General features: G+C 47.4%; 2 protein-coding genes across 3 annotated transcripts; one reads left to right on the top strand and one right to left on the bottom strand.

Annotated features, from left to right (window-relative positions):
• Positions 1-21,748: 21,748 nt before the first annotated feature.
• NSDHL (NAD(P) dependent steroid dehydrogenase-like) lies at positions 21,749-44,156 on the bottom strand. Its single transcript, XM_036887266.2, has 8 exons — positions 44,025-44,156; positions 37,775-37,884; positions 34,433-34,591; positions 30,682-30,828; positions 27,192-27,320; positions 24,632-24,774; positions 23,311-23,413; positions 21,749-22,172 (listed from the first exon to the last, which is right to left on the bottom strand). The coding sequence occupies exons 2-8, from the start codon at positions 37,859-37,861 to the stop codon at positions 21,840-21,842; spliced, it is 1,101 nt and encodes a 366-aa protein (XP_036743161.1). The 5' UTR covers positions 37,862-37,884; positions 44,025-44,156; the 3' UTR covers positions 21,749-21,839.
• A 44-nt stretch (positions 44,157-44,200) lies between these two features.
• On the top strand, positions 44,201-48,457 carry CETN2 (centrin 2). 2 transcript variants are annotated; one of them, XM_036887268.2, is made up of 5 exons: positions 44,201-44,384; positions 45,257-45,415; positions 45,730-45,858; positions 47,266-47,403; positions 47,835-48,457. In XM_036887268.2, exons 1-5 carry the CDS (start codon positions 44,217-44,219, stop codon positions 47,922-47,924), a joined length of 684 nt encoding a protein of 227 aa, XP_036743163.2. In that variant the 5' UTR covers positions 44,201-44,216; the 3' UTR covers positions 47,925-48,457. The 2 variants fall into 2 exon arrangements, with proteins under 2 accessions (XP_036743163.2, XP_036743162.1); XM_036887267.2 differs by lacking the exon at positions 44,201-44,384 and adding an exon at positions 44,476-44,706.
• The last annotated feature ends 15,461 nt before the right edge of the window (positions 48,458-63,918 follow it).

The raw sequence follows: 63,918 nt of genomic DNA, 5'->3' as shown, positions 1-63,918 counted from the left end.
CCCAAGCTAGAAACTGGCGTGCTATTTGAGACTCTTTTTTCCCTTTCCCTCTCTAGGTCTGGTGCCTGCTGTGGCTCTAGCCTCTTCTCCAAACTCTCAAGCTCCAAGCTCCCATCGCAATGAAGCCACACTGGACTTCTTGTGGATCCCCACATAAGCCTTTTTCTCTGTCTCCAAACCTTACGCTGAATGAGGTCTGCTTGCCCTGGTTAACTCCTCCTCTGTTCATGTCTCTAGCAGGTAGTCGTCCCTAACCACTAAGACGCAGTTCAGTATCTCTTCCCAGGCTGCCCTTCTGCCTCAGCAGAGTCACTGTCTCCTGCCTCTCTCCTCCCTTCTCCTGCATGTAGGAAACACATCTCATGCTTGCCAGCTCACCCAAATACCTGGCACGGTGCTCGAGTGGGCACACAAGAAATATTTGCCAAATGCATGAAGGAAGAGATAAAAGTTCCTTTTGAATGCAGTGTAGGATCAAGACGGCATTCCAGGTCAGTGGGGTGTATCAGTCAACAGATGATGCTGGAGTGACTGGCCATGTGCGAGAACAAGCGGGATTTCCTGCCTCACACTCCACACCAAGTAAACTCCAGATGGCTCAGAAGTTTAATGTAAAAACTCAAAACCAGAGGAGCACCAGAAGGAATCCTGGGATAAGGATGGTCTTTCTAAGTATGTCATGAAAACCAGAAACCATAAAAGAGAGAAATTAAAAACTTCTGTATGGTGAAACCCACCGTAACTGTCCTTAGACAGATTACAACGGAGGAAGAGTGATTTGTACTGCCCAGACAGCAAAAGGCTTAAGTTTCCTAAATTACAAAAAGGCTCCTTTCAAAGCAAGCAAGAGGAAAATGGGCCAGCAAAGAAGGGAAAAGACAATTCACAGAAGAAGGCCCGCCTGAGTGTCCATTAACGTATGAGGGAAATACAAACATTTGACACATCCTCCAGACATGGAAACATTAACCCTGGATTTACCGCGGGTGTGGGGAGAAGGTCACTCTCCTGCCATTCTGTCTCAGGGGCCCTAGTGGTGGGAGTGTTAATTCTTGTGAACTTCCTGGGATGGTGACCTACAAATAGGTAACAAAAACAATGATGAGGGCTTCCTTTGATACAGCAGTATTACCATGTGAACATTCTTTCTATTATCTGGTATATATTCAAATGATATATATGTATACTATACAAAATGTGACGCATATGAACATTTACCCACCAGTCAGCACCACTATCTATGCCTTTTGCCCTCTATCCTGGCTTGGGCTGGAAGACCAACTTCACCGGTTTGCGCCCTTGATCCCATCTCCTGCCACCTACTAAGGCACATCCTGCTAACATTTCACCCTTTCTCCTGGGTCATCAATGTTTCCTCTTGGCTGGATCATCCTGATCTCTTGGCTTCCAGGACACCTCACTCTCTTGGTTTCCCTCCTGTCTCACTGGCTTCTTTTAAGTTTCCTTTGGGTCCTTCTCACCACCCCGACTCCACCCAACTTCTTAGCTTTGGAAGGACCCAGAACTCAGTCCTGGGAACTCTTCTCAGTGATACTCATTTCCATGGTAATTTCTATACATCTCATGTTTTAAATACCATGTGAATGCTGCTGACTCCCAGATTTACATCTCCAACTCAGGCCTTTCCCCACAAGTCAAGATTTCTATATCCTAAAGCCTCTTCAGGATCTCTACTTGCATATCTATTAGACATTGCACTTGGTGTCCCACACCAAACTCCTGATCGGCCCGTTTACAAACCTGTTCCTCCCACAGTTATCCCCACCAAAGTTGATGGCCATGCTATCCTTCTAGTGGTTTAGGCGAAAAACCTTGGTGTGATCCTTAATTCCTTACTTTCTCTCCGTCCTCACATCCAATCCATCAGAAAATCCTTCAGCTCCACATTCCCAGTAGATCTGGAAATCTGGCCACTTCCCATCTCACTATTTGGTAAGTTTTTGTTTTGTTGTTAATAACAATGCTGCTCTGAACGTTCTTGTACACATCTCCTGACCACATGGGCGAGAGATTCTCTAGACAAGCAGTTCTTAAACTTTGGTCGGCATCAGAAACCCCTGGAAGGTTTGTGAAAACCCAGAGTACTGGATGGACCTCACCCATAGAATTCCATACTTGGTTAGGAATGCATTTGCATTTCTAACAAGATCCCAGGTGATGCTCATGCTACTGGTGGGGAAATCACACTTGGGGATCCACAACTCTAGGGTGTATTACTCCCAGGAGTGGAAGTGCTGGGTCACAGGATACACACATGTTCCACCTGACAACAGAGCACTGCCCAATGCTCCACTTGATGTTGTCAGAAGTGTTAATGTTGCCAATGTGTGGACACCAAGTGTTAGGTCACTGTACTTTTGAGCTGTATTACTGGCCCCAAAGACTTCACAAGGAGCCCACTCAAGTCGTGCCAGACCTCCTCTGGCTGCAGAGCTTTTAGGCCATAGAGTCAGAGCCGGTCTTTGGGCTGCCCAGGAGAGAGTTCCTTCTGCTTCTGGGTGTTGGATTGAGTCAAGAGCAATGTGTCACCCCCATAAAGCCTGTGGTTGTGGGGTCCCCCACCCTCTGTGCTGGAAGGAGAGGGCCAGTCCCCCAGAGAGCCCGGGGAGAAACCATTCACACAGCCAAGTAGCTGACTGACTGTCAGAGGCGGGTAAGCTCCAGGCCTGAGAGTCTTTGTCTCCAGTGAGGCACTTTTAAGAAACATCGCAGAGCCCCTCATGCCCCACCCCACAGACAGCAGGCAGAGCCAGCCTTTAGCTGTGTTCGCACAATTGTGCATTTGGCCACTCTTACCATTTGTATGAGGGTATTTGTGCACAAGTACAAGCACAGTAAATACTTGGAATGTTTTCAAAACAAGTTCAATTGTGCTTTCAGTCATATTTTAAAAGTTATACCTACTTACTCTGAAATGTCAAAATTGTCTAGGACTGTACCAAGTTCTCCCAGAAGGTGCTCCCTGAGCCCCCTCCCCTGGCCCTTCCTTCTGACACAGGACAGAGGGAAATGACATCTGGAGGTAGGCTTCAGCTAGTCCCTGGGATGGGGTGGGAGCCTGTGGGGAGAGGCCTGGGGATGCCTGACGTGGCAGATGCTGTGCCCACTCTGTAGGGATTTCCAGCTGCCCTGAGCCTCAGGCCTCAAAATCATGTCTTTCTGGAGTGGCTGAAAGCTCCTTAGGTCACAGGTCTTGGACCCCGGCTGGCCCCCATGGGACACAGGCTGCTCTGTCAATGTTTGCAGAAAGAGGAAGAGAAAGGAGGAGGAAACGTGTAAGCAAAGCGCCACCATCAGATCAAGACCCTTTACAGTTCATTCTCTACATGTAAAAGCTGGACTCACAGCAGTTTTTTCAAGATTAACTCAAGTCTTTATTTCTTGATCATATTTCCTCAGGAAAACAGGCAGGGGAGGGAAAGAGGGTCAGCATGTACTTTAAAATAATAGAAGGAAGAGATAAGAATCTCTAAGGCCATAAACCAAGCCTAAATAGGGGTAGGGAGGGAGGGGGCCTCCTGCTCCATGCGCTTGGGAGGGAGGGGAAAGGATCAGGAAAATGACATGGTCTGGGGCCCTCCCTATGAAGTCAGGATTCCACATAAGGGTAAGGAAAGTGGGGTGACATTTGTCCATCTCTATGAACTCATCTGTGGCCGCTTTGACACAGGTTCCTCGCACCAGCCAGAAACGGTCCTGTGTGGCCGGGACAGACTTCGGGCTCCTCTTCCCTCGGCTCTGACGAGGACAGCCCGCACCAGCCCTCTCTTCCTTCGGTTTAAGGTGGTTAAAGTGTTCGGCCCATCCACAAAGAGAAGGACAGGTGTCTGGTGTACCCCAGAACAAGGGCCGGGCTGAGAGACAGGGAGCACTCCCGTGAGCCTGCCTGCGTGTACCTCTCCTCCAGGAATGAGACGAGCCATGTGGAAGAACTGAGGAAGGGACTGGGTTCATACTGCTCAATTATCCAGCACACACAGAACCAGGAATGGGGCGTTGGTGTGAGCCGTGCCAGTCATACTAATAGTGAAGCCACAATTTATTGAAGGGTTACTAGGTGCCAGGCATAATGCTAAGTGCTTCTGTTAGTGGGTGTCCTGGGAAAATCCTCTTGGGGATCTTGGTCTCCCTTCTTTCTGCCACTTTGTAAGGCACCTTTCTTCCTTTGGTCAAAATTAAATTATTGGAATCCTGCAGGCCTTAAATGTAAGAGGCTGATGCAACTTGCTGCTTATGTCAAAGTTTAAACATCTGTACAAAATGCCACATTTGAAAGAGAGCGTGTGATGGGCTTTTAGCAGGCTGTGTGTGGAAAGACCAGGGGGTGACTTGCATTTGGGCAGCTCAACCTTGATTCTCTGGCTGCTTGACAAGAGAGTGAGGCCTTACACATCACCAGCCCTGAATTCCCCTCCCCCAGAAGTTAATGTCCATTGACTGCCTGTCCTTGGTTGGTTCGGCCCCTGCTGAGCTCCTTCTGGGGCTGAGCAAGGCAGAGCTGGTGCCCCAGGGCCCCAGGCAGCCTCGTTCCCCACTGCTGCTGCCGTCAGCACCTTCAGGGCACCTTGACTGGAGGACAGAAGAGCTGTGATCCTCTCCTCCCCTCTAGGTTAGGATGCCACGTAGTCCAGATGAGGACACCAAAGCTCATAGTCCTTCAGGAAAGTGAGTCTTAGCTTAGAAATGGGGTCTGACAATTCACATTTCTAAGAAATGTCCCTGAGAGTCCAGTGTGTGCCACAGATTGATGACAGTGGCTCCTGGGTGAGGGTGATAGTGGAATGGATTTTAGGAGAGTAACATGGGGGTGCGGCCCAAGCAGTCATGGGGCCAGGAACCTTCCTCAACACAGTTTTTTTGCCTTGGGTTCTGGAGCATGAAGGCATCAAGGATACCAAGGGTGTGAAGGCAATTGAAAAATGTGCACATTGATGTAAAATACATTTCACTGGGAGGTTTGGCTGTTGGTGTGCTGCTGTTGTGTTTTGTTTTGTTTTTAATGTTCATACGTGGGATTGGTCTGTCATTTTTCTTTCCACTTCTGTTCCTATTAGGGAACCTTCCTTCTTTTCCTTGTCTCTGGAAAGTACTGTTTTGGTAAGACTGGAATCTTGTGCTTGAATGGTTAGTAGAATTCACGACAGGAACCACCTGGCCCTGGAAGATTTGTGTGGGGGGAGGTGTATCAGTTAGGGTTCAACCAGAGAAAGGGAATCAGGTGGAGACACATAAAACGATTTATTGCCAGGAACTGGCTTACATTATAGTGGGACTGGCTAGGAAGCCCCAGATCTGAAGAGCAGGCTGTGAGGAAGGGCAGGAGTTTCTTCACTGAGGAAGTCTCAGCTCTGTTTTAAGGCCTTTCACATACTGAATCAGCCCCACCCAGATTATCCAGGATAATCTCCCCAACTATACAATCCCTTCATAGCAACTCTACAGAGAGTGTTGGATTGAGTAACTGGGGACTGGAGCCTTCTCAGGTTGACCCACATGGAGTGGGAGGACTTTTCATGACTGATTTAATTTTTAAAGGGTTCTAAGGCTATTTGGACTTTTCTAAGTTGTATTTTTTCTATAGATTTGTATTTTATTTCAAGCTTTCTCTCCATTTTGGCTCATCATTTCCTTTTCATTGCAGTTAAAGTCTATGGCTTTTGTAGCGATGGCCCCTCTTTCATTCCTGTGTCGCCTTTCTTTTTACCTTATAAATCTCACCAGAGTTTTACTAATTTTATTCGTCTTTTCAAAGAATAAATTTTGGTTTTGTCAACTCTTTCTGGTTTTATTTCACTCCTCTTTTTCTGGTTTCCTGAGAGGGATACTTAGCTTGCTAATGTTAGCCTTTTCTCTTTTTTAGTCACACACATTTATGGCTAAAATGTCACTCTAAGCATGATCTTAAATGTTTCCCAGAAACTTTGATTTTTTAAAGTATTTTCCTTATTAAAATATTCAGAATATTTTCAAATTTACATCATGATTGTTTGACCATAGTTGTTAGTTAGAATTATGTTGCTTCATTTCCAAACATGCCAGGATTTCCCAGCGACCTTTCTGTTATCAGTTTGTAGCCTACTCACATCGTTGTTAGAAGGTGTACTCCATATGATTTTGATCCTGTTTCCTGTAGATATTTTTCAAGTTTTTAATTCATTTCCTTAAATATAGTAAATGTAGCTCCTTTATAGTATGTGTCTGATAACGAATGGTGAGCATGGGAAGGTGGCTGAGAGCTGAACTGTGTCATAAATAGAAGGCAGCCATGAAAAGAAACATTATAATAAAAAGGAAGTAACATGACATTATAAAATATTGTTTGTTGCCTGGCGAATGCTTTAAGGCTGAGGCCTGCTCTCTTATTGTTAAAACAGAAGATTTAGCAAGTGTCTGAGGATCTTATGAACCACTAGTACCACAGTGCAGGGCAATAGGGCAAGGATGGACTTCGCAAGAAACATTATCTGTAACGTGGCATTAAGAACACTTTTCTCATCATTTTGAAATCATCATTGCAAAAGTCATCAATGGATGCTGAATCTAGGGGAGGGGGAAAATTTCATGAAAATTATTTGTATGGTCTTGAAGTGTCTCTTCCAGATTACTTATTAGTTATAAGAGAGAAAAATGTAACTATACAGGGGAGAGACTATCACTTTGAGCAATTAAAATTAACATCATTTAGACGACACCCTTGCAAGGACACAGCACCGTTTAATTGGGTGTCTATATGGAAAAACATGTCTAAGGATCCCTACTGCATGTCATATGAAAAGTTAGCTCCAGGCAGACTGCGTGTCTAAATGTAACAGGTAAAACAACAAAGCTTTTCAAAGGAAAACAGAATATCTTTGTGAACTTGGAGTAGTCAAAGATTCCTTAACCATGAAACAAAAAGTGCTAAGTATAAAATAAGAATTTCGTAAGTTGAACTTCATGAAAATGAACAACTCCTGTTCATTAAAACACACTGTTAAGAAAGTGAAAGGCCCCCTAAATGTGGTAGGAAATCTCCAGAGTACAGAAATCCAACCAAAGACTCATCCAGAATATATCAAATAAATAAGCAACTATTGTAAATCAATAAGAAAGAAGAAAGCATCTAAAAGACCTGAACAGGCACTGCACGCAAGAGCATAACCAAACGGTTCAACACATGCAAAGGTGCTCAGTCCCATTAGTTCTCAGCAAAATGCATATTAAAACCATGAGATCTAAACTCAAAAAGACAGAGAATACCAAATGTTGGCAAGGATATGGCACAACTAGAACACTCATATACTGCTGGATGGAGTGTAAATTGGTACAGCCACTTTAGCAAACTGTTATGAGTTGAATTATGTCCCTCTGAAATTTATATATTGAAGTCTTTGCCCACCATACCTCAGGATGTCACTGCATTTGGAGACAGGGTCCTTACAGAGGTGATTAACTAAAAATGAGGTCGTTGGAGTAGTCTTTTGTTCAACCTGACTTATAAGAAGAGATCAGGACATGGACACGCACAGAGGGAAGACCCTGTGAGGACAAGGCGGCCGTCTACTCGCCAGACAGAGAGGCCTCAGGAGAAACCAGCCCTGCCACACCTGGAGCTCAGACTTCTAGTCTGCAGATCTGTCAGAAAGTCAATTTCTATTGTTTGTTGAATCAGTGTGTTGTATACTTGAAACAGATATAATATTGTGTATCAACCATACTTCAAAAAAAAATTAAATAAATAAATGTCTGTTGTTTAAGCCACCTGGTCTGTCATACTTTGTCATGGCAGCCTGAGCAGACTAACACAGATATACACTCAACACAACTGCATGTGTATGTTCAACAAGTGACATACACAAGGAATAGCACTATTTATAATAGCCAAGAGCAGCCCCAATGCCCAGTGCCAAGTCAGTCATGGCATCTCCACACACTGTAAGACTACAGCAGTGAGAACCAGCTATGGCTACAAACATGGGTGAAGCGTAAACACAGTGCTGAAGGGAGAAGCCAGATGTGTAAGAGCATATACTGTGCAGTTCCGTTTCTGTAAAACATAAAAATGGGCAAAGCCAATCTGTGCCGCTAGATGTCAGGGTGGTGGTTACCCCCGGGGAGGTAGCGACCAGGAGGGGACCCAGCATGTTCTGTCTCGAGCTGTGCGCTTTTACAAAGATACCTTCTCTCTGTGAGCTGTCATCCAGCTGCGCACTTATATAAGATATGCACATTCTCTTTGTTTGGCTTCAGTACAAAGTTAAAGCACAGGAGCACCAAACTCAGAAAGGACTGGAAGCAGACTGAGCATGGATGACCTTCCTTTCCTCTCTGTTTGCTGTTTGTCCCACTGATCGTGTTCCAGCCTGTGCACTGGGACACACGGGTGAGGGAAGCCTTTGCTGGGTGTTCAGCGGGCTGTTGCAAGAGCAGACCTGCCTGGTGCATGAGGCCCTTGGCTGCTGGGTGGGGGACGAAGGGCAGGCCAAATGCAGTCAGCGAGACCTGGGAGAGGGCTGTTGCCATCATCCAGGCTACTCAGTGGCAGAGTCAAAGGCAGGACTCTAACTCTGGCCCCCTGACTCTGCACCCAACAGCATGCCCACTGTCTACTGGGGCCCCTGGAGCTGTTGGGACAGCCCCCGCCCACCCCGCCCCACCATGCCCTGTGGGCTTTAGTCTGAGTCCTTGCCTGCTCTGACTTCAGGCACACTCCTTCCTCCAGGCCCTGCAAGCAGCTACTTACCCAGCTCAGGTACTGCTCAGCCCCTGGGGTCCCAAACACAAAGGGCAAGGGGATTCTTTTTCTTGGTTCTACAAGGCAGGGGATGCACAGGCCCTGAGTACCCAATGCCCCAGAGGACATTCTGTGGACTGTTTCAAGGTACATTTGAGTCTTTGTAGGCTTTTGTTTAGAACTGCCAGTAAGACCATTTCAGGGATGTGGGACAGCCCAGGCCAGGGGTGAGTCATTAATATACATACACATACACACACGATCACAGAAACTGTGTTGTGTGTACTTGATTGGTCAAGAGTGCCCACAGCTACTTATTTTCTGAAGCCCATGGAACTGAGGTGGTAGATGGGCCTCCCTGAACAGTGTTCTATGGGACGGTTGTGAAAGGCACAACATGTTACCACAAGATGAGCCTCATAACCCAGCAGTCATCAGACTTCGCCTGTGCCCAGATCTGGGCACAGAATGGAGATGACGTCACTAGAGCTTCACATTATTCTATCCAATTAACCGAGAGTTAATTAGTATGTCCAAAGTGCTTTGAAGCCGAGGAGCGCTGTTTATTCATGACTGGGGTGGCGCAAGGAGTAGACGGTTGAATGGGAAGCCAGGTAAGGCTTCTGCCTTTGGCCCCCTGTGAGGCTATTTGTGAAAGTGTGTGTAGACCTGCCCTGGGGCTGCTGTAAAAAAGCACCGCACACTAGGGGACTTAAGACAACAGAAATTTATCCTCTCCCAATCTGGAGGCCAGAAGTCCAAAGTCAAGGTGTCTGTGGGGCGAGCCCCTTCCAGTCAGAGGCTGTAGGGGAGGGTCCTTCCTGCCTCGTCCAGCCTCTGGGGTCCCCAGGCGTTCCCTGGCTTGTGGCGCATGGCTCCATCTGCTTCTATCCTCACGCGACCACACGGCTGTCTTCCCTCATGTTTCTGCATCTCTATTCCTCTTCTCATAAGGACACCATCGTATTGTATTAGGGCCCACCTGGATGACCACGCCTTTATTTGACTACATCTACAAAGAGCCCATTCCCAAGTCACATCACATTCACGGGTATCAGGGGAGTCAGGACTTCCACTTACCTGATCTCCAGTGGCCAGTGAGTGCTTTACTCCTGTTAGTTTCTCTCCCTTCCCCCTTCTTTCCTCAGCACAGGAACCTGGGAGTGACCGAGGGGGCCACAGGCTGCCAGGAGGAGCTAGGCAGGGCCTGACTTTTCCCAGGCAGTCCCACACCAACCCAGACCCGTGGAGCTTGGGTCCTGGGGGATTCCGTCCACCCTGGATCATTACTGTTTCCTCATCACTCTCATTACTGCTGGATCCGCATGCCACTGGCCTACCACAGCAGGGCCTTTCTCTGGCTAGTCCCCAGGGCCGCGTCAGGCTTCCCTTCAGGTCCATCCATCTCATCTCTGTGGAGTGCTCCTGGGGTAGGTGCCAGTGCCTGTGCGGGCACTGCAGGGCTCACACAGGTCCTGAGCAGGCCCACCTTGGAGGACTCCTTAGTCTGGAGGGGATAGGTACAAGAGCCAGGGATCTTGGGCTAGCGTCACTGGGGGAGGAGGTCCTGGACAGGCCCAGCGGGAGTCGGGGGAGGGCCCAACAGGAGCTTCACCAGGCCTGGCTGCCAGCCCGTAGAGACCTGTGGGAGTCAGCCAGGCAGAGGGCAGGAGACATTCCTTCAAGAGGCCCAGGGGGAGACCCTCCAAAGTTCCTGACCAGACTGCCCATGGAGTCCCCGGGCCAGAGGCGTCTTGGATGTTAAAGGTTATCTTGTGCCTCTCCACACCGTAAGTTGTCTCTCAGCACCCAGTGATCTGAGCCAGAACTGGCTTTGGAGCAGGGAGCAGTTGGAAGGTCATGTTCACAGAACGGGACCTTGGGAGCCTGTGGCCCTGTCTTGCAGGGCCCAGTCATTGCAAGCTTGGTCGAGGTGCCACCTGGGCCCATGTTGTGGACCCCTTTGGTTGGCTATGGGTAGATGGCCTTAGCTGGGTGGCCTTGGCTCAGCCTCTGAGCTTTATTCCCCCAAACTAATCCCAGACTCAAATAGGGCACAGAGACCTGTCCAAATCCCAGTCCCTCTCCTACGAGGACCCAAGGCCCAATCCCGGGCTCAGAGGCTCCAGTCCTGGGCCTGCAGGCAGTGCTACGATAAACACTTGCTCACTCAGGCCCCTGGATGGTCAGGCCTTTCCAGACACACCCCGCACATCCACCCACATTTCCCAGCACAGCGTAAGACAGCACCTTCCTATTAGTGACATCAGTACAGGTTTTGCAATCATCAGTTGGTGCCAAACTGGCCCAGTGAATGATCTGAATAGTATGTGGCACAATGGGCTGCGGGGATCTGGCATGGTTTGTTTGAAGCCCTTGCCCTGTCAGAGGTAGGTTGGAGCATTGGGTAGGCAGCCCTTTGGTACTTTACCCAGGGGCTTGCCTCTCCCACTGGCTCAGCAGAGGCTACCCCACCCTGGATTCATGGCTGTTGAGCCTGCTGGAGCTTGCCTGCCCTTTGGCCCCCCCTTCCATCTTCAGGCCTGACTTGTACCTGGGCCCCAGTATCTTCCAGTGCAGGAGTAATTGGCTCAGGCCACTCAGGATTATTCTGGGAGAGTGGAAGGCCATCAGGGAAAAGAATATTGGGCCAGAGGACCACCAGCCTGGGGTCGAGGCCCAGCTCTGCCCTAACCAGCTGTCTGTGTGTCTGGAGAAAACCCACTCTCCAAACAAGGCTTTGTGCTTCCCTGTACGAAGTGGGGATCATAACAACAGGCTTGTTGTGAGAATCAAAGGAGAGAGCACTGGGCCCTGTATCTGTCCATCCATATGCACAGGAATGTGCTGCCTGAGGGGCTGAACAAAAGCTGGCGCTCTGCTGCTGTCCTGCCCGCAACCTGCTCCTGTCATCTCACTCGGTATTCATCTTTCGCCTTTTCTCGAATGCCGTCCTACCAAAAGCATTTGATAAGCCTGAGGGTCCATAGCATGGCCAGCATTGCCTGGGTTGGAAGCTGGACGGCTCCCCAAAGTCTAAGAAAATCTGCCCTTCAGGAGGCCACCATCAGAGGTTCACGAACAGGACATGGAAATCTGCCCCAGGCCCAAGAGTACCACCAACTGGGATGATGCCCGCTGCCTCCCTGTGATGCTTAGCGCAGCTGTAATGGATTGTGATGCTTTCATTACTGACTAGCTCCCCCTCCCTCGCTGCACCATGACCTCCACAAGAGCTCGTCTAGATTGTTCAGCATGATGCCCCAGCCCCTAGGGCAAGGCCAGTTACATGGCAGGTGCTCAGTAAGGGTTTGTTACTGTGAGACCTGAGGACTCCTTCCCTGTTCACTGTCTGGGCATCTATTCTTTTCTTATTATTAAGGTATCATTGATATACAATCTTATGAAGATTTCACATAAGCAACATTGTGATCACTACACAAACCCCTATTATTGAGTTCCTCCACCCCACCAGTCACTGTCCATCATCTGGGCATCTATTTTTGGTATTCAGCCTCCTCAACCTCTCTGTATCACCTGACACCGTGGACCACTCTTCTCAGACTGGCCAAATTGTTCTCAGCCTGTTTGGTTGTTTTGTTTTGTTTTTTTGATAGTAGCCATCCTACTGATTACTGCTATTGAGCATCTTTTCATGTAGTTGTTGGCCTATCAGTCACTCTTAAACAGAAGTTGGGAAACTTTTCCTGTAAGGGGGAAGATAGAGCCCTTACAATCCCATGGAGAGTGTAATAACCCAAGTGCCCCTTGCCTTAAGAGATGTCTGCAAACTGTGACCTTGGGTCAAATCCTGTTTGCTGCCTGATTTGGTCAATAAAATTTTATTGGCACACAGTTGCATACACTTGTTTACATATGGCCTGTGGCTGCGTTTGTGCTATGTGGGTCACTCCTGCATCCCTTTGGACCTAGCAGGTACTCAGTTAATATTTTCTGAATTGATGGTCCCTGTTCCCCCTCCCCACCATAAAGAACAAAGCCAGTGGTGTATGCGTCTCCCAGCACCTGCTAGCGAAGCCCTTCATCCTCTCGCCTCCTTTTCTCCTCCACCCAGTTCATTTTAGAAGGTTCTCTGGGTCAAAGGTGCTAATGTGAACAAACCTCTTGGGACTGAGTGGGTGAGAGGCAGACCAGACAAAGGGAAGGTTCTAATCTGGGTCCACTATCATTTGGAGTCTTCCATGATCAATGGTTAGGCCATGCCGGTGATGGAAGGTTCTAGTGTATCCCAACATGCCTCTTTTCTATCTATTCCACAGGAGTACCTGTGCTCCTGGAGCCCTTCATGTTGGGAAGCCTCAGATCAGAGACTGTGTCCCTTGGGTACCTTTACTGCCTGAATGCAGATGGGTAATGTGGGGTGCACCGGCCCAGAGGAACGAGCCTGTGGTCTAGCCCTGGCTCTGCTGAGGGCCTTTGGCCATGGCTTCTTCTCTCTGGGGCTCCCCCAGGTGGTCAATGTGGTTGCTGGTGGCTTTCCCTTCTCAACTCCCTCCCAGTCTGCTTAGACTTACTGCGCACCTTCTCAGAAGTGGGCACCGCACGGGACTTCAGGGACAGAGGAATAAATCAAAAGCCCCTGGCCCTTGAGGAGCGTAGTGGTTTGTAGAAGATCTGGGCAGGGAAGCCAGTGACCACCATATGATTGGGGAAGTGCTTGGATGGTGAAGCAGATATAGGAAGCCATTAAAGGTGAGGGCAAGCTGCAAGGAGGAAATGATTTGGAGATGAGGTTTGAAAGAAGAGGAGGCTGCAGGCTCAGCAGGGGCAGATACCCCGAGGGGAGCTGTACAGAGGAGAACGAAGCTGAGGGGCCATGAGGAGTGACGGGGACGGCCTTTGTCCTCTCACATGTCTGCAGGCAGAATGGGAAAGCACCTTCCCCCACGTCTGAACGCAGCACGGGGAAGCACCAGCTTGAGAACAACCGGTGCCGTCCTTGGACGTTATCTGCCCACAAACACATATCTTGTCCTCGAAGACGAGCCAGGACGCCTCACGCTGAAAACGGGGAGACCTTGAGGACGTGTGAAAACACCGCCCCTGCTTACTGGGCAGATTCTAAGAAAATCAACAAGGTGCTCTGGCCTGTCCCCCCTGAGAGGGGAAAGATGAGGATAGCACTTGGCTGAGGTCCGAGAAAGGCAGTAGAAAAATAAAGGTGCTGCAGCCATTGTCTGTCTATTTGTCTGTGTTGTCTGTGTTTTTTGTTCACTCCCATTTCACCTGAGAAAACACTAAAACGAGCGGCACGCAACAAGGAGCCTTTAAGCTAGCTTGTGGTGGGAGTGGAGGCAGGGGGAGTTGCACTGAGAAGTATTTCAGTTCGGCAGAAGGGAGAACTTCCTACCAGCAAGGGCTGTCTCATGAAGCAGAGAGAGGAAGCCTCAAGCGCCTTGTCAGTGGCTAGAAATGCACGCCAGAGCTTGGAGGGCTGTGGCCAGAGGCCTCAGCCATTTCTGTTCTGTCTGCCAAGCCAGCCTCCTCCTTGGTTCCAGTCCTTCTGTTTTGGGGTCACGGACCCCATAGACAGAACAGCTGGCCACAGGCCCCTCCCCCACAGGCCGGGAACACACACAGACAGGGATGCCAGTGAGGCCTGGGAGCCTCGCTCTGGCCTCTCTTCCCTCAGCATGTCTCCCCTGGACCCTCCAATGAGGAAGTCTCCTTCCAAAGCAGGCTTTCCCAGAGCTGCTGGCCCCCACCCCACTGACTCGAATTTTGTACTGAGCCACAGTCATCTCTGAAAAGCTGATGACAGCTATGCGCCCTCTCCTGCCAAAAGACACAAACTCACAGATGCCCCAAAGACTGGGTCCAATTTATGGGGTTCACAGATCTCCCAAATCCACACGTAAATACCAGGCCTGGAAGCTCCTCTCTACCTGGTCCCACTGGCTGCTTTGCTCCCCATTCTTTGGGCTGTTTCCTTTTGTTGCTCTAGGATTCCAGGCCAGGCAAGTGGTTACCCGCATTTCCAGAGCACCCGTTTTGCGCTGAGGGGGACACTGGCTAGCTCTGCCCCCAGGGAGCTCCTGGCATGGTAGTGGTGGAAGCACACAGAGGGAATCCACTTCAGGAGGCAAAGGTTGAGAGCCATGGGCAGGGAGCCCAGGGAAAGATGATTTCAATTGGGAGGATCAGGGTAGGCCTTTTGGGGGAGAGGGAGCTGACCATTCTGGACCTGGGGACCTATGGGGGAGGGGACATCACAGGCAGCTGGGCCAAGCTGAGCACGGGGACGTATGACGGTATGAGCAGTTTGGCTGGAGCACCGCAGGGATGAAGCCTGGTGGAATCAGCTTGAAAAGTGGGCTGGGCACAGGCCCTGATGGACTGGCTGCAGCCAGCACGCTTGACCCAGGTGTGCACAGGGCCAGGTGCTGAACTAGGTTCAGCCTTGATGGGGAGGGAAGAGGGACTGAAATGTGATCTTTCCCCAAAGAACATGCAGAACTGGGCATGGACTTTTGGCTGTCCCCAAGCTGGATTCTACGGATGGATGTGTGCCACCGGGGAGAGGTGCAGGCCCATGTTGCTTCTTCAGGACATCGTTTTAGGGTTGTGTGCTGCAAAGCTATCAACAGCAGTCGGGACAGGAATGGGTGGGGGTGGGCCCAGGGACTTGGGCCTCTGAGCAGGGCAAGTGTAGTCTTGCATGCCTGAGGTGAAGTTCTAAGCCAGACTCAGTGACCTGGTGGGGGACCAGTTCAGTGGTCTGGAACCGTGGGTGAGGCTTGTGAATACAGAGTCCAGGGGCCATCCCAGAGTCTTGGTTCAGGAAGTTTGGAACGGGGCCCTATGTTTCTAACAAGCTCCAGGGTGGGGGCAGAGGCCATGGTTGCCTGGCTGTCAGACTCTCCAAACAGGCAGGGAGCGACATAGGTCTGGATTGTGCAAGAAGGGAAGGTGGCCCTTTACTGGCTTGGGGATCACAGTTAATTTGGAAGGTTCCTGCAGACACCTAATTAACTCTGCTTCTCATCTCTGATTTGGGTGGGTGGACCTGGCTTCCTCTGAGGCTGCTCGGGGCTGGGTGCGCTCTCAGCCTGCTCTCCCTCCCATTGCATCTCTTTTCCCTTTGGGAACTTTAAACATTTCCAATTTTGTATTGATTTGTGTGGCTTCACTAAATGTTAGTTCCAGGCTGTGTCTATTCTACTCACCACTGAAGCCCACAAACCACCCATCAAATGCGTAGAATGAATGGGTGAAAACAGGTTCCCTGAGGGAGTAGAAGATAGGAATGGATTGGACAGTTGAGTTTGATGAGAGACGTCTTTTGCTGAGGCAGCTGCTGGCATTTTCCCAAAAAGCTAGGGTCACAAAACCAAGGGTCTGCCAGCCTCACTCCTCCAGGCCTGACGCCCTCCTGCCAGCAGCTCTGAAGGTAGTTTTCCCATTCTAGGCAAGGATCCCTGCCCTCCTTCCCGCAGGAAATTGGGCAGCAAGCTCAAACTCCTTACCAGGAGCTTCCACGAAGGTTTCCTTTCTACTTACATGGCTGCAACATTGCTCAGCCTTTTGTTACTTCCTATCTGGTCACCCAAGCTCCGCAGAGGGTGGGGGAATGAACTGTTTTTTTGCCCTCCACTGCTTGAACTGTTAGGGGTTTCCCATGCTTACAGGATGAAATTGAGTCCCCTTGGCTTGAAATCTTTGGCCCTGCCCACATCTTCATGCTGACCAAACTCCCACTGCTCCATCTCCCCCACCCCAAGGCAGGCTGGTTTCACTTCTCTATCTCACTGAATCTGAACAAGACAACACTGCTAATGAAACTATGACAAGCCACTTACTATGAACTTCATCTGGCCTGGAATGCTACCTAGGGGCCTGTACCTACTGATGCTTTACCCATCCTGCAAGGTGCAACTCCATGTCACCTCCTCCATGGAGCCTTTTTTAGTCCTAGCTGGAAGCCACGTCTCCTTCCTCTGAATCTACACCACCTCTTCTCAGGTGTGTGTATTACAGGGCCTTATGACTGTATCTTAACTCCTCTGTTCTAAGTGCCTTAGAGGCAAAGATCATATCTTGTTTTCCTTGCATGAGGGCAGAGAAGGAAGCAGAAGACGTTAAGATTACATTTCAATTAGTCTGAGGAGAAACCAAGTCTCTTCACAGAAAATAGAGAATGCTGTATCATCCACTTCATGGGCTATGCCTTTTGGAAGTTGGTCGGCCTGAAGGTTCCATGTGCAGGAGCTGCAAGGAAGGAGCCCTTTCTGTATCATCTCCTGGAGTTTCTGCCCAAACACCAAGCAGAAAAAAGAGGTTCTCTTCCCTCTCATCTTTTCCATGGATGTCAACTAGCTCGATATCCCATGTTAGCAGAGGGGCCAAACAACTTGAAATAGTAGCCAGTGGAGTGGAAACCACCACCTTAACCACTAAAAAGCTTGCTGTCTTGCTGACCCCATCCCAGTGTGGCCAACACTGCTGCCTTCTGCCCTGGGCTCCTATTCGCACAGCAGCTTTTAACAAGTTAACAGGACTCAACTGATAAAGAGAAATGTGTCAAGGAGGGGCTCAAGATGGCGGCGTCAGTAGGGCGGCGGAAATCTCCTCCCAAAACCATATATATTTTTGAAAATACAACAAATACAACTATTCCTAGAAGAGAGACCAGTGGGTACAGTACCACAGCCAGGCTACACCTACATCTGCGAGAACTCAGCATCTCACGAAAAGCGTAAGATACAAAACTGTGACCCGGAGGGACCCGAGCACTCCCCCAACCCCAGCTCACCGGCGGGAGGAAAGAATCAGAGCGGGGAGGGAGTGGAAGCACAGGACTACTAAATAACCAGCCCTAGTAATCTGCCCCAGGAGCACAGACACACACTGCATGGTGTACTGGATATTAGAGAAACGGAAAAGTAAAATCCGAGATGGAGCCGGTTCCCCTGGGACAAAAGAAAAGTGGGCGTTTTTTAAGTCTTAAAGGGACAAGGGCTTAACAGCTGGACAACACTGTCCTGGCACACTCAGCCCAGCAGGCTGGGAATCTTAAGGAAATTCAGGTGCCCTAACCCCCTGGGGGGTAACATAGCCCCGAAGCCCCTCACAGCGTTAAGCAGCCTGCCGTTCATTCCCCCTGGCTGGTGCTGCAAGCAAACCGGCTGACCCGCCACAGCTGTGGAGCAGCCCCGCCCACAGCATCCACACAGAGTCTTCTCCCAGCACGCAGCTACCCGGGACAGATCCAGAGGCTGCCGCCAGCGTGCAGCTCCCCAGAACAGAGGAAGCTGGAGCAAGGTCCGGAAGGCACAAAGGAGCACCATTCTCACAGGAGAACACACCCGGTGAGTCTGCAACCCCCCGCAGTGCCCTAGCCTATCCCGAAGGCTGCCCCACCCATGGCAGCTCAGGGGATTAAACCAGAGGCTACCCCCTGCACCCGGTTGACCGGCACAGGCAGAGGAAGCCAGAGCAAGGTCCAGAAGGCACAAAGGGGAGTCGTACTCACAGGAGAACACACCTAGCACATCTGTGACCCCCTCAGTGCCCTAGGCTATCCCGAGGACCGTCCCGCCCATGGCAGCTCAGGAGATTATCCCAGAGACTGCTCCTGGTGTGTGGGTAACTGACACAAGCAGCAGAGAAGGGCAAGCTGACCAGCAAGCAGGAAGGGACTTTGTTCACCCAGCTGACACGCATGCCACCTGCCTGTGACCACTTCTATCACCATGAAAAGGCAGAAGAATCTGGTCCAGTCAAAAATCACTCAGACAACCCCAGAGAGAGGGCCTGATGAGATAGATATAACCAATCTTCCTGAAAAAGAATTCAAAATAAAGTCATAACCATGCTGATGGACCTGCACAGAAATATGCAAGAGCTAAGGGATGAACTCCAGAGGGAGATAACAGAAATGAAACAATCCATAGAAGCTCTTAAGAGCACATTGGACAAGGTGCAAGAAACTGTTAATGGAATAGAAATCAGAGAACAGGTTTACAGAGAAGCTGAGGCAGAGAGAGATAAAAGGATCTCTAGGATGAAAGAATATTAAGAGAACTGTGTGACCAATCCAAATGGAACAATATTTGCATTATAGGGGTACCAGAAGAAGAAGAGAGATAAAAAGGGATAGAAAGTGTCTTTGAAGAAATAATTGCTGAAAACTTCCCCAATCTGGGCAAGGAAATAGTCTCTCAGACCATGGAGGCCCACAGATCTCTCAACACAAGGGACCCAAGGAGGACAACATCAAGACATATAATAATTAAAATGACAAAGATCAAAGACAAGGACAAAGTATTAAAGGCAGCCAGAGAGAGAAAAAAGGTCACCTACAAAGGAAAACCCATCAGGCTATCAGACTTCTCAACAGAAACCTTACAGGCCAGAAGAGAATGGCATGATATATTTAATGCAATGACACAGAAGGGCCTCGAACCAAGAATACTGTACCCAGCAAGATTATCATTTAAATTTGAAGGAGGGATTAAACAATTCCCAGACAAGCAAAAGTTGAGGGAATTTGCCTCCCACAAACCACCTCTACAGGATATTTCAAAGGGACTGCTCTAGATGGAAGCACTCCTAAGGTTAAATAGATGTCACCAGAGAACATAAAATGCCAGCAAAGAAAGCAGACCAACCAAATACTAACTAAAGGCAAAAAAATGAAATCAACTATCCCCAAAAGCAGTCAAAGGAAACACAAAAGAGTACAGAATAAAACACCTAATATATAAAGAATGGACGAGGAAGACTAAGAAGGGAGAGAAATAAAGAATTATCAGACTGTGTTTATAATAGCTTAATAAGAGAGTTAAGTTAGACGGTTAGATAGTAAAGAAGCTATCCTTGAACCTTTGGTAACCACGAATCCAAAGCCTGCAATGGCAATAAGTACATATCTATTGATAATCACCCTAAATGTAAATGTACTGAATGCATCAATCAAAAGACATAGAGTAATAGAATGGATAAAAAAGCAAGAACCATCTATATGCTGCCTACAAGAGACTCACCTCAAACCTAAAGATACACACAGAGTAAAAGTGAAGGGATGGGAAAAGATACTTCATGCAAACAATAGGGAGAAAAAAGCAGGTGTTGCAGTACTTGTAAAAGACAAAATAAACTTCAAAACAAAGAAAGTAACAAGAGATAAAGAAGGACATTACATAATGATAAAGGGCTCAGTCCAACAAGAGGGTATAACCATTATAAATATATATGCACCCAACACAGGAGCACCAGCATATGTGAAACAAATACTAACAGAATTAAAGGAGGAAATAGAATGCAATGCACTTATTTCAGGAGACTTCAACACACCACTCACTCCAAAGGACAGATCCACCAGACAGAAAATAAGTAAGGACACAGAGGCACTGAACAACACACTAGAACAGATGGACCTAACAGACATCTATAGAACTCTACATCCAAAAGCAACAGGATACACATTCTTCTCAAATGCACATGGAACATTCTCCAGAATAGACCACACACTAGGCCACAAAAAGAGCCTCAGTAAATTCCAAAGGATTGAAATTCTACCAACCAACTTCTCAGACCACAAAGGGATAAAACTAGAAATAAATTGTACAAAGAAAGCAAACAGGTCCACAAACACATGGAGGCTTAACAACATGCTCCTAAATAATCAATGGATCAATGACCAAATTAAAATAGAGATCAAGGAATATATGGAAACAAATGACAACAACAACACAAAGACCCAACTACTGTGGGACACAGCGAAAGCAATCTTAAGAGGAAAGTATATAGCAATCCAGGCATATTTAAAGAAGGAAGAACAATCTCAAATGAATGGTCTAATGTCACAATTATCGAAATTGGAAAAAGAAGAACAAATGAGGCCTAAGGTCAGCAGAAGGAGGGACATAATAAAGATCAGAGAAGAAATAAATAAAATTGAGAAGAATAAAACAATAGAAAAAAATCAATGAAACCAAGAGCTGGTTCTTCGAGAAAATAAACCAAATAGATAAAGCCCTAGCCAGACTTATTAAGAAAAAAAGAGAATCTACACACATCAACAGAATCAGAAATGAGAAAGGAAAAATCACAATGGACCCCTCAGAAATACAAAGAATTATTAGAGAATACTATGAAAATCTATATGCTAACAAGCTGGATAACCTAGAAGAAATGGACAACTTCCTAGAAAAATACAACCTTCCAAGACTGACCAAGGAAGAAACAGAAAATCTGAACAGACCAATTACCAGCAACAAAATTGAATCGGTAATCAAGAAACTACCCAAGAACAAAGCCCCTGGACCAGATGGATTCACCATTGAATTTTATCAGACATACAGAGAAGACATAATACCCATCCTCCTTAAAGTTTCTAAAAAATAGAAAAGAGGGAATATTTCCAAACTCATTCTATGAAGCCAGCATCACTCTAATTACCAAAACTAGGCAAAGACCCCACAAAAAAAGAAAATTACAGACGAATATCCCTGATAAACATAGATGCAAAAATACTTAACAGAGTATTAGCAAACCGTATTCAAAAATACATCAAGAGGATCATACACCATGACCAAGTGGGATTCAACCCAAGGATGCAAGGATGGTACAACATTTGAAAATCCATCAACATCATCCACCACATCAACAAAAAGAAGGACAAAAACCACATGATCATCTCCATAGATGCTGAAAAAGCATTTCACAAAATTCAATATGCATTCATGATAAAAACTCTCAACAAAACAGGTATAGAGGGCAAGTACCTCAACATAATAAAGGCCATATATGACAAACCCACAGCCAACATCATGCTGAACAGTGAGAACCTGACAGCTTTTCCTCTAAGATTGGGAACAAGACAGGGATGCTTGCTCTCCCCACTTCTATTCAACATAGTTCTGGAGGTCGTAGGCACAGCAGTCAGACAAAACAAGGAAATGCAAGGCATCCAGATTGGTAAAAAGTTAAACTGTCACTGTTTGCAGAAGACATGATATTGTACATAAAAAACTCGCAGGAGACCTAAGCTCAGAAGAAACTCACTAGGTTAGTTTATTGGTCCACAGAGGGGTGAGCTCTCAGCGAGGACTGCATGGAGCAGGCCAGTCTCTGCAGTGCCTCACTCGACTTTTCGCAGGTGGTGAAAGCTCTGCAGAGTCCTTTCCACGGCATCATCCATGGTGACCAGTGGCTGGTAGCCCATGACCTTTTTGGCTCTCTCACAGCTGTAATAGTGGAACGTACCAGACAGTGCAACTCGCATTGGGGTGAAAGTGGGCTGGAGCTGAATGACAGGACTGATCACGGTCACCAGGAGAGACAGCAGCAGGGCCAGATAGTAGGCCACCCAGTACGGGATGTGGTACTTGGGGGCCTCATAATTGAGGCCTGTCAGGATTCGGGACAAGAATGTCCAGAAAGGGATGGGTTCGTCATTGGTGATGTGAAAAGCCTGGAGAGAGAACAAAAAGTTAGAAGCTTCTCCCCGCTGGAGGGAGAGGTCCACAATCAGTGTGTGGAGCTTAGCACAAGCTGCTGGCTTAGCCAGGTCCAATATTTTGGGAAATCAGTGGCTGTTCCCTGCCTGCTCCAGCTCAGAAGTACAGGGGATATTCAGCCCACACAAACTGCAGCATTTCACGCGGTCCTCAAATCTGCCAATGTCAGCCAGTGGCAGAGACACCTTTTGGATTTGCATCTAGGGGCAGCTTTCAGGTGTAGAGAGGGAACGCGATGCAAGCTTTACCTATCGGCTAGGATTTTAAGTGAAGCTCAGAGTATACCCTGGAAGGTATGTTTGTTAATTGAATAACTGTGTTAATCATGGTAAAACTTATGTTCAGATGCAGTGAACGGGTCCTATTACATTTCTCAAATGTACTGTGGTTGGCCAAAACCAAAGCCATACCAACCCTACTTGCCACCCTAAGAGTTATATGAGTAGGAAAATGGCAGAGGTCCGGGAGGAAAACATGAGGCCCAAGTAGGGGAGATTCCAAAGGTCATGGAAACCAGGAAGATGGGGGCCATAGGAGCAGGAGGAAAGGGTGAGGGGGCGGCGTGGGCTCTCCCATGTCTATGAGAGCTGACCTCCCCCACGTCCATCCTGCCCACTGGCATCTACACCTGCCTCTCCAAAGGGATGAGAGGCATGAGCATGGGTGGGTGATGGGGGGAAAAAAAGGAGACTTCTGGAATGATTGGGAGAGTGGGTAACAAGTACCGCACTTAGGGCATGTGGGACTGTCTCGAGTATCCAGTGGCACCCTTGGCTGGCAGCCGGGTCATATTACATGGAGCACTGTGGCCTGAATTTCTGTTCAATCTGAGCTCACTGGATCCATATTTTGCCTGCCCCAAGCAATGTGTGGTACTGAGATAACACACTGTGGTGACACTCAACTCCCTACCCAAGGGGCTCAACCTTGGCCCAATGGGATCCTAAAGTAGGTGTAGCAGGATGCAGGATCATGGAGGCAACTTGCCAGAGAATCCAATCACAGGGAAAAGAAATCCAAATATGGGCAAACATGCAGGGGAAGAATGCGGTAGGCCAGTTGCTGCCGAGCCGGGAGGAGCAGGCACCTTACCTTCCCCCCCAAGGCTGTGTCTCGGGCGAGGCGCTCTGCAGCCAGGATGTGTCCATGGACCACGTTCTCCACAAAGGTGAAGTCCACCAAGTTCTCCCCATTCCTGTGGGCATAGAGGGCATGGTTCCACTGGGCTGATACCACTCAGCTGCACACCCTGCAGAGCCCCTGCATGTGGACTCAGGGCTGCTCTCAGGTCTCAGCATTTGAGAGGTTGCTACCTGTAGAACAGCTGCCATCTGCCTTGGCAGTGTCAGCCCCTGGCACACCTAGACATCTGTAATAGCTGAAGAAGAGCAATGGGCCGGGGCTCCTGGGTCAGTAGGGACAGCAGGACATGTAAGGGCCAACCAATGCATCTGAAAGCCTGGTGCCTTGCCGGCCCCGTCCCAGTGTGGCCAGCACTGAGGCCATCTGCCCTGGGCTCCTATTTGCACAGCAGCTCTTCAACTCCCTCCAGAATCCTCTGGGGCAGCGCCTGTCTTTGGCCTCACATTTTCTACCACCGGGGCAGCAGGGAGGTGGAGCGAGAGGCAGGAAGGCAAGGTGGCAAGGCACAGGGAGAGGAGGGGGAAAGAAAGGGGGAAAAGTAAAGGAAGGGGGAGAAGGCACACTGGGGAGAGGGCCAAACTGTCCCCGTGTGCAGAGGCCCTTCTGCTGGCGCTTCCCCCTAGGGGCAGTGTCACTGCTCCACTTGCCTTGGTCTGTGGGCAGACTTGCCCCTCTGAGCCTGTTCCCTCCATTTCCAAACAAGGACACATACTTTTCCAGCCTATCCGAGAGGACGGACCGGGCTTAATAGGATCCTCCCAAAATGTATGTTCCCCCTGGGACCTATGAATGTGGCCTTATTTGGAAATAGGGTTTTTGAAGAAGTAATCAAGTTAAGATTAGGTCATCCTGGAGTAGAGTGGGCCCTAAACCCTTATAAGAGGGCAATTTGGACACAGATGCCCGGATAGAAGAAGGTCATGTGAAGACAGAGCCAGACACTGGAGTAATGTGTCTATAGGCCAAGGAACGCCTAGCACTGGTGGCCACCACCCAAGGCTGGGAGAGGCTGAACCGATTCTCCCTCCAAGTCTCCTGAAGGAACCAGCCCTGCCCACACCTCGATCTCAGCCTTCTGGCCTCGTGAACTGGGAGAGAATTCATTTCTGTTATTTTAAGCCCCCCACTGTGTGGTCATCTATTGTGGCAGCCCCAGGAAATGAACCAGAGGGCAGTAGAGGAAGCCACATAAGAAAACAGCGACCGTGATTGACCCTTGTTATGGCAGGCTCAGGAGGTCACGGAGAAGAGCAACTGTGGCCTGACTTACCCAATCACAAACTTCATCTTGCCTTTCCTGGCTGCTTCGATGAGGATGGGGACCAACTGTGGGTCCCTTGGGCCAAAAATGCCATGAGGGCGGATGGCTGTGGTTAAGAAGTTCCTGTCAGGATCATTGGCACCCAGCACTGCCTGTAGGAGAGCACACAGAGCGTGTCCATGGCAGATGTACTACAGAAGAGAAGCAGCATCTCCCACAGGGGCCACAGACACCACCCACTTCCCCAGGCTCCATCCCACCCCACCCCCACCACTATAATAAAAAAGTACGGTAGAGACAGCTGGGTCAAAACCAGTACGATCAAAGAGAAAGGCCTGGGTTTGGGTTCAAAGACTAAAATGCACAAATATAGCCGGGGGAAGGCGAGCGTTGGCAGCAGTTCAAGCCAGAGATCTGAGGGTTCCAGTTACTGGGTTAGCCGTGAGCCTCCAGGGAGGCTTCTGCCTTCGGCGGGGCTCCTGCCTCAAGCTCCATGTGCTGACTGCACGTTCCCACCTGTCCTGGGCTGCTCCGGGTGGCTCTGAGTACTACCTCCTAGGAAGGGGCTCTGATGAACCCAAGAAGGCCAGGAAGAAGGGACCAGGAAGGTGGAGGGTCCGGACAAAGAAGGGCAGCGACTGGAGAGCTACAGAGGTGGGCCAATACAGATGCAGTGCTCGGAGTAGTGTCTAACTCCTATTAACCACTCAAGAAGTGGAAGCCATTATTCCTATCATCCACTTTCAGGAAGAGAGAAAAGATGTGTTCTGCTGTGGCTGAATGGACAAACTAGAACTTTAGGGCTTGAAGTACAGAGAAATGGGTTTTGCTTCCAAAGTAAACTTCCCAAATGATTTGTTGTTACTGGTAAAGATGGGGGCCATGAAAGTACCTACCCTGATGCAGCTGAGTGCCAACAAAATGAGACGGCCCCCATCCACTGGGGCTTACCAGCCTGGTAAGGAGGTTGTGGGTGCCCCTTCTATCGCCTCACCTAGGATTTCTACTCTGTGGCGGCAGAACTCTTGTACGTATTTTGGTCCGAGCAAGTTCACCCTACTTGTTGACTGCACTTATAGTGGCAATGCAGTGGCCTCGTGACCGATGCCCAGAGCTGCTCTGGCTCCCCTGCGAGGGCTCTGGTCCCCACGGCAGTGCAGGAAATGGCTAAGCCTTTGAATGCACTCTACCAAGGTTCAACTCTTTTGCTAAAGAGAACAGAGTTGAAGGGGTCTTGATCAACACAGCACTTCATTTGTCATCAGTCAGGAGGTCTGAAAGCCAGCTGTGGGGGGCTGTGTGCCAGCAGCTGACCTGAGGCTCCAGGAGGGTCACTGATGCAGGTGTTACAGCTCTGCTTATTTCCTGTTGGGGACCCAAAGGCAATGCTGGGGTGACACTGATGGTCTAAGCCATGGCTGCTGTTTGGAGCGCCTGAGCACAAATGGTGGGAGTCCCAGGCACTGTGGATGAGAGTGCAGTGTGCAGAGGAAGCTCCGGTGCCCCTCGGGGCACGCCTGAGCAGGCGGGAGCTCTGCGCTCTAAGGAGCAGGGTGGCAGAGCCAAAGGCTGGACCTCCACACCTGGACTGGGAGGCCCTCGAGTCTCCCTGCACAGGAGTTCCTCTGGGACTTCCCAAACTGGAGTAATAGCAAACAGGCGGGAGGCAGCTGGCTCTTGGGCAACACGGGGGGACTCAGGCCAATTCTGGTTTGATATATACTGGCTGTGAAAGAAAATCTCAGTGGTTGTGATATGCTGTCAACCCACGGGAGAGGGGAACTCCCAGCTACCCAGAGAGAGCTGGCCATGAGCACCCATGGCTTTCAGCTGAGGTAATATCCTCAAGGTCATGTCCTCCCTTGACACTAGCCCTGGAGCCAGCTGCTGTCAGGGTCCCCAGAGCGAGCCTCAGAGCCCAAAGGCTTGGTGCTTGTCACTCAACCCAGACTGCCACCAAACCAGGTGCCCCTGTGTGAGGCAGGTGTGCCAAGTGTTAAAATACTTTTCCTTAAGGCAAGATCCTTCCATTGTTTAACTTAACAAAAAGGGAGCAGGGGCAGGAGTGCTGCTCAAATGAAAATATGCTCAGTGTGGTAGGTACAGTTCTGCCCGCATACTCTGGATACCATAAATTGCCTCTGATTTCCAACTTCTATCACAAATGAGTACCCCTGCATGGCACAGAGGTGGAGCGCAGACTCCAGAGTTAAACTGTCTGGGGTCAGCCACCTGCTAGCTATACAGCATCAGGATGGTTCTACATCGCCATGCATTAACTGTCCTCAGCTGTAACCTGGTGACCACAGCAGTACTCCCCTTATGGGGCCACTATGAGGTTTAAATGAGGTGGTTCCTATGAATGGTTAGAGCAATGTCTGGCCACATGAAGCTATATGGTTATTATTTTTAAAAGTGAATTTCAACCACAAATTTTTCTTCCCAGGTGTACTTAGGCCACAGAATACTAACTTCATATGTTCGTAAACATTTTCTCTTAAGAACCTAAACCGTTCAGATGTTCATGGGCCTCGCTTGTCACTCACTCAACCAGTTCTCAGGTACGTACTCTCTCCTGTAGGATCTTGGTCTCTGTGTAGTAGTCAATGGGTTTCTTGGCATAAGGGAGGTCTTCAGTGCCATTCTTGATGTCGATGCCCTCAAAGATGACACTGGCACTGCTGGTTAAAATGAGTTTCTAATAGAGGAGAAAGGAAGATTTACAAAAATATGAGTCAGGAATGATCACTATTTAAACACTGATGATCACGAATGAAAGCAAATTAAATGGTGCCTGTTCACGACCTCTGAGTGCTAGGTGCCATGCGAATTATTTACTGCAACGCCCTCCCTTTTCAGGCCTTCCTAAAAGAGAAATCAAAAGCCACCATATTTTGCATCTATGTAGACTTGAGACACACTATGGTACCACATTCTGAAACAGAGGATTTCACTTTTTTCCCTCCCCTATCACAACTGAGGGACGGAATAGACCTCCATTATTCATGGGCTCCCACTGTGGGAGTGAATCTCCGTGGGGAAGAACAGCCCACAGACTTTGAGGGAGATGTCTATCTGAAAAAGAGCCCTGGGGATTCTGATGTCCACCATGGCCTGTCAGCACACCCACACGTGCACACCTATGTGCCCACTTGAGAAATGCTATTTAAAAGGAAGATGCTCTCTTATGAGGGTTCCCAGCTTGTAGCCCTCTGCCGAGGGCAGCTCATCCAGCACTGAACACCACTAGCTCAAATTCTACCTTTACCGCCTTTACCCAACATTGCACTGGAAGTCCAAGTCAGCATGGCAGGGTAAGACGAACAACAAGGTATAATGATTTGAAAAGAAGAAACAAAACTATCCCTATTCACAGATACTGGAAATGTCTATGTAGAAACACTATAAATATACAGAAAACATTAGAGTTCAGCAAAGTTGCTGAGCACAAAATCAATATACAAAAATTGGCTCTATTCCTATGTATTAGCAATTAAAAATGAAATATGAAAGATATTATTTCAATGACCAAAAAAAGAGGTACATAGGAATAAATTTAAAGGATGTGAAAAATCTTTATGAAGTGTAAAACTTTACTGAAAAGCATTAAAGAGAGATTAAATAGAGGTTATGTATTTGTGGATAGGAAGACTTAATATTGGAAAAAATGTCAATTTTCTCCCAAATTACCTTTAAGTTTGATGCAATTACAGTAACAATTCCAATAGGCTTTATCAAGGAACTTGGCAAGCTGACTTTTCTAAAAAGTATATGGACAAACAAAGGGCTAAGAACAGCCAAGCAAATTCTGAAGAATGTGGTTTGGGGGTAACTTATCCTACCAGATGCTGAGAGGCATCCTACAGTTTGCTTAATTGAGGCAGAACACGATGGCATGGGCAGAGATGGAAACCAGTGGAGTGGAGGAAAGAGCCAGGAAGAGACCCAAGAAGGGCGCCAATGTCTGAGACGTGCTGGGTAGGGTGCTAAGCAGTCGGGAAAGGCTGGATCGCACAGTAAATGGTGCTGAACAAGAAAACACTCAATGTCTCCCTCAGCCCATATACAGACAAATTCTTGGTCGAGTAGAGATTGAAGTGTGGGAAGCAACACTTTAAACCTTTGGGGGAAAAAAACCACATTAAACAATCTTTTATCTCAGTGCAGGGAAACGTTCCCTAAACACAACACAGAAAACATTTCCTGCACTGTTGGTACCCACTAAGCTGCCAGAACTACACGCATCAAGACGGAAAAATACCAAAGACATGCTGTTGGGGAAAAAGGCAAGCGGCAAGAAGATAGACTCAACATGGTATCATTTTTTATAAATTTTTTAACATGCAAACCAATACCTTATGCTGGCCACACATGCAGCAAACCCAGATTCCGAACAGCGGTTTCTCATGGGTGCGGATGGACCCAATAGCATGGAGGATAGGTACACATGGGGCTTCAACTCTACCAGTAATGTTGCTACTTGACCCCTGTTCTGGGGGATGGGTGCTAAATCATTCTGGAATCCTTTCTGGATGCCTGGGATGTTCCACTTTCAGCAAGGCAGCAGTATAATTCAGAGTTCCATACGGACACAGTACAGGGGAAGGCACCTGGGATGTGGCATCGGAGGGTCTGATTCGAATCCCATCTCTGTCATTTACTAGCAAAGAGACATCACTTAGCCCTCTAAATCTGGTTCCTCACCTGTTAAGTGACATTAGTAACTCCTGGTAACCCAACAAACAGCCAATCAAGTGACAACTGCAGGGCAAAGTGTAAGGGCTCGCTGTTCTATAATCGAGCTTTTCTGGGGGTAAGCCCAGAAGAGCTCCTTCTCTGCTATTCTTGCCGGACCAGCTGACAATGCCAGGGGCTGGCTGGTAACCTAGGGATTGTTGGGAGAGAAACCCTCTGCTTCACTTCAGTCTTTTCTCTCATTCACACAGCACCTATGGTATACGGCACTGTGAAGGTGGGGTATTTGGCTGAGAGGGAGCTGTTTTGTCCAGTGGCTGGTGCCCTGTAAAAGTGATCCTGAGAATAAGGATTTATAACAATGCAGCAACATACAACATGATGGAAAGGTGTACCCATTCAGGTCTAAGTTGTAACAGGTTTCTGTTAGCTTAAAGTAAAGTTTTTCTTTAAAAATATAAGCAAGATCTGGAAAATAGTATGCTAATTCTTTAAAAAGGCTAAACACAGAATTACTATATGATACAAGAATTTCACTTCTGCCTATTTATCCAAATAATTGAAAGTAGAGATTGGAGCAGTTATATGCACACCTATGCTCTTAGCAGTATGATTCACAATAAAAAAGGTGGGAACAACCTAGTGTCCGTGTATGGATGAGTGGAGGAACACAATGGAATGTTATTCAGCCATGAAAAGAAGGAAGTCCTGGCACACACGCCAGCGTGGAGGGACCGTGAGGACACTGTGCTAGTCAAGTAAGCCAGATGCAAAAGGTATAAATAGGGTCTGGGTCAACTTCTGTGAGATCCCTAGAGTGGTCAGATTCATAGAGAGAAAGGAGAACAGACGTTACCAGATGCAGAGGGGAAGGGGAGACAGGGAGCTGTTGTTTAAAGGGCACACAGTTTCAGTGTGGGGAGACAGAAAAGCTTTGGAGAGGAATGGATGGGGGGAATGGTTGTACAAACTGTGAATGCACTTAATGCCACCGAACTGTACACTTAAAAATGGTTAAAACAGTAAATACTGTTTATATAAACTTATATATTTACCACAGTGTATGTATGTATATACATGCATACAATACATACATATAGATTACCGCAATAAAAGAGCAGAAGCAGTATCTAAATTCTGTAGCTCTTTAACCAAAGACTAATAAGCCCTAGGGTCCTCAGATGGTCTATTCAGGTACAGTTGGAATATCCTAGCTGAAACTGGCCCAGTAGTTGCTAGAGCTCAGTGTTTAGGATCTTCACAACACTTCAGGAAGCAAGCCTGGCGAGGCCCAGGAGGACAGCAGGAAGAACCCTGCTCCCCACACAAGTCCCCGGCAGCACTCCCTCCAGCTTTCCCCTTACCTGAACCCCAGCCTCTTTGCAAGTTTCAATGACATTCTTGGTGCCAATGTAATTCACTCTATAAAAGAGTTCCTTGTTGTTACTGGATGGTGGGGGTGATGCACAGTGGAAAACTGTGTTGACACCTTTCAGAGCTGGGTACAGATCCTGGAAAAGCAAATGACGACAACAAAACAATCAGTCCCGTTCAAGACAAGTAAACAGCCTCCTCACACTCCCAGTCTCCAATCAGTGGCACATAGGTGTCTTGCCCTTTTATAATTCTACAGTTAGCATGGATACAAACCATATTGTCCCTTTCATCATTTCCTCCCCACTGACTGGTCCCCCCAAAAGCTGGCTTGGCACACAAGAAGCTTGTGGGATCCAGACAGAGGCAACATCTGTGCCTCTGTGCCCCATGGTGGTGGGGGGCACACCTGAGGGTAAAACTCCTGGGGAAGATGAGCTCACACATACAAATCATGACTCATAGGAGAGTCCCATACCATGAAAGACAGTGTAAACAGCCAATACACAGAAGCATTCCTCTCTGTGAAACTAGATATAAGACAGCAACCTGGAAGGGATTGAAAACAGGTATGTCTAATTTACTGCTCACAGGAACCAGAGCTCCCTAGAACAATGGCTGATTAAAGATCTGCGGCAGGAATTAGACAAGACGAGCTGGGAACACCTTGTCATACCAGAAAGTAGAGAAGCTAGCCAAGACTCCTGGGGTCCTGTTAAAAGATTATCGTGGTACAAACTGCCAATTATAAAATAAAAAGTCGTGGGGATGAAGGTATAGCACTGGGAGCTGTCCGTAAGATTGAAATAACTCGATATGGTGACAGGTGGTAGCTGCACTTATCGTGGAGAGCATTTCATATTGTAGATAATCGGCAGGTCACTATGTTGTACACCTGAAGTTGATGCAATATTGTATACCAACTATACTGCAATTAGAAAAGCAACAAGGCAAACAAAGGACTCAAGAGCCAACTTGAAGAGGCTCCCACTGGCCAAGGAGGGGACACTTTGATCAGTCAGAATAAGAATTCCTTCTGCAAACTGGTTAATAAAGGGAAAGAGTCAAGCATTTATTCTGCGTAAGGTACAAAGATTTGATCTAATAAAGGGAATGATAGCATGTCACCATTTTGCAAAACCTTAATCAATAAGATCTAGAAATGATCATACATAGATATTAACATCACCAGGAGAAAAATAAGGCCTGAATCCTGGCAAGTTTAGAAATCAGAGAGATAAGGAGACTGAGTAGGGGGAACTGGTGAGGCAGGAGAAGAAATGAGTGGGTGGGATGGCCTGCATGGTAGGTGAAGACCTAGCCGGAGCACTTCCACAAGGCAAATGGAGGGAGCTGTCAAAGGCGGCAGGCCCAAAGGGCTCTCTGAGCTCTGCTTTGAGCAGGAGAGAGGTGTGGGGTACTGGCTGGAGTGGGGTCTCACATCATGATGCTCTGCTTCTGGAAGGTGTCGTTGTGTGTGCAGATGGCTGCCATCTGGTAGAAGGATAAGCTGCTGGTGTGGGAGAGAAGGGTGGGAGCGTCCTTAGTGGAACTGCTGAGTAGGGAGGAAGAGTAAGGCTCCACTTGGCACCTAGAGTATCTGCAGAGGCGTGTGACACAGGCAGGTCTGTGGATGTGGAGCCAGGAGGCACCACAGGGCCACTCAAAGGCCACGGCTATGAAGAGACAAAAAGCTTGTTTTTCTTCTTCAGCCCCATTCACCTGCCCAGAAAACCCCAAGGAGGGGAACTGGATTTAAGCAGGGCTGGGTTTATAGCTAGGAAGTACAGCCTAATGGGGAGGCTTAGGTGTCTGCTTGGCTAGGCTCCTGTCCCATTATTCCATCAGCACTAGTCTAGGCTTTGCTGTGAAGGTAGTTTGGAGCTGTGGTTAACTCTATCATCAGTTGGCTTTAAGTGAAGGAGATTATCCCCCATTATCTGAGTGTGATACATCCAATCAGCTGAAAGGCCTTAAGAGCAAAAACTGCGGTTTCTGTAAGGAGTTCTCCCTCAGGACTGCAGCATGAGCTCCGGTGCGACTTTCTGGCCTGCCAGCCTGCCCTGCAAGTTTCAGACTCACCAACTCCACAATCCCAGGAGCCAATTCTTTGCAACAACTCTCATTCCCTCTCCTGCTACACAAGCAAGCAAGGTGGTGGGGACACGAATGGCACATGGTAGAAGATAGCCAGTTGTCTGGGTGGGCTCAAAACATTGGTGCAGTGGAGGCCTCTGAGGGCATGAACTGGTGGTGCTCAGAGTGCAAGAGAGATCACAGAGAGGACACATTTATGGGTCTAGGGAGTGAAGAGACATGGAGGCCGAGGAGAGGTGAGGTGACGGCACTGGCAGGGTCATCTCTGCGAGTACTGGACTTGCCGACAATGAGGATGAAGCCCATACCGGCTGGGAGCACAGATCACTAAGAAACGAGATGGAGTCGCCCGGGAAGGGATGGTGGTGGCTGTGGCAGGGTGCAGGGATACGGACAGTCTGCTGGCATCAAAGCTGGAGGGAGCTTAGGGCAGAGTGAGGGCAGTGGCCCAGAGGAGTGGGCAGTGTGGGAGAGAAAATGGCCTGCACTTTGACAGGGCTGCAGGGGAAGCCGTGGCCTTAAAATTCATATAACAAAACTATGGCAAATGATACAATGTTAAGAATGGGCCAAGGATGAGAGCCCAGAGACAAGCTGAGGGAAATCGTTCACCATATATACAGCATGCAAAGGGCTGGCGTCCCAAACAGGAAGGGATTACAGATCCATAAGGAAAACAAGCCCCCAGACAAATGGGCAAAGGTCAGCAACAAGCACTTTGCAGAAGAGGCGGAACGAAGGGCCCGGAGCCCGGCAGCCTGGGTGGGGAGGCCGCGGGACTCTAAGCAGTGCCAAGCTATCATTTTACACCTTTCCCAACAGCAAATACCTAACTCTACGAGCATCAGCAGTGGGTGTGCGTCACCGGGGATCCTAACCCGCTTGCTGGTGTGAATAGAAAATTGACATGGCAGCTTTGTCCACTGATTTGGCAACATCTATTAAAATTCAAAATATTAATATTCTTGTGACATGGGTAAGGCTTGAAAACATTATACTAAGTGAAAGACAGTACTAAAGGACAAATAGTGTATGCTTACACTTCAATGAAATGTCCAGAATAGGCACATTCACAGGGACAGGAGATGAGGGAGTGCCAAGGGCTGGGAGGGTAGGAAAGGAAAAGGAGAATGACTCATAAAGGGCCTGGAGCTCTTCTGGGTGATGGGAACGTTCTGGAATGAAACAGTGGTGGCAGGTGCACAACTTTGTGAATGTACTAACAGCCACTGCATTTTGCACTTTAAAAATGTGAAGTTTACGAATGTGAATTACACCTCAATAAACAAAAATTAGACCCAGCAATTGTACTTTTGGGTGTATACTCTGAAGCAGCAGTCAGCACAATACATCCTGTGCACAACTTTGTAAATGAAGTTTTAGTGGCACCCAGCCACACCCAGTGGTTCACTGGTTTCCATATTGAGCACTGCAGAGTGGAGTAGTGACAGAGATGACTGCTATTCATTCTAAGTAGTAAGAATGTGGGTACATGTTAAATCCTTTCCTATAACTTTAACATTTTTCAGAATCAGAAAAGAGTTTTTGGAAACAACAAGTTGGCTAGCCTCTGAGCTGGGGAAGTGGTTGGTGGGTTCCCTCTGCGGGCCTGTGGGGAAACAGCAAGGCTTGGTGATCCATTACCTGTTGGCAGCAGAGGTCACCCAGAAAAAACTGCACCTGTGGGTTGTCGAACCCTTGCCGCATATCAAATACATTGACAGTGTAGCCTCTTGCCAGCAATTGCTCCACCATGTGCTGCCCCAGGAACCCAGAGCCTCCAATCACTGTGCACTTCTTGGCCTGCGGAAAGAGAGGGATGGTGGCGGGTACAGGTGTGGTGAAAACTGGAAGCTATAATGAGCCTAGACTCACGCCTCATGAGCCACTGTCACGGTAGGTCCATTTCTTTGCTTGCTTGTTTGAAACTCTTCAGCCAAGTTGGAAGCTTTATGTAATTCTGCCGTTCTATCATCAGTGGCAACCCCTTCTCCTAGAGGAGAGGAGGCAAAGAGAGGTAGCAAAGATACTGAGACAGACTTTGGCTGGATTGGATGACCCAATACATGCTGTGTGTTTAATGAAAGGAAAGGAGGCATCTCTGAAAGAAATTAAACCACCTATGATCAAAACTGGACAATCTTAACAAAAAACCCAAAAGTGGGTCCCGACAGACCCCCCAGGCACTTCCAAGGCAAAGCAAAGCAAAGCAAACACACCACAGCATGCCACCCACTCAACTGACTCCTTTCTGCATTTAAAACAGAAGAAGCAAGCACAGGCTCCACACTTGCAGGAGAAAGTCAACCCCTTTCCCTCCCCAACCACCATGGGACTGGACTGTGTGGCACTGGGTTGTCACCTAACTCCTTCTGGCCTTAGTATATCCATCTAAGGCTGTGTTGCCCTCTGATGGGATCTCTTGACAGGGATTGGTGAGCTGTTAATCAGCTCGGCCCAGAGCTTGGAGCTTCTCTAAGTGCTAAGGAAGTTGATGCATCAGGGAAGAACTATGGTGTTTACATTTCAGCATCCACAACATGTGCACTTTCCTGGCTAAATTCCAATTCTGGCAACTGGAGATAATGGAAGAACAGAGCCTCCAGGGAGTCAGTGCAAAACTATGGCTGTTGCACACTGATTAAGCTGGCTACAATTGTCCCTAAAGGTGGACCTGTGATATCCCTCCTCTCTGAGGTCTTTGTGAAACTGTTATCTGGACTTCCTTAAGATGACAAATTCCCATTCTTCCTAAACTCATGTATAGTAAACCAAAGTTGGTTGTGGGAACTAAAGATCTTAAGGAAATTCTGTTCCTGATTAAAAAACAAACAAAACCCCTACTTCTTCCTTAAATGCCTATACAACTGAGATATGCAGCAAACACAGAAGGTAACAGGGTCCTTCTATAGATCCGTGCCTCCCAACCTGGTGTCCCATGTGGAGACGGCTCTGTAGCTTTAGCATCATATGCTCAGGCATGTGTAATCCACTGACAACTGGCCTCACTATTCCACCCCGCCCTCAAGTTATCTTCTTAACCCATCCTTGTCTACATTTTATTTTGATTACTCCCATACACCTGGAGTCATATCCTGTGAAATAAATTTACACCTTGACTGAAATTTCTAAGAGATCCCCAGAGCACAGGGAAATTAAACACACAAACCCCATTTGACCCCCTTTTTGGCAATTGCTTCCCCACCGCCACTCCTCACCAGGCCGGCTATACAGGCAAATGCAGTTTTTTAGTGTAACTGAGCATCTCTGCTTCCCAAACTGATTCTTCTCGGTTTACTAAGTTTGCTGAGCCCAAAGAAGGTCAGAACTAGACATGTTTTGATAGTATCCCAAAGGATTTCAGACTCTCTTGTTTATATTATCTGGCATCTCTAGTTACAGTTGCTTCAAGGTTGACAGTCTAATTAAAAAAAAAATCAAATAACCTTGCTGTTATGTCCAGTACAATTTCATTTCATGATTTTACATGTGAGCAATCCATGTTTTTCTCTTTGACAGTGGTGTGGATTCTTTTATTATACTAACTTGGGGTGAGTGGGCCAAAGACTGCTTTTCAGAGAGTTTGTAATGATGAGAAGTGAACTGGCGTTTACCACAGAGAAGTCAGATGTGTGACAGGACAATGTCTTTAATCACACCTATAATGTTATGTGGTGATAGGAGGTTAGGTAAAATAACCCCTTATTTTGCATGGTCATTAAAGATGATGCAGAGGAAGCGGGCACAGTGGGCAAGAAGGAATATGTACTAACAGGTAAGAATAAAACTCCAAACCGGAAACAGAATGGGTTACTGAGGAGAGTTATAAAACTGACATCTTAGAGCTTTAAGAATAGGAAAGAAAGCCATCTACACAAACAATTTTAATTGCAATATGATCTTGAGATAAAAGAATGGTCTAGGCCACTGGGTTTCTTCCAATCTTTTCTATATTCCTTTGTCTTTAGCTGTGGGCCCTGTTTTCACAAAGTGTTACACAGAGGTATATATAAGTTAAGATGGAAGTGTTCCTTTTATTTTGGTAGTTTTAATTTATAACTTTTACTTCCTATAAAGTCAGCCAAGGAGAAAGAACAACCATTGAAATCTAGATTTTTTTTGGTTGCTGAGTATCAGTAAACATTCAGACCAATCAGGAAGTACAGATGGAAGTGGCTCTGCTGTTTCATCTGATCATTAGCATCTCACTTTAACTTCCAAATACAGAGGCACAGAGGAGGCTATACTCTGAGCTGCACACCAAAACTAGGGTTATCTGGTGGCCCACGGGAACCTCCTAGGTATCTCTAATTTATTAACATTTGATACAAACACATTTTACCTTGGTGCGACTACATTTCTTGGCATTCGTTAAAAGTGAACTGAACCAAACCTTTTGCAGATTTATGTAAAGAATCTCCAGGAGGCTTGACAATTCCTCAAAGCCCTTTCTGATGCTTGTGACACTAGACCTTAGGAGGCTTTGTTAGCGCCACTGTACGTGCAGAGAAGGCTTCTACCATTCTACCCAGAAGCCCCGTCTTGCCTGCTGGAGGCCACAGGAAGGCAAACTGAGGTTCCCAGCTGACGGCCAGCAGTTACTGCCAGGTATGTGAGTGAGACGGCTCAGAACTCACACCCCAGGCAGGTCTCCATGTCTGCAGCTGTGTGAATGAGCTCCGGGGAGACCACCCAGGGACCCCATCGCCCCCCGCTGGGCCCAGCCCAAACCACAGAATTATGAACCAAGAAATGGGTGTTGTTTTAAACCACTACATTCTGACATTTTTTGTTACACAGCAGTAACTGATACCTTAAAGATATATACTGTATACAGAAAATCAACACTCAACCCACTGATGAATTTAATAAGTGTATCAAATAACACTTTTCACACACAGCGAAATATCAGTGGCTTGCAGATATGTATGTGCTTGACTTTCCCCTTACTGGTTTCGGTTAGCCTTTTCTGGTGTCAGCACTCACTTTTGGAATGTCTTCTGTCAAATGTGTCCGTGGGACCTGGTCTCTCATTGGCTCACCAACTGCTTGTTCCATTTCAGCTCCAAGCATGGTCGTGCTTGCGATGAACTTTTCTTAAAGACAAACGTAGAGATAGACATTTATATTGTACAATCCAAAACACCTTTCAACTGTTAAGTGTTTTGTGTGGATGCCACCCCCTGGGTTGAGTTTTCAGAGCTGAACCGTAGCTGTAGCTGTTGGATGAGGCACTCAGCTATCTTTCCTGAGGCTGGGCCTCCAGCTCACTGCATGCTTGGAGTAGAGGATGTGAAATAACCTTACTCATCGGTTATAACAAAAAGAACATCTTTGGCATCGTAGCTTTTCCCACAGCACTCCATGCGCTTCAGTCAGATTGTCCCTTGTGTTGACCGTTAGATTGTAGCAGTGCAGAGGGAAAGGCACAGACCTAGGGAGTCCTGGGCTCTGGGACTGCCTCATCACACGCTGGGGAAATCTGCCCAAGTCGTGTCTCTTTGTTGCAGCTCAGCTTCCTCACCAGGAAAATGACCTAAGTGCTCAGCCCCACCATGCCAGGACATGGGACGGTGGGAGGCGAAGACTGCGGCAGGAGACGGGCTCTCCTTGGTGACAGTAAGCCACCCTGACGGCGTGTGGAAGAACTGAGTGTCTGGGGCCATCAGAAACCCTCAGGAAGTGGTCAGAGTATGGCGGGGACCAAGCAGTTCACACACAGAGCACAGCAAAGCACACCAGCTGACGAAGTCCCACACTAATACAAAGCAGAGAGTAGTTTAAAGAGAAGCTTTGGTGATGGCCCTTAGGATGCACTCCTCTCTTCACTCCCCCATAACACTGAATTGCAAAGAGGAGCCATTAGATTTTGGGTTATGACATATTTGATGTTGCACCTGTTTTCTTGGTAGTAGTAAATTTACTTAAGTCATGTATCCCTTAACATCTGGAGACAGTAAAAACCACGACAAAGAAGAGTCTAACTCTCATCAAAGGCTAGATTCAGAGAACACTCTGGCAGCCAGTGTTGCTGGGGTCTCAAACACCGTGATGGCTCTGATCCAGTTCCACCGCTTTTGTTACACACACACACACACACACAGAGTCATGTGTCCCTACAGGCAATGATTTTGTGGGAGGTTGAAATGTCCTTGAAAATGGATGTTTGGATCCTCAGTGTCTGATGGGGCCATTCTGAGGAAACACATTTCTGAAATCATAATGAAAGTTATCATAACAATTTATTTCAAAACTTCACTTTCTGGGGACCTTTTCAGAATGCATATAATGAATAAGCAAAGTTGGCCTATAGTTCTATGCCTCTCCTCTCTCTCTTTTTATCCCATCATCCTCCTGGTGTTGGCAAGGGGCGCTGCCATCTTTTCACCCTCACAGAAGACATGTTTCCATGGGAGATAGAGGTCTAGCAAATGAGCATGCAGGAGTTCTGTCTGTCGTGCTTGCTGCTGTATCTCGGCATGAAGCACACTGCCTAGAACAAAGCAGGCACTCACTTTCCAGTGAACTCATGGGTACACAGTGTATGTACACGCCCAGGCAGACCTCCTTCTGTGCTTCACCACATATATCCAGACACAATCTAAGACACAGGAGCCTCACTGGGGGCAAATGGGTTTGTTATTTTTCTGATGGTGCTGTGCTCATGAATACCCACTGCTGGGTTCTTATGCAATTTCCCCTGATGCTGAGGGAAGCAAGAGGAAATGAAAGGGCAGGAGGCATGTGGAGGGATGTAGTCACAAGCCAAGGACTCCTGGAGCTGCCATAAGTGGCAAGACGTGAGGAAGAGTGGCAAATGGCCTCCCCTAGAGCCTCCAAAGGGAGCGCAGCCCTACAGACACCTTGATTTCTGGCTCCTGGTCCCCAGTCCTGTGAGAGAAATTTCTGTTGTTTTAAGCCACTGAGTTTGTGGGCATCTGTTATAGCAGCCCCAGGAAATCAAAGCAGGTATTCTTTGCATTCCTGAAATGTCAAATAGCACAGCTGCCAATCCCATAGTCCACTGTACTACCAGAAAAGCAGGAAGCTGTACACCTGTTCCCCTGCCTCAACCTCTAAGGGCAGAAACTCATCCTGCCCCCCAAGGATCCCCACTGTTCAAACAGCGCTCATGTAATCCTCAGCCAACCAGCCTCTTGTAAAAACAAAAACAAAATGGAATCTACTCTGTCTCAAATTACATACAAGTCATTTTAAAGTTTGTAAATACTCTGAGCCAAAGAAGCATTTTGGTGCTACTTTAGTTGTCTCTAGGGGCTGGTGTACCCAGGACTAGCTGAGGGAATGAGTCTGACCCCACTGGCAAGTCCCCCAACCTAAATCCCCCATGTGATATATGCTCAGGTTAAAGTGAAGACCAAGAATAGTTCTAACTGAATAGACAATTCTCCAAAAAAGACAATCTTTACAAATGGCCAATGAGCACATGAGAAGGTCCATCATCACTAATACTAGGGCGATGCAATTCCAAACCACAATGCATACCACCTCACATCCAGTAGGATGGCTATCATCAAAACAGAAAATAACAAGTACTTACGAGGATGAAGAGAAACCAGAACCCCTCGTCTGGGTGTATATATGCCAAAACACTGAAAGCAGGGATTTGAAAACATATTGGTATGCCCACTATTTGTTCGTGGCAGCACTATTCACAGAAGCCAAAAAATGGAAGCAACCCAAATGTGCATTGATGGATGAACAGAAAAACAAAATGGAATACTAGCTTTAAAAAGGAAGGGAATTCAGTCAATTATGGAATGGGACAAAATATTTGGAAACCGTATATCTAATAAGACGTTACTCTTCAAACTATATTAGGGACTTTAACTCAATAGTAAAAAGAAAAAACCCAATAGCTTAATTAAAACATGGGCTAAGGACTTGAACAGACACCTCTCCAAACAAGCATACAGATGGCCAATAAGCATATGAGAAGATGCTCAGCAAAGATGAAAGGGAGGCCATGGAAAGCAAGTAGCCCAATGTCCTCCTTCCTGCTGAAGCACATTCCCAACCACTGAGTCCTGGACACAAAAGGGACAGTCTGTCCATTTCAAGCCAGATAGAGACAAGTGTTCCCCCGTCTGAGAATGTGGGAGATCAGCTGCTTTGGGAAGGGTAAATGCAGAGTGACTCAGAGGCATGTACTGAGGCAGTCAGGGCCCTGACTGCTGCCCTGTCTGAGTTCAGGGCGGGAAGCTGAGACGTGGCTCCTGCCAGCTCATCACTAGTCTGTGGACAGACAACGCCTGTCTGTGCAGGAGAGCCACAAACAGGACTCAAGGCAAAATGACTTCCCCAAAGGATTCAATCAGCCCAACCTTGTCCTTTCACAGACCTGGGATGTCCATGTGTTTCTATTAGTCTTTTGTTTCTCCGCTTGTCTTTTTACTCTTAGGACACAGAAAGGCCCTGGCTCTGAATCTGCAGCAGCCACCAGAAAACCCTTCAGCGTGCCTGTGAGATTTAGCTTACGCTGTTCCCTCCACTTGGAGGATCTTCCCTCCCACCTCCACAGTGAGCTCCTCCTCATCTTTCAAGGCCTAGCTCAACTGTCATCTCTGTGAAACCTCCTCCCCCTCCCTAGGCCAGGTTAGCTGTTTCCTTAGCACTTGTTTCTGCTTCCACTCCAACCCTCTGCACACGGGTTTATACTTTTTCCCCATGTTCGTCTTGGCCCATGAGGTGGCGAGCCCCTGGAAGGCCAGCAAAGAGCCTAGAGTGGGATACGGGTTGAACTGTGCTGCTGCAGCTGGTCTAAGAGGCCTTGTGTGTACGGCAGCAGTCCTTCCTGCCAGCTCAGAGCTGCTGTGGAGCTCACACAAGCTGTAGTGGGGAAAAGGGGAGCTGCAATGTATAAAGGAACCCTGTGTGTCAGCTCGTTCCTTCAGGTGTTCCCACACAAGTCACTGACTGTCATCCACTGCCAAGTGAAAACTTGCGTGAGACACAGCACAGACCTTCAGGGACCCACCATCTAGTGTGGGAGACAGACTTGGCAGAGAACTGCAGGAGGGCCTTTGAGCTCTGATGAAGGTAAACCCAGAGCAGGATGCCTAGTCGAAGAAGGCGATCCCTAAACTGAGTTCTCAGGGCTCGGAAGGAGTGAGGCAAACAGAGGGGGTGGGTGTCCTGAAAGCTATTCCAAGGATGAGGTGATGGTACATGGCCAGTATGTTCTGGCAACTGTGTGACAAGTTGTGTCACAGTGAGTGTGAAGCAACATTGGGACCAAAGTTGAGAACAGGAAGGGGCTGTGTTATCAGGTTAGGAGGAGATGGGGGAAACCCTGGAAATGGTGAGTAGTGGTGAATGTTAAGATAGGAAAGATCACTCTGGTTGCAGCGTGGGGAAGGTTTTAGCCAAGTCTAATGCTCTAGGCATGCCAGGAAGGGGGAATGACACAAGCAAATTAGAGAAGAATCAATACGGCTCGAAAAGCTGCTAAATGTCAGGTCCTTCTACATAAGAGTATGCTGTTCTGTTAAGAAACATAGTTAGGAATCATAAGCATCGGTGTGGGAGACAGTACTGGTCTCATTCATCAGATGAGAAACTGAGGTTCAGAGAGGTCAAGGAACTTGCCCAAAGTCACACAGCTGGGAAATGGCCAAGGCAGAACTCGTGGTTGTTCCTTCTACTCTGCCAGGCTGCCATCCCGCAGACTGAAAAATAGGGCAGGGAGGGACACGAAGTTAGAAGGCGGGCAAAACTGGGCAGAAGGCTCGGAGGCCAGGCTCAAATGTCAGGACTTTACTCTGTGGTCACGGGAAGTCTCTGAAGGTTTAAGAGCACGGGGGTGACCTGAGCAGAGCTGTTCACTGGGTAGATTAACCTGGTGGAGCAGGGTGGACGAGACAGGTGAGGAGCAGGAAATGAGCAGTCATTCAGCCAAAATGTATTGAGAACCTAATATGTTGCACGTCACTGCGCCAGCTAAGATGAACCAAGCAAAGATGCCTGCCCTCATTGGGCTTACCTTCTAGTGGGTGGGAAATAAAGAACAAAACAAGTAAGTGGAATATACGGTAGGTTAGAAGGTGATAAGTACTATGGGGGAAAAAAAGTGGAGCAAGGTGTAGGTCTTAAGTGTGCTGGAGACTGCAGTGCTAAACAGGGTGCTAAGGGTGGCTCACTGAGAAGGTGACAGTGGAATGGAGCAAAGACATGGAGAAGGGAAACAAGTGGACCAAGCAGACGGGCAGCTGGATCCGAAGTTCTAAGACAAGAGTGTGCCTGTGCATTTGAGGCCCAGCAAAGAAGCTAGTGTTCAGGGGAGAGGAGGGACATGTCATGCCTGGCCTTGCAGATGATGGTGAGGAGTCCAGCTTGTACAAGATGGGAGGCTGCTGGTGAAAAGCCTGAATTGGGAGAGGAGCAGCAGAGGTGGAAAAGAGGAAAAAACTGACATGTGAGGGGGAGAAATGATAGAACTTGGAAGCTGGTTAATGGAGTGAAGACAGAAATAGAGAGTCGAGTATAACCGAAAGGGTCTGGACCTGGTTCATGCTCAAAGGCAAGAGGGCAAACGGCAGGTCAGTGAACCATTTCATTGAACAGATGCTAATAAAAACCTCAGGGCTTCCTCAGCTTAGGAAACTTCAGCTGTGTCGTGGATGGCTAGAGTGGAGGCAGGTAAGGGCTGAGAGCCCTCCTACACTGGGCTGGCTGAGGAGGGCCTCCCCTCGCACCCCCCCTCTTATCATTCTCCAATCATGCCTCACACTTTCAAACTTCTCGGTGACTGCTCACGAGGGTGTCTGGGCCTGGAATGTTCCTCCCTGTCCACCTGAGTGTTTGGGTAGCAAAGAGAGTTTATTTTGACGCCTTCTTCCCCCCATGCTTGCTCCTACCTCCCTCACTCTCCTCAAAGTCACAGGCGCCTGGGCTGCTGTAGGCGGGGCGAAAAGTCAGCGATCCTCTCTTGGAATGTGGCTGGGGGACGGGGGTGCTCTCCAAGGGGCATCCTCAGAGAAAGAGCCTCGGCGGACTGGGGTTCTGCCAGCCGTGCAAACCTCGGTGACAATGCCCGGCACGTCCATTCCCTTCGCCGGGTGTCTGTTCCCCCGTGAGTAGTCTCCCCCCGACACGCAAGGTCACGGTCTTCTCCGACCCTGGTCAGCCTGCCTTAGGCGAGCCCAGAAAGCCCCGGCACAGGCGCGCCCCCCGCCCCTCGCCCTCGGGCCTGGTCGCGCACAGCGGCGGCCCTTACCCGTCCGTGGGCCGCCCCCGGCCGGCCTCAGCGCGCCCGCAGCCAGCGCCCGCCGAGCTCCCGCCGCCCGCGGCCGCCGCCTCCGCCCCGCCGTCGGGAGCCGAGGGTCTGCAGACGCTCCTCCACCCTGGGATTGGCTCGGCGCGGCGCCGGCTCGACGAATCGGCGCCCCGGGCGTGCTCCTCCTGCCCAATGAGGCCTGGCCGCCGCCCGTCCCCGGTCTCGGCCCGCAGCGCCCCGCCCGGCGGCTTAGCCCCACCCTGCCCAGCCCTGCGACCGCGCGCGGGCCGCTGGGAACGGCGCCGACTCTGGGTGTACGTCGGTTGCCGTAACGACAGGCCGCGGAGCTGGGCCGCCATGGTGAGTGCTGGCGGCGCGGGGGCATGAGCCTCCCCAGGCGCCGGTCTGGCCCCGACGCCCCCACGCCCCGCGCCCTCCTCCAAGCTTTTCCGAGGAAGGGTGGGCTATGGCCGCCGGCAGGCCCGCTGGGCCCGGGACTCGCCGCTGCTGCCCGGTCGCCCCCAGCCGGGTCCTCCCCGCGCCCACGTCGGGCGCCCCGGGCCTTCCCCGGCCCCTCGGGGACGGCCCTGCACAAAGAAGGTTCTGCTTCCGCGCAGACCGCGACCCCGCTCAGACCCTGGCCGCCTCCTTCTGCCAAAGTTTCCATACAGAGCTGGGGAAGGTTGATGATGTTTGTTAACGTGCATTTTAAAATTTAAATACGGGGACATTCAGGAGACGTTTTGAGCTTCTCAGAGAAGGCACAGATATGCTGAGTAGATTGAGTTTTATTATTCGATATTGATGGAATATACATCTTAACAACTTAGTGATATTTACGCAAATCTAGGAAGTAAACAGAAAGAGTACTTAGAGGGAAGCTAGTGGTTGTTTTAAGGACATTTCTGGAATTCGGATCCCCCAAATCAGGGGGAGATGATTATCTGTGCAGTTATCCACGATCAGCTACTTGGCTAGCTCTCTTCCAGGGTGATTTTCGATACCAGATGTCCAGAAGAACAACTTGCTTTTACAAACAATAGTTAAGAAGAGGGAGGGATAGAGTCACTGTTCTTCCCAGTAAACTCTGTTACCTCTCCTGTTAAGCAAAGCTTTGGAATTTGTTGGTATAAACTGTTCTTAAGATAGATATGGTTGTCTGTCACTATTTTATATAAAACATGAACTGTGTTACATGATATTGTGCTTATGTGTTTGTAAAACGTCTGAAGGCCTCTAACTTTAAGAAGGCAAACATGGCATCAACTGCCCAGCGAAAGAGGATGAGTCCTAAGCCAGAGCTTACTGAAGAGCAGAAGCAGGAAATCCGGGAAGCTTTTGATCTCTTCGATGCTGATGGGACTGGGACCATAGATGTTAAGGAACTGAAGGCAAGCACTGGACACTGCTGCTCTGCTGCTTTGCCTTGCCTCTGCTCTTTTGTCGTCTTTCCCTGTGACCATTCCACCCATTTTGCCCTCTTTTCCCTGCAAAAAGTAAGAGGGGAGGATGCACTGTGCTATTTTTCCTGTCTATTTACCTCGTGTTATTAGACTCAGTTGCAAACATGAATCTGCATAATGTTATAGTTTTGCTGATCAGCTTAACAGGACTGCGGATGCTGGCTTAGTGCTCTCAACACTGTTGTGTTCTGCTCCTGCTGGGTTTGGACGTGCATATTGAGATGCTCCTGTTTTCATTGTAGGTGGCCATGAGGGCACTGGGCTTTGAACCCAAGAAAGAAGAGATCAAGAAAATGATAACTGAAATCGATAAGGAGGGGACAGGAAAAATGAACTTTAGTGACTTTTTGACTGTGATGACTCAAAAAATGGTAAGTTAGCTAAGATAATCAGCTGCTTTTCTATCCATAAGGGTGGGCAAATCTGAATCTAGATATAAAAATGTTGTCACTGAAGAGAAGTTAGTACAAAGTAGAGAGTTGAGCTAATAAAGCATAGTATTTGTGACTGAGAATTAGGAGGCCTGGGCTCTACCTGGCTTACTCCGAGGCCACCAAGTCACAGGAAAAGTCATTTTACCCCCTGTAAAGTAGTGAAAGTATACTGCAGCTGTCACTTTTTTGCTGTTACCTTTCTTCCAGCTGATATGTTAGTGTGATAGCCTCAAGCAGGAAAACCTGTAAACACCAACAATATCACAGTGGCTTACATTTTGAGCAGAAAAGTCTCTGTGCTTTAACGTTCAAAACTCTTTCCTCTCCCATTTGTTATGCTGGGGGCTGGTTACTTCAGCAGCTGTGCTTTCTGCTCTGCTGGGGATTTGGTCTGTCAGCACTTCCAAGGTTGAATTCACCCAGGCTCTGTAGTCTCTCAGGTATCACTCCTTTCAAGGATCCTTAGGGTCAGGAGAGACTATGAGATGTCGCCCCACCAGTCCACCTCAGCCCCAGGTGCCATCCTACCCAGGAAGTATGTTCTCATTGGACCACTGCTCTTCTGCTGGCCCCCTGGCCCCTCCTCAGCATGGCACATCTATGGCATCCTGGCCTGAGGAGGAGTAACTGCCGTCAGTGTCTCGGGTGTTTCCCAGGGCACAGGTCTGTTCCTCCTCTAGTAATTCTGTTGCTTTGAAACCATCTAATCATACCTATATTTTTCTTTGTGGACTGACTTAACAGATCAGGAAACTTAGCATTCTGTGACTACCTAGTAAAGCTGTCCCACATATAAGATTGGTTCCCAAATTGCTCTTCCCAAGGGTTCTATCTTGAGCTACCATTCAGGAGTATTTGGAGTTTGAGCGCTTGGATATCTTGCTTCCTTCCTGTGTTGGAGTCCTTGGAATCCCAGAAACTCTCTGTGATCTCATAACAAGTGAAAGAGCCCTCTGTTTCCAACCTTCTGCCACCAGCCATGAGGATCCCTCCTCTACCAGCTTAAAGAGGATATTTCCCCTAATTTTAACTCCATCCTCGACCCCTGTATATTAAAAACAAATCCAATTTCTCTTTGGTTTGTACACAAAGATTGTTTTAAGTGCAATTGTGTATATTTCCTTTTTAGCCTCTGGGTTTGTAATAATTTTAATGATGTGTCCTTTTTTTTTCTACCCTGGATGATGTTTGATCCCCTGTGACCTAGGACCTATTTATGAAGGCCATCACCACGACCATGGGGTGATGTAGGGGCAGGGCAGAGGGGTTAGGCAGTCGTGGGGCTACAGGCCACAAGTAACTGCAGTGTTCTCTACACATGTGTTTTATGTTCTACTTGTTAAGTCTGAGAAAGACACCAAGGAAGAAATCCTGAAAGCTTTCAAGCTCTTCGATGATGATGAAACTGGGAAGATATCATTCAAAAACCTAAAGCGTGTAGCCAAGGAGTTGGGTGAGAATCTCACTGATGAGGAGCTGCAGGTTTGTAATGCATCAGACTGGAACTCAGAATTCCTGCTTGGAGCCCTGTGTGACTTCTTTGAGTTATGTTTTCTTTGATATGAGCACCACTTTGAAGAAAAACTAGTGTTCTCTTGTCCCTTCACTGACCTCTTAATATCTCTTTTGATAGTATAACAAACCTATGGACCCTGCTCCTAGGAAAACGCACACACATAGAATTTTACTTACTATTTCAGGTTTTAGGAACTCCCCCTAGTCAAGATGATCTTCAAGCTCCCTTCCAGGTGATACGTGTGACATAGTGTGACTTTGGTCATCCCCTAACTTTTCAGGAAGCAAGCACTGAGTGGACAGTTGTCTATTCATGTAGTGTTGTGAAAGCCTATTGTTTAGTCATATTTTGGTTTCATTTAGGAATTCATCTAACCTGAATCCTTATCACCATGTAGGAAATGATTGATGAAGCTGATCGAGATGGAGATGGAGAAGTCAATGAGCAAGAGTTCCTGCGCATCATGAAAAAGACAAGCCTTTACTAAGATCAGTCTCTTTCTTTCTACTGCAAGCACACGTACCTAGATTTAGTGGCTGCTATTCTGTGAAAGCTAGTTTTTGAGAAAACAAATTATTTTCCCCCACTGACCTCCCTGTATAACTTTGGTAACAAACTCGAATCTATTTTAGATTTTCGAGAGTGTTCTTTGACATCAAAGTTGTTTGTGTGGTGACCTGGGGATTACTTAAATTCCCCACAACAGAGGGAGAGCATGTTGGAGAGGAGAAAAGGGTCTTCCAGCTTTTGCCCACTTGCCATTCTGCCATGTAGCACTTCACTCCCGTCATGCACCCCCACATTCTTCATGCCCCCCCCCAGAGCAACTTATTAGAGGAGCACAGGTTGTGTTGGTGCTGCCACAAGCGGGGTGGGGAGCATCTCATCACTGGCTCTGGTTTTAATCGACACCTGAGTGCAGCTTTGTCTCTTATAAAACCCAGAGACCTCTCACTTGGATTTGGGTGTGTATTTGTGTTATTTGTTTTGACTTAAAAATAAAGCCTTTCTTATTTTGAACTTTTGTTCTCTAAGGATGTTATTTAGCCTTGGCTATCAGTTCATCTTCTAAATTGTGTTGAAAGCATCCTGGTAGATCCTAAACTCACCAGCCTGTAGACAGAAAACAAGAATATTCTTTGCCACTGACATGAATTTTTTTTGCCTTGGGAACCTGTTGGTATGTAAAACACGTAGAATTTCCATTTCACCTAAGCCCAATGGCGCCCCCAAAGTAGTTTGGCAAAGTGTAAGGCCAAAAAAGAGTCTTACTGGTAATTTGTGCTTGGATGAATCAGGGAGAGAGAGCCAGGTTATTATGACAGTAGGTTGAACTCAGCCAATCTCTGGTCGTTTGTTTCCCGGATGGTCTCGCAGAATCTCGGCATTGGGTTGGGCTGAATGCTGTCCCATCCCCTCCTGGCCCTACACAGATGACCTATCAGAGAAGTCCTGGCAGATGGTATTGAAGTCTCTGCCCCAGGCTGAGGTGGGGAGCAAGAAGGGGCAAGGGGGAGTGGAAAACGAGCAACTAGGAGTCTCATTCACCCATGTGGAGATGGAGAGAATGGGTTTCAAACTTCTGGGGGCATCGTAATCCCAGAATAGGGGTACATAGTTTAGCTAATAGAACGTGCGTCGGTTTGAACTTCAGATCAACAGCAATGTTTTTTTTTCAGTATAAGTATATCCCATTTGGATGTTTTGGTTTTTAATAATTGTTGATCTGAAATTCACCTTTACTTGGGTATCCTGTATTTCATCTGACAACCCTACATGGGGAACGTGTTAAAGAGGCATGACCCTGGCCTTTATCCCTAGACACTAGCAACATGGAGGACTTGGGGGTTCCCCAGAAAAGTCTCCTGCAGAGGGACCACTCCTTGAGAAATACTGGGGTGTTTGGGGGGAGGTGAGTAGCCTCAGACCCGGGTTCTCACATGGCTTTATTACTTCCTGCCTGGGTAACTTGGCCACTCCTCCCGCTGCCTCAGGTTCCCTGCCTGTGCAATGGGAAGAAGAGTTGGGCTGAATTCAGGATTGCTGCGGATCTACCGCGGACGGATGTAGAGGGCCTGGCTTTACAGCAGAAGGAGGCATTTCAGAAGTGCTTGTTCTCACTCTCATTCCTTTGGTATAGTTGTCACATAAGCTTTGTCATTAATTTGTGGGTCCATAAAGCTTTTACGATTACTCCCCAAAGTTGAGTTGACATCATTTCCTGGGAGGATTTGACATTTTTCATACTGTTGTTTTCTAATAAGAGGCATGTGGTCAGAAAGAGACTACAATATTGGAAAGGAGTGAGAAGGCTGGGCTCCACTTCCCATTTTACAGGAGCTGTCATCCTGGGAACATTCTATTGCCCCCTGCTTAATGTTCTTGTGACTGAAGTAAAGTCAGGACTCTGGTGGGGAGGGAGTGTGGCAAATGACATGTTATCCCTAAGGATGAAACAAGCATAAGGCGCTTGCCATAGCCACGCCTGGCAGCCCTTCTAAGACAGGCTTGCAATTGCTCAGTGGAGGGGATGGGGACAGAGATGGAGCATGAATCAGTGGGTAGGACTGGAGTGGAGAGCTGCTGGAGGGTTGGGAAGGTGGGGCCAGGGACAGAGACACTACCAGTTCCTGCGGAGGTAGAAAAGAGCTGCAAGGGCATGGGAAGATGTGAGTGGAGAGGGCTGAGGTCAGTTCACTTGGGGCTGGGCCACATAGTTGGAGAGCAGGGGTGCGAGTGTTAGGAGAGGTCGGTGCAGGCGCAGATGATGAAGAGAGTTGTAGAGAGAGGTGAGGGGTGATGGGGAGGCAGGAGCAGAGGTGAGCACTTGTGGGGCTGGACCAAGAGATGTAGGGGAGGTGGTGGAGGGGGACAGAGAAGCGGAAGGCCTTAGGTTTTGTGGGGCTGGACCAAGGAGATGTCTGGGGAGTGATTGGGTAAGGTCTGGGGGGCAGTGTGCAGGCCTGACAGAGAGGGGCATGGGCAGGGAGCGGGAGGGAACAGGGCTAGGGCTTGTCGGAGGACCAGAGAAACATAGGGGGAAGAGGGCGCGGTGGAGTGAGAAAGGTAGCAAAGGTCCGTTCAACTGGGGATGGATCAGCAGGATACTGGGAAGCAGGAGTAGGGACTGGGAAGTAGAGGGACAGAGGTCAGCCCATGTGGGCAGGAAGGGGTGATTTGGGGAGGGGGAGGGCGAGGGGAGCAAATGTCAGTTCAGATGCAGATGGAGCAGAGCTGTAGGAGCTTGGGGGTGTTGGAGAGGAGGTAGGGGCTGGTGTCAGTTCCTGTGCCCCTGAGCAGAGAGCTACAGTGGGATCAGGGGTGGTGGGGAGGGAGAGGGTACGGAGGTCAGTTTATGTTCAGCTGGATGAGAGGGCTCTATGGGAACGGCGGTGGGTGGTTCCTGTCAGGATGAACCAGAGACTCTACGGGACTTGGGGGGAGGAGGAAGGATCAGGGGTTCCATAGAGAAAATGACAGTTCCTCTGGCCAGGATTCTCACCTGACCCTGGTCCACTTGCCTACTGTACACGTGTAGACAGTACATTATTACTGACTCTATATAAAGAACTCCACCCATGCTCTGGGCTGCATGGCTGCAGGAGAGCAGAGGCTGGAGTGGTGGCAGCACCAAGGACAGAGACTGAGAGACCTGCGGGGGTGAGAGGCCCAGAGGCAGAGACCGGCTTGCTGCACACAGACTTGGTCTGTGGTGGATGGAATTCTAGTGCTTGACTTGTCACCGTGGGAGTAAAGTTGGGTATAAACCCTTTCACCTCAAGATCGTTCCATTGTCATTTTTCTGTCTCACCAAATCAAGAATGAACTTGCCTGGGGCTGAACCTGAACCTGTTGGCAAGACAGGCTCCTTTCTGTGGGGCTCGATCAGCGATATGCAGGTGGAGGTGAGGTGAATGTGAGGAGCAGAGGTTAGTTCCTGGGAGTAGAGGAGTGCAGAATGCGGGGGGTGAGGGTGAGAGAGGGAGGTCCATTTTGGGCTGGGTGTTGGGGAGGAGAGGGAACTGAGGTCAGTTGATATGAGACAGGGTGGGAGAGCCACAGCAGGTGGCTGCCATGGGGGATGGAGAGGGCACACAGGTGAGGGGGATGGAGGGGCAGCAATGGAAAGGGAGCTGTCGTCAGGTCCTGTGAAGATGCAGCAGAGAGATCCAGGGGGATGGGGGAATAAGGGCTTTGGGGGAGGGAGGGGGTTGAGAGGGGAAGGAGAAGACGTCAGTTCCTGTTGGGCCTTGTGGGCCTCCCTAGTAACTCGGGGACATGCTAAGTGATTAGCCTTTTCTTTGTTCCAAAGTTCCAACTGCTAGGAGCAGCTGGATTCATCAGCAGTCATACTCAGGCTGGACATCAATGCTACACATGAAGGGTGGACATGAACACTGGCTGCCCTGGGCGTCCTGTCAAGGCCATTTCACCCTCTATCCGATTTTAAATGCTTATTTTTGTCACACTTTCAAATACTGGGAATTTTGGCAGCACACTCAAAGGGAGTGATAGACTCAAAACCCCACTTTACCTGTGATGACTGCTCAGTCACAGCTGCAGTGGAGTGGCCAGTAGTCCATCCACCGTGCACTTGGTCACTCTGGTTTGACTAGAGCTGCTCACTCCCTCATGAAGCTAGGTTCCCCCACAGACCTGGGCCAGCCCTTCTGTGAGCCTCCATGGCCACTGTGATAAGTGGCACCCTCTCTACCACATGTCTCACGACCTGTTCAGTTCAACACCCTACATTCTAGAAGTCGCTGGGATATTGTACATCTTCAATGGCAGAAAGAGTAATTAGTCTCCATTGATCACAGCTGTGAGGCAGTGACGCTATCCTAGTGGGTCATGCTGTGTGATACATCAAATCTTTATCAGCAGAGCCCAAAATTCTCACGGGGGCCCTGGGCTCATTTCTAAAACCATCACCATGAGAACCTGATGTACTGGGAAGCTGCATCACCTCTTCTCTAGCTTTTCCCCAGTGACCCCATCTTCTCTTTGAACCTCCCCTTAACCACTGACTTTCCCTTCATTCTTTCTTTTTCTTTTTTTTACACGAATGCTCATAGTGCCTTTATTTGTAATAGCTTCAAATTGAAAACAACCAAAATGTCCTCCAATAGGTGAATGGTTAAACAACCTGCGGATCATCCATACTGTGGACTATTACTCAACAATACAAAGGAGCAATACTGATACATGCAACAAATTGGATGGAAGTCAAAGGCATTATGCTGAGTGGAAAAAAAACTCTCAAAAAAGATAAAACTATATGATTCCATTTATATAATATTTTCAAAATGCAAAAGTTACAGAAATGGAAAACAGATTGATGGTTGCTAGGGTTAGGGAGAGCAGGGGATGGATGTGACCACACGGGTAGTTCAGCTATGTTTGTGGTGATGGATAGTTCTGTATCTTGATAGCAGCAATAGTTCCATGAATCCACGTGTATGACAAAATGTCATAGACCTCTAGACACACACCATACCAGTGTTAATTTCCCAGTTTGGGTACTGTGCTATAATTTTATAAGATGTAACCATTGAGGGAAACTGGGTAAACGGTATGCAGGACCATGCTGTACTATTTTGGACTTCCTATGCACATAAAACTGTTTCATAGAGTTTTTTTTTAATGTTAAATTTTATTTTCTGTCCTTTCAGTTTCAGGGTATAATAGTTTACCATGGAAAGTCCCAGGGGCAGGAACTAACTTTCTCTGAACTTTCCTACTTATCCCAGGATTACAGATAATAGCATTACTGACTTTCCCAATTATTATTGAGCAGAAAGTAGAAGGAAGTGGCTTCTTTTTGGTATCATTAGTCTACAATTACATGAAGGACATTATGTTTACTAGGCTCCCCCCTTCACCAAGTCCCCCCCACATACCCCTTCACAGTCACTGTCCATCAGCTTAGTAAGATGCTATAAAATCACTACTTGTCTTCTCTGTGTTGCACAGCCCTCCCCGTGTCCCCCCACAGTGTACATGCTAATTGTAATGCCCCCTTTCTCTTTTCCCGCCCTTCTCCCTCCCTTCCCACCCACCCTCCCCAGTCCCCTTCCCTTTGGTAACTGTGAGTCCATTCTTGGGTTCTGTGAGTCTGCTGCTGTTTCGTTCCTTCAGTTTTCCTTTGTTCTTATACTCCACATATGAGTGAAATCATTTGGTACTTGTCTTTCTCTGCCTGGCTTATTTCACTGAGCATAATACCCTCTAGCTTCATCCATGTTGTTGCAAATGGTAGGATTTTTTTTCTTATAGCTGAGTAATATTCCATTGTGTATATGTACCACCTCTTCTTTATCCATTCATCTACTGATGGACACTTAGGTTGCTTCCATATTTGGCTATTGTAAATAGTGCAGCGATAAACATAGGGGTGCATCTGTCTTTTTCAAACTGGAGTGCTGCATTCTTAGGGTGAATTCCTAGAAGTGGAATTCCTGGGTCAAATGGTATTTCTATTTTGAGCATTTTGAGGAACCTCCATACTGCTTTCCACAATGGTTGAACTAATTTACATTCCCACCAGCAGTGTAGGGAGGGTTCCCCTTTCTCCACAACCTCGCCAACATTTGTTGTTGTTTGTCTTTTGGATGGTAGCCATTCTTACTGGTGTGAGGTGATATCTCATTGTGGTTTTAATTTGCATTTCTCTGATGACAAGCAATGTGGAGCATTATGTTGAGGTACTTGCCCTCTATACCCATTTTGTTGAGAGTTTTTATCATGAATGGATGTTGAATTTTGTCGAATGCTTTTTCAGCATCTATGGAGATGATCATGTGGTTTTTGCCCTTCTTTTTGTTGATGTGGTGGATGATGTTGATGGATTTTCGAATGTTGTACCATCCTTGCATCCCTGGGATGAATCCCACTTGGTCATGGTGTATGATCCTTTTGATGTATTTTTGAATTCGGTTTGCTAATATTTTGTTGAGTATTTTTGCATCTATGTTCATCAGGGATATTGGTCTGTAGTTTTCTTTTTTGGTGGGGTCTTTGCCTGGTTTTGGTATTAGGGTGATGTTGGCTTCATAGAATGAGTTTGGGAGTATTCCTTCCTCTTCTATTTTTTGGAAAATTTTAAGGAGAATGGGTATTATGTCTTCTCTGTATGTCTGATAAAATTCCAAGGTAAATCCATCTGGCCCGGGGGTTTTGTTCTTGGGTAGTTTTTTGATTACCGCTTCAATTTCGTTGCTGGTAATTGGTCTGTTTAGATTTTCTGTTTCTTTCTGGGTTCCATTGGTTCTTTCTAATGGCTATGGTTTGCACCTTGTCATTTTCATTTGCTTTTTCCTCTTTGCCCTGAGCACCTACTATGTTGCCAGGATTTCCCCACAATAGTCGCTGTGATCCACCCCTTCCCTTTGCATTTCTGAAGTCACCACCTCAGCCCAACCTTGGGCTGCTGTAATGTTCTTCTGTGTCCGGTCTTTTCCCAAGGTGATCTCTGGTTCCATCTCCCTCATGCCACTATTTTGCTCAGAGCAAGAGCCTGGCTTTATACTCAGTCACACCTGCTTCAGTTTTGTTGTTGAAGCCTTCCAGTGCGACACTTGGTTTCATACACCCCTCTCTCTAACTGAAAAACTTCCCTTGTCTCCTGAGTGTACTGAGCAGAAGTGCACATGGTTATGTCGAGGAAATGAAAGCAGTATGGAGGTTCCTCAAAACACTAAAAATAGAAACACCATTTGACCCAGGAATTCCACTCCTAGGAATTTACCCAAAGAATGCAGCACTCCAGTTTGAAAAAGACAGATGCACCCCTATGTTTATCGCAGCACTATTTACAGTAGCCAAGAAATGGAAGCAACCTAAGTGTCCATCAGTAGATGAATGGATAAAGAAGAGGTGGTACATCTACACAATGGAATGCTATTCAGCCATAAGAAAGAAACAAATCCTACCATTTGCAACAAGGATGAACCTAGAGGGTATTATGCTCAGTGAAATAAGCCACGTGGAGAAAGACAAGTACCAAATGATTTCACTCATATGTGTGTAAGATAAATTTTAGCCAAAATAAGCAGGCAAAGAGAGGCAACAAAGGGCCAGGTAGTTTATTTGAGTGCAACTCCCGGGTGATGTTCTGCGGTCTGGGTATTACAGGCCGGAGAAGTCACAGCGGGTCAGGGAGGTGGGGGCTTATAAGGGGTTAGGAGGGGGAGGAGTGGGCAAGCTATCCTAGGGGGCGTGGAGAGGTATGATTGGCTAAAGGTGACATAATAGACAACTAGAAACTTTTTTTCCTTCCAAGAGGGAGGAGGCTGACATCTGGGTCTTAGTTGGCACATCAGAAGGATGGAATTCAGGAAGAGCTGTCCCCTTTCCATATAAGGCACTGACCTTGGGGTCTGGTCTGTTCTCCCCCTGTGGCATCTCTCTGTTCTGTTTGCATGTCCTTGTTTTTCCTTCCTCCAGACTAACAGTGTGGAGTATAAGAACAAAGAAAAAACTGAAGGAACAAAATAGCAGCAGACTCAGAGACTCCAAGAATGAACTAGTGGTTACCAAAGGGGAGGGGTGTGGGAGGGAGGGAGAAGGGGACTGAGGGGTATTATGTTTAGTACAGATGGTGTGGGGGGTCATGGGGAGAGCAGTGTAGCACAGAGAAGGCACATAGTGGATCTCTGGCAACTTGCTGCACTGATGGACAGTGACTGCACTGGGGTGTGGGTGGGGACTTGATAATATGGGTCAATGTAGTAACCACATTGTTTTTTTACGTGAAACCTTCATAAGAGTGTATATCAATAGTACCTTAATAAAAAAATTAAAAAATATATAAGTTGCTCTTCCCATTTCTCACACTGATGAAGAGGCCTTTTACTTGCTTGTCTTTAGCAGTATTTGAAAGCCTCAATCCACTTTCAGCTTTAGCCTCCCTGAAATTTTTCTTTGGGATCCATACCATAGCATTTTATTGGATTTATCATTATATTCATTCTCTCCTTCTTTCACATGTATTTACTTGTTCATTCCTTCAACAAACACTTAATGAGTACCTATTCTGACCCAGGCCTTGAAGTGAACAAAGTACAGTGCTGGATCATGGGATTTATATTCCAATGAAGGAGACAGACAGAAAAAACTCTCAAGAAAATAAAACAGGATAAAGAGACAGAAAAGGATGGAGGAGTGCTATTTTAGATAGGGTGGTCAGGGAAGGCCTCTCTATGGAGATGACATTCAAGCCAAGACCTGAAGCTATGCAGAGATCTAGGGAAAGATTACCCAGTCAGAGGAAAGAGCAAGTGCAAAGGCCCTGAGGCAGCAGCAGGCTTGGCATGAGTGAGAAACATTGAGAACATGTGGCTGCAGGGAGTTGAACAAAGTGAACAATGGCAGGGTGCAAAAGGAGGCAGGGGTTTGGCTGGCCAAGGTAAAGCCTCCTAAACCGCAGGATTACGGGCTATGTTCTAAGGGTGATGGGCCCTCATCATGGGATCTGAACAGGAAAGTAACATGCCTGGCACTGGAAAGCCTGGCAGCTGTGTTGAGAATTGCCTATGGAAGCATATATATCTTCACAGAATGAGTTTGTTTAGAGGTCTCCCTGCATAGCCGCACAGCTGAAAAAATTCATTTGGATTATTTAAGATTGGGAAGTTTATGGGGCAACTTCTGCTCTGGCATTTGAAGCGATACAAGCAGATTTCCCATTTTAGAATCTCCATCTGTCAGCAGCCAGTTTCCCTTCTATAGTGTCTAGCAGTGGCACTGCGAATTATGTTGTGTGCTGTTTGCTTTCTGGCCTTTTCCTCCCAGACTCTGCATTCTCAGGTCCTCTGGTCTAAGTGCGTGGCTGATGTCCATCCCCAAGGTTTTCTGTTATTATTATGAACTTTGAAATGTCATTATTATCTTCTTACAAGTTCTGGTTATTTCCGCATCCACAGCCAGTTCTTCTCTCTTGCTGGTCAGATTTAAGGATCATTCTAGGGAGAGTGACCTATCACTCCCAGACCCAGGATTTCCCAGACTCCTATGGCTTAGAAAGGACTTAATCCTTGCATTATCAGCTGGGCAGGGGTAATTATTACCCTGCTTTACAGACAAAGCTGCTGAGGCTCCAGCAGGCTAAGCACAGAAGGTGAGACAAGCTGAATTTCTGACTTTAAACTTCATGCTCTTTCTTAATCTATCACTCTGCTCTCTAAGGAAGACAATGGACTGCTTGCTTCCATTAGTTTAAATACTTTTAAGTGAAATCTGGATGTTTTTTTAAATTCTCTTTCTTTTTGGTTTGACTTACATGATTTCTATTCCTAATTCCTTGCTTAGAATTTTGTCTAACACCCATCAAGGCAATTGCTTAAATGCACCACAGCTTCCTGCTATGGGTTTAGAACCCCAAAGAGGTTCATCTCTTTGTGACCAGCATGATGTTTAATTTTATGTGTCAAATTGACTGGGCTATGGGGTGTCAGACATTATTCTGGGTGTTTCCCTGAGGTTTTTTTGGCTAGGATTAACATTTAAATCTATAGACTGAGGAAAGCAGACCGCCCTTCCTAATGTAGGTGGGCCTCATCCAATCAGTGCAAGGCATGAAAAGAACAAAACGGCTAACCCTTTCCCCAAGTAAGAGAGAAAGAATCCTTCCTATGAACTGGGACATCAGCTTTTCCCTTACCCACGCAGAGGGAGCACTCCTAAGGCAACTGCGTGATGTGCGTGCTAAGAGAAGGCTGCCGAGGACTGAAATCTCAGGAGCTTCAGTGTTTAAGAAATGGGAAGAGGAGGAGAAGCAACACAAAGAGACTTCAAATAAGGGAAGTGACTGCAAGAAACCCAAGGGGAGAGTATGTGAAAAGACAGACCTTAGTAAGAGCAATTTTTGTGTAAATCAAATCGGGATGGCCTGGGGGTGAAATGTGGTGAGGAAGTACAGGAATGCAGGTAGAGCACTTTTTTGAGAAATTGGACTTAAAGGAGTAAGAAGAAGGTAGTAGCTAGTGCTCATGGGGAAGTGGCATGCAGGAGAGTTGCTCATTTTTAAATGGGACAGACTTGAGGATGTTTGAATGTTTAAAGGGAAGGAACCACAATAAATAAAAATAGTGTGATTGATAAAGGGTCAGGAATAGATAAACAACTATTGGAAGTGTAACTTTCCCAAATTTCTTATTAAGCTTTACACTTATGATCTGTGCAATTGTTGTATACACATTATACTTCAATAAAGCACTGTTAACCTGATATTTTTTTAAAGAGAGAAAAGAAGAGCCTTCCCCTGTACTACCTACAGCTAGCTGTGTTGCTCTCCAGGGCTGTGGCATGGTTTTCTCTGGGCAGGTAGCTCTTTGCTTAGGGAGATACTTGGCATCTCAGGGATGAAAGGGGAGTGTCAGAAGAGAGCTTAAGTGCTCCCCCACTTGGAGGCAGCAGAATCTGGGATTTACTGATGTAGCCACTTAAACACCACAGAAATTGTCCCTCTAGTGCCAAAGGGCTTAGGGACCCCATCTGCATACGCAGGTGCCTCCTGATACTCTTCAAAGGACTTTCATATCCATTGTTTTGTTTGCTCTTCAGGCCAGTAACTGTCAATATGGCCTCAGAGTCCTTCTGTGGAAGGATCCAGCCAGGGCCATCATCTCGTGCCAGCCTGTACGAAGCTTTGAAAAGCTGGAATCCTGGGCAGAAATGTGCTGGTCATGGGCCTGAGGGCAGGAGAGCTTTCCGAGAAGTCTCTGAGCCCACAGGACAGCAAAGGGCCAGGCACATCCAGGAGTGTCTTGGAGGCTGTGAATTGGGTGACTGGGGTGCAGTCCACCTAGGCTGAGTTGTGAACACAGGTTCGGAGTTTGAGCCCTGGCATGGCTGCATGGTCACCTGTGCGACCCGGAGCAAGGTATTTAATCCTGCAGAGGCTTGGGTCTCTGCTCTCTGAGCTAGTCAGAGTCCTTACCTCATAGGAGTGGGAGGAGTGAAAGATGGTACCCTCGGCCAGCTGGGGCTTGGGGGGTGTGGGCGCGCTTCAACAACAAGATGTATAGTCTTACAGTTCTGGAAGCTGGAAGTCCGAGAGGCCTCTCCCTTGGAGTGTAGATGGCCATCTTCTCCCTGTGTCCTCACAGGGTCTTCCCTCAGTGCGTGTCTGTTACTGATCACCTCTTTTATAAGGACACGAATCCTAAGGAACAGAGCCCACCCATGACTTCAATTTACCTTGATTACCTCTTTAAAGACCTTCTCTCCCAGTACAGTCACATTCTGACGTGCTGCTGCTGGGGCTTCAACAGATGAATTGGCAGAGGGTTGGGGGTTGGGGGTGAGGGTGGGGGCGGGAGGCGGGAGATGACATACTTCAACCCAAAACAGATATCATCCCAGGATTTGCCATGCAGGATGTCTAACTAAATATGTGTATAATGTTACATGGTGCTTTTCTTGTTGCCATAGAATTAGTGCCTAGGGGACAAACAGATGGAAAACATCCAACTGCATCTCCTTAATGCTGGCAGTCCCCTCTACCAGACCGGGAGCTCCCGGAAGCCTTGCTTTCTCTGGTTCCCTGCTCAGCCCTTAGAGCAAGTGAAGGGACCGTGACTCTGCCATCCCTGTCCTCTTACCGTGGGGATCCCAGGGGCAACCTCCCACGCTGCAGTTCTATTGGGGTCAAGCCCCTCCAGCTGGCGGTGTCTCAAAGCAGCTAAGAGCAAACACAGTGGCCCCTAAGGTGTGCTTTCTGACTCCTAAATTGGACTAATTACATCTGCTTCCTGTGGGTCAGCTTTCGCTTTGTAAAATGAGGGTTATAACTAGGCCTGGCTATATAATTTGTGAAGCCCAGTACAAAATAAAAATTCACGGTTGCTTGTTCCAAAATTGAATTTCATGATGGTGATAGCAGAGCATTATACCAAGCATACAGAGCCCTTCTAAGCGTGGGGCCCTGCGGGACTGCCTAGGCCGCACACCCATGAAGCTGGCCTTAGTACTACCTTTGGTCCTGCTGTTGAAACCAAACAGGTGTGGGCTATGTGATAATCTTGGAGAAAGTATTTTATAAACAGACAAGTTCTGGGCCTGAAGATTGAAGAGCTTCCCAAAACCCAGTGTCTTCTACTTCCTGGCATCTGTTGAACTCAACTGGACCTTTCTAATTACTCTGCTTACCCCACAGCACTCTCTCTTCAGCTCCCTCTCAAGGCCTCTCCCCCAGGGTACAGCTTCCTTCACTTGGCTAGGGGCCAGCATGCCTTGACAGGAGTAGAGTCAAGTGGGAACACCCATTCCCTGGGATTCAGATCCACAGCTAGGCTCATGTCTCTGCCCTTGAGCTAGAGCAGTCTTGCTCATGGGGCAGCCTGGGAAATCCCAGCATTCCCTAGCAACAGGGGTGAAGCAGAGCTGTTGCTAGGGAAACCCTGGGATCTCCATAGTTACTGAGAGTACAGTGAGCATCTCTGCCCCCACAGCTGAATATATCTGGTGTCAACATAAGACAGGGAAAGGGGGCTGCTGTTCTGCTGCCAACGGGGGGCAGGGCTGATTCCTCTGACTCTCACCACCTTCACAGAGAAAGGTGAACAGGTTACCAGAGCACAACCACTCCTTAAGGCTGATGAGTGCATTGTCTCCTCTCATACCTATAGACATCCAAGAAGTGGCCGGTCAGCTTGCAATTGCATAGTCTGCTGGGCTCCCACAGTGCCTGGTGCCTTGGCACAGAAATCCCAGTGGTATGTTAGACCTACACATCTGTGTGCATTCCCACTCCCAGCGACGGGGATCTTCTGGAGGCTGTGCTGTGGGCTGCTGAGTCCCCAGCACTCAGCACAGGGCAGGGCTCATCTGCGGAGGCCCGTGGGACCTTGTCAGAATAATGTTTTTAAACACATGAAAAAAATTGGTAGGATTACAAAGGAAAGCAATCTTATTGAAATACATTTATGAAAAAATTTCTACAATCACACTTGTGATATTATAAAATATATGTGCATCTTCATTGGTGCATTAAATAATAAGATCGAGTGGCAGGTCTAATAATTACTGTCATTTGGAAGTGGTGACAAGTGTAAAGAATGTGAAGAGAGCTGCTGTCATGGTAACATGATATGAAAATATCAGGGATTTCTCTTAGTGACAAAGTCACTACTAATCTTACTGTGGCTGGTTGACTGCATTCATTACTCATAATGCTAGATTTCAGTTAGAGGTTAGTGAAAGTAAGAAATACTCTTCTCATGTCTAATTCCACAGATCCTCTAAATTCTATATAAGTTGTGGGCTCTGAATTTGAACATTGCATGCTATATGAATGAATGAATGATGAAAGAGTAGGAGCTGAGAAACTGGCCCAGGTTTCTTGAGCAAGTGAATGGCTCAGTAAGAGGGACTTGTTCACAGTCACCCACTCACCTTCAGTCATCCTGCTTTTTGTCACTTCTTCCTTTAAGAGCTGAGGAATTTCAACAAATGGTCTTGAAACAACTGGGTATCTGCATGCAGAAGAAGGAAGTTGGACCTTCATCTTACATAGTATACAAAGATTAACACAAAATGGATCAAAGACCTAAACGTAAGTGCTAAAATTATAAAATTCTTAGAATAAACAAGCATTTAAAATTGCATAGAGGGTGAAAGGGACTTGACAGGACCCTCAGGGCGGCCAGTATGCATGTCCACCCTTCGTGTATAGTGTTGATGTCCAGCCTGAGTGTGACTACCGATGAATCCAGTCGAATATATAAATAACTTTTACAACTGAACAACAACAAAACAAACAACCTTATTAAAAAGCGGGCAAAGAACTTGAATAGACATTTATACAAGATCAACATAAAAAAATCAACTATACTTTTTATATTATAACAGCAAGATTGCAGAATACAAGATCAACATAAAAAGATCAACTATATTTTTTATATTATAGCAATAAATATTTGGAATTGAAATAAACAAGAGTATAGCTGAAAATAGTGTTAGAAAATGTGAAGTGTTAGAAAATCTAAAAAAATGTGTTCTGTATACTAAACACTAAAAACATTGCAGAGATAAATTAATTAAGACAAAATATGGAGGTAGATATCTTGTTCAAGGGTTGGGCGACTCAATATTGTTAAGATGTCAGTTCTTTCCAAATTCACTGATACGTTTAATGCAATCCTAACTAAACCCCAGAAAACGTTTTACTGGTATTTGACAGTTTGATTCTAACATTCATATGGAAATGGGTAGGACCTAATAGCTAAAAGAACTATAACAAGGGGAACAAAGATGGAAGTGTCACATTACTTGATTTTACGGCTTATTGTAAAGTGAGAATAATCAGTAGAGTGTGATATTGGCATAATGATACAAACATATCAATGGAATAGAATAATGAGGAAATAGACCCAAACATACATACAACTGTTTTTTTATTATTGAAGTATCATTGATATACAATCTTTTTTTATATATTTATTTATTTTATTTTAATTGTTATTCTTATTTTGGTATCATTAATCTACAATTACATGAAGAACATTATGTTTACTAGGCTCCCCCCTTCACCAAATCCCCCCCACATGCCCCTTCACAGTCACTGTCCATCTGCGTAGTAAGATGCTATAGAGTCACTACTTGTCTTCTCTGTGCTATACTGCCTTCCCCATGCCCCCCCATGTTATGTCTGCTAATCATAATGCCCCCTTACTCCCCTTATCCCTCCCTTCCCACCCATCCTCCCCAGCCCCTTTCCCTTTGTTAACTATTAGTCCATTCTTGGGCTCTGTGATTCTGCTGCTGTTTTGTTCCTTCAGTTTTCCTTTGTTCTTATACTCCACATATGAGTGAAATCATTTGGTACTTGTCTTTCTCTGCCTGGCTTATTTCACTGAGCATAATACCCTCTAGCTCCATCCATGTTGTTGCAAATGGTAGGATCTGTTTTTTTCTTATGGCTGAGTAATATTCCATTGTGTATATGTACCACATCTTCTTTATCCATTCATCTACTGATGGACATTTAGGTTGCTTCCATATTTGGCTATTGTAAATAGTGCAGCGATAAACATAGGGGTGCATCTGTCTTTTTCAAACTGGAGTGCTGCATTCTTAGGGTGAATTCCTAGAAGTGGAATTCCTGGGTCAAATAGTATTTCTACTTTGAGCATTTTGAGGAACCTCCATACTGCTTTCCACAATGGTTGAACTAATTTACATTCCCACCAGCAGTATAGGAGGGTTCCCCTTTCTCCACAACTTTGCCAACATTTGTTGTTGATTGTCTTTTCAATGATGGCCATCCTTACTGGTGTGAGGTGATATCTCATTGTGGTTTAATTGGCATTTCTCTGATGACAAGCAATGTGGAGCATCTTTTCATGTGTCTGTTGGCCATCTGCATTTCTTCTTTAGAGAACTGTCTATTCATCTCCTCTGCCCATTTTTTAATTGAATTATTTGCTTTTTGTTTGCTGAGGTGTGTGAGCTCTTTATATATTTTGGATGTCAGCCCTTTA

The sequence above is a fragment of the Manis pentadactyla genome, chromosome X, assembly GCF_030020395.1.
Source record: "Manis pentadactyla isolate mManPen7 chromosome X, mManPen7.hap1, whole genome shotgun sequence".
NCBI lineage: Eukaryota > Metazoa > Chordata > Mammalia > Pholidota > Manidae > Manis > Manis pentadactyla.
Note: the sequence above shows the minus strand (reverse complement) of the source record. Positions and strands in the feature narration are given on the sequence as shown.

What these genes read in the sequence shown, in the direction of transcription:
- NSDHL (XM_036887266.2), bottom strand. Translation starts at nt 37,861, where the DNA reads ATGCTTGGAGCTGAAATGGAACAAGCAGTTGGTGAGCCAATGAGAGAC. An exon ending in GCAAAGAGGCTGGGGTTCAG is followed by an intron (nt 27,321 to 30,681) that starts GTAAGGGGAAAG and finishes CTCCTCTATTAG; the next exon opens with AAACTCATTTTAACCAGCAG. An exon ending in ACACAGCCTTGGGGGGGAAG is followed by an intron (nt 22,173 to 23,310) that starts GTAAGGTGCCTG and finishes TTCTCTCTCCAG; the next exon opens with GCTTTTCACATCACCAATGA.
- CETN2 (XM_036887267.2), top strand. Translation starts at nt 44,491, where the DNA reads ATGGCCGCCGGCAGGCCCGCTGGGCCCGGGACTCGCCGCTGCTGCCCG. An exon ending in TAGATGTTAAGGAACTGAAG is followed by an intron (nt 45,416 to 45,729) that starts GCAAGCACTGGA and finishes TTTTCATTGTAG; the next exon opens with GTGGCCATGAGGGCACTGGG. An exon ending in CTGTGATGACTCAAAAAATG is followed by an intron (nt 45,859 to 47,265) that starts GTAAGTTAGCTA and finishes CTACTTGTTAAG; the next exon opens with TCTGAGAAAGACACCAAGGA.